The sequence below is a fragment of the Mercenaria mercenaria genome, chromosome 9, assembly GCF_021730395.1.
Source record: "Mercenaria mercenaria strain notata chromosome 9, MADL_Memer_1, whole genome shotgun sequence".
NCBI lineage: Eukaryota > Metazoa > Mollusca > Bivalvia > Venerida > Veneridae > Mercenaria > Mercenaria mercenaria.
The window spans coordinates 17,964,026-18,036,114 of NC_069369.1; the positions used below are offsets into that span (position 1 = coordinate 17,964,026).

General features: G+C 34.2%; 3 protein-coding genes across 3 annotated transcripts in view; 1 reads left to right on the forward strand and 2 right to left on the reverse strand.

The window, feature by feature from the left end:
* Positions 1 to 10,495: 10,495 nt before the first annotated feature.
* Positions 10,496 to 13,461, reverse strand: LOC123545994 (adhesive plaque matrix protein-like). The gene is given in 6 exon segments (XM_053550429.1): positions 10,496 to 10,743; positions 10,866 to 11,106; positions 11,152 to 11,401; positions 11,508 to 11,625; positions 11,628 to 12,129; positions 13,423 to 13,461. Coding segments are annotated over 6 exon segments (1,398 nt in total).
* Positions 13,462 to 26,220: 12,759 nt separating this feature from the next.
* Positions 26,221 to 37,168, forward strand: LOC123546599 (homeobox protein EMX2-like). Its single transcript, XM_045333015.2, has 3 exons — positions 26,221 to 27,105; positions 29,479 to 29,651; positions 36,329 to 37,168. Exons 1-3 carry the CDS (start codon positions 26,445 to 26,447, stop codon positions 36,527 to 36,529), a joined length of 1,035 nt encoding a protein of 344 aa, XP_045188950.2. The 5' UTR covers positions 26,221 to 26,444; the 3' UTR covers positions 36,530 to 37,168.
* Positions 37,169 to 64,926: 27,758 nt separating this feature from the next.
* Positions 64,927 to 72,089, reverse strand: part of LOC123547780 (homeobox protein Hox-A1a-like) — a 16,096-nt gene continuing 8,933 nt past the window's right edge. Inside the window, exons 2-3 of the mRNA XM_045335035.2 lie at positions 69,280 to 69,443; positions 64,927 to 65,582 (exon numbers count right to left, since the gene is read on the reverse strand). Coding sequence (XP_045190970.2) covers positions 65,424 to 65,582; positions 69,280 to 69,443 — 323 coding nt within the window. The 3' untranslated portion in view covers positions 64,927 to 65,423. The remainder of the gene's footprint in view (positions 65,583 to 69,279; positions 69,444 to 72,089) is intronic.

Consider the following 72,089-nt stretch of genomic DNA (forward strand, 5'->3'; position numbering starts at 1 on the left):
TATGTGCCGTTAACGTTTTAATTTACTAAGAATTATATTGCAATGAGATAAAGACAAAAACCTAACTGGGACCTTTGGAACAGTTTCATATAAAACACCTTATCATTTTAAGTTTAACTACAACTGATCCATAAGTCGCGATATGTGCGTGGTTGCGGTATGTTGTGTTATGACAAAGAATTGTGAGTTCTGTGAGTAATGACCTTTTGATAATAGAACATACACACTGAAGTTATGGACTGGAAAAGAGAAAAGGCTGTACATGGTTATTTCACCTTTGAATAATCAAATATTACATCAAATTATTAAGTTGAAAATGTGTTCTAAGTATATCGAATATGGCCCTCTAAGCATTACACTTTACAAAGCGTCTCATTATGGTCAATGTCTGTACTAAGTTATTTGATGACCTGTCCATATGTATAAAATGACAAAGTTACAAAATGAACATGAAAAATGAATTAAAACTTTTTGACCACTAGGCGTGACCTTGACCTTTGAGCTAGGATTCTAGGTCTTATGCGTGATATATCATCTAGTAATGGTAATTTTATGCCAAGGAATATAAATACTCATCTGTCCATACAAAGATTATAAACATAACATTTTTGACCTCTGATGTCAATCATGGGGTCTAGGTCTTGTAAACAACAAATTATCTAGTTATGGTGAATACTGATGCCTAGTTACCTGAATATCCACCCATTTATACAAAGATTATAGACCGGACACGAAAAATGATTCACGTTTAAATATGACCTTTTAGATAGGGGTATGTGCCATATTCATCCATTTATACAAATGTTTAAACGTAAAACTTTTATCTCTGATGTTGATAATCGCATTTTAGCTAGGGATCTGGGTTCTATTCCCAACACGTTGTCTAGTTAAGATGAATGTCACTCGGGACGTTGAATTCTTCATGTGAGGAAGCCATCCAGCTGGCTTACGGAAGATCGCTGGTTCTACCCAGGTGCCCGCTCGTGGTGAAATAATGCACAGAGTGGCACCTGGGGTCTTCCTCCACCATCAAAGCTGGAAAGTCGCCATATGACCAAAAATGTGTCGGTGCGACCTTAAACCCAACAAAAATAAAAAAAAATATATGCCAAGTTACTTGAATATTATATCAATCCATTCATACAGAATAAACATTCAAGTTATAGACCGAAATAAAAAAATGTTACAACTAAATGTGAGCTAGACCATTAAGGTAGGAATATGGGTCTTCTGTGCTACATTTCGTCTTGTTATGGTGAATGTTTGAGCCAAGTTATTTTACTATTCATATATGCATAAAAAGTAACAAAGCGGACAAGAAAAATAACCTTAAATGAGCTAGGAGTCTTGATTTTGCTCGCGACACGTCTTCTTGTTATGATGGTTATTTGTGCCACGCTGTTTTAATGTAGAGATGGTACCTAAAAATTAAATTTGCATCTGATATTACTTTCTGTTGAAAACTTAATACCGGAGTACCTCAGTTATATAATGGTTTTACTCTTTCATGCTGAAAGGCAATATTTAATCCGAAAAATTTGGTCCTTCTTGGAAAAGTGAAGCCAGAGACAGATAACTCATCTAGGACTATTTAGTTATCTGAATAATGTATGCATAGATTCGGATGTGTTTCCCAAAAATATAGTTTACTTCAAGATCTATGAATAATCGTTCAAACAAAAAAGTTGAGCATGATTATCTTTCCGATGATTTTCGGCAAACAAACTAATTCAAAGACAATTTGTTTTATTTATTACTGCCGATTATTTACAGGTATGGTATGATCATAGGAAAGAAAACATTATTCGTGAGAAAAAATATAAACAGACTATATGAATTTTACGACATCAAATCCCTCAGTATTTTACAAAATTCGTTTGCCAAGAATAATCAAGGCCTCAAAATATATGAGTTAAAACAGAGCGATATAAAAATATATATTCTATCTAATGGTCACACCAAAACCATACCAAAAGCTGTGCCGAAAGAATTATTTCACTTTTTATGACACGCACCATGTGTTTACAAATCAATCTGACTAAAGTACATCTCCTATTACGCTACGCATAGGATCTGAGAACGACCTATTGATAGCCTCGTTCTGACGACCCTTTCGCTAGCCAATCAGAGCTTAACTTACAACATTTTGCAAATATTCATTTAGCCTTGATTTTTGATATTTACAATTCTTATGTCATAATATGTCAGATAGCAGGTTAGCTCAGTCGGTAGGCCATTTGCTCTGTAAGCGATGGGTCCCGGGTTCGAGCCCTGGAATGACTGCACATTTTTCTTACTCTTTGACATTCGAACAAGTCGTCTGATTGGTTCAAATAAAAATAGATTTGCGAAAATAAAAATAGCAATACCGTAAATCCAAAATATACGGAAGACGTATGTGAATGGGTCGTTCTCAGATCTTCGTTTAGAAGATCAAGTACTTTAGTCAGATTGTTTACAAATGTACCTAATTTGCATATTGACCGAGGCGTGCGGAAACGCATTTACATTGCGGAATAGTTTAATAATATTTTATTGCTTATTAATATTTACACTTAAAATAACAAACATCAAAAATGTACATGTACAGCCAAGAAAATAAGCAAATGGGTCGGGCCACAAGTTCTTACAACATCAGTGAACGACCCTTCCCAATAGAAATAACATAATGTAACTAGGCGGGTAAAACAAAATAAATATGAGAAGTTGTGTTATTAATATTAAAATAATTTGTAATTAAACATTGCGGAATCTGCTGTTACAAAAACTTCTGTTAACATAATGCAGACGTTCATTAGTACAAATAAAATGGTTGTGTTAGTTAAAAAGAAATGACAATCGCCTTTCTTTCCCGTATTTACTGCACGGCGCTAGGTTAAAATATTACTGGTGTGAGATCAGCGATATGCACTTCATATGCACTTCAGTTTTGCACTTGATTTGTTGTTGTTGTCGTTGAAAACGTAGCCTTAGGTACCACCTCTATTAATGCACTACAAAGTTATCGACCGGGAATGATTTTCACAACATACACACGCATGGTCACAAGCAATATCAAGGACAATGCAATTTTTATAATATCTTCATAATGCACCGTACATTGGCAACACAATTCTTTCATACTACATGTATACAGATTTTGATATAGTTCATTTGATGAGAGATATGGATTCAATGCTGGTGTGCTGCTCTTTTTTTAGACTGATAATTGTATACGGTGCCATCTTTTCATAAGTATACTTTATTAGAGACTTAATGCGGGTCCTTAGCGACTGGAAAAACAGATTGACTGGGAAATATATCAGTCTGTTCAGTAATGTCTGTTTTTCATTTAAAGCCATGTCGCATGTCTGAATTCCGCGACCGGACCGACTTACGACGTCATCAAAATGGCGGCCATTTTGACTTAAAAATAGTTGTAGTATCATGTTATACTAAAAGTGAATTATGCATTTTACATTTTCACTTAAGTCACGATCTGAGGCTAGTTTTTTGACAGGAAAACACATCAGAACTCGCTTAGCCAGATGGATATCCACACGTATCGAAAGGATATAATATTATTAACTCCGCAAAAAATGCAAAGAACTGAATCTGCAATGTGTCGTTTGGTAAAAACTTTGAAGTCTTTCAGAAAGAACATCAAATAATAGCTAAAACTCCTTTTCTCATGGTAATGATTAAAATTGAATCGATACAACTTGGAGTTTTTCTCAATGGATTAAAGGACATTTTAACCCTTTGAATTCAAAATTGCCAACGACGTTGACGACGTTTGGAACGTTGACGTTACTAATTCTACCACGACACTGAGCTAATTGAGTGGTAGTTTGAGTCTGTGTATGAAAAGGGGAAGCGTTTATTGAAAGATTTATCACTTATACTTTTGAGATATAATGAAAATTACCAAGAGTTGCAAGCTTTTAAAAGTAAAAGTCATTCGGATTATAATGTTAATAACTTTTCTTCAACGATGGAAACGGACTGATACGCTACTTTGACAGAATACAATATTTCCGAAACATTGAATTTTTTTTTTTTGCTATTATTCACATCGTTTTGTTTCTGCATGCTTTCAATCCGACCACTAGCGGCGCCATGTTTTCTCTAGGGTGGATTGATAGGATTTACGCAACGCGTATTAATTTGCATAAACTTTTAAGATTCAGTATTCCTTGGAATTAATTGATAAATTTTATTTTTTATTTATTCATTCATTTAATTGTTATTTTTGTCCTGCATCTATTTTATGTTATCAGACATTGCCGGTTTACGTTAAGTCTGACTGACTGTCTATGGAGCGTTTCAAAACACATTTATTCATTTATTTGTTTATTTGTTTGTTTTCAGTTAAGGGTCGTTTTCAACAGTATTTCAGTTATGTAACTGCAGGTAGTTGACTTAACCACTGTTCATGGATAGTGTATCAGTACTTACCTGTTCTCAGCAAGTACATGTGAACAAGAGGTGGTGAACGAATTATTTTAGACGCAGTGATTTCTATCAAATTGTCATCGGTAACATACATCTGGCCTAGGAATCGAACTCACGACCCAAATATAAATGTAGCAATGTAGTTGAACATTTACATACAAAAGTATTAGAGAAAGCATTACATTAGCGACAAACCTTGTTCATCTTTGGTAAATGTGGCGAAAATATTCCGGAAAACATAATATTCGCGTTTGCCGCGAATGACCATGAATTATGCTTAAATCTAGATAATGCTGTTTATTTTGCTAAAAGATGAATCCAAAGGATCTAATGTTACTGTTGTATACATTGCATATCTCAAAACATTTTATTTCATTGATTGCTTATTGCTATACCGAAACATTTCAAATTTAAAAGAAAATCCAGTATTGGTGAATAAATATATGAACCAAGTTGAAGGTGCAGTTTAGATGTCAGAAATGGTCAGTTATAAATTTGGTTTTGACCATACATTGCTGTAATAAAAAGTATGAAATGACGTTTGCTTAAATTTCATGGGAAATGCTATATAAATACGAATGAATTATATTTAAGTAAAATCAACACAGGGCGGAATCAAATCTGAAATTGTGCTTCCCGGATATAAACTGAACGGAGATCATGTATTATATAAATTATAGTTTGACTTTCTCCAAAAACGTAGTAGGGAAACAACACGTCAAAACCAGGGCAAAGTTAAATTGCTTTTATTGATCTACCGGTTTCGGTCAGTTAGACTTTCATCAGGATACATGTAAAACAAAATCAACATCTGAAGTACTAAAAAGGTGGATATTAAAAGTCACGTGATTTACTATATTTAATAACAAGTGTTATATTTTGCTTCCAAAGGATCTTTTTACAGATTTTATTTACTAATATTAGAACAGTTCTTGAACAGATCCAATTATATTTGGCAACAAGCCAATCAATAATGTTTATATTTGTGAGTTGTTTCTTGATGGTACCAGTCCATAGATGTAATGCACACATATAATTTGTTCATTTTGTTCGTGAAATTGTCCATATTCGTTCTGACAGATAGTTTCTGTACTGCTGGGCACCTCTGCTGGCTCGGGGTGGGGTGGGCGGGGGTGGTGAGGGGGGCTGTGTATAGGTGTTATCATCTCTGGGGCGTTGAAGACCATTTCTTTTATTTGTGTCTTTCAGTGTGTTGTCTGATGTTGTGGTTGTTGTGTTTTTGCACCTCCTCTTCTTGAGTTGCGCCTGACCGTGTTTGCCTGCTACAATTACAAATCTTGGTGTTATAGTCTTTGGTATTTCTTGTATTGTTGTCTGTTTTCTCTCCTCTTTCTTGATCTTCAAATTTATAGTTTGGTTAAACATCACTTAGTGCGTTTGAAACTGGTAAAACACATATATTCATTTTCAGTATGCTTAATGAGGGCTGTCGTCTAATTCTTTCTCGAAAGTCTCTATAGTATTAAAATGCACCTAAACTAATCAGTCTTGATGGATATTTTAACAACGACTTTAAAAGGTCAGCAGATGCTTGTATTAAGAAAAATATACATTAATTTTCGGAAATAAATTGTGGAAGTTAATGTCAACTTATTACACAGAAACATAATATTATTCTTAATAATTATGAAATTTATGAATTGTGGTGTGTGGACTTTATGTGTAAAAATCAAAGGAACGTAACTCTATGAAAAATTATTCATAAACAAAGCCGTACCTAGGTTTGCTGCCCATCATGATCATTTCAGTTTCAAAAACGAGTTCAAGCTCATAACTCCGCTAAAAATTATTCCAGCGGGACGTGCCAACAAGTCTTGATACTAGAAACATTGAAATTATCTCTACCAGTGAAAGGTCCATAACTCAGTGAAAAAAAAACATTCAACCGTAATATTCATAACATATGCAGAATCATTGCTGCTACTGATCATTCCGTTGAGGTTTCAAACCACACTTATTGAATACTAGGTAAAGTATTCCGGACAAATTTCATTCATCATTCAGTAAGTACCTTTAAGTGGTCATAACTCCGGAAAAATAACCCAAGCAGGATGTACCAACGCTTTGCACAACTTATTTCAATCATTACTGTGCATCTTCAGTGAAATCCGGGCAGAAGGTTTGAATATGACTATGGTAATCAAGAGACCATAACTCAGTGCAAACTTATTCAATAAGAAACCCCGAAGTATATGCGCAACTAGGTTTCGTACCGATCGTTGCTATGGAATTGCATTAAAACCCCACTAACAGTAAAATCGGACAAATATTATTTAAAAATAACTTGTAAGGAGTCCCAGCTACACAAAAAAATCGTTAAAATCCGATCAGATGAGTTTGAGAAGAGCGATCATGCTAAACGCTGCTGGACTGACAGGCGGATGGACGTACGGACAGATGAGGAAGGCAGAAACAAAAGTATTCGATGAAATGAGGAAGCGTAACTAATGAATATTTTTGTAGGTTAACACTTCTTTAACTATAAATCTTGGAATATTCTTGACATAAAGTGAACTTAACTCAGTCTTGGTGATAAGAGGCATTGTTTATATAAGCGCACAATTAGCTTGCTAAAGTAGTTATTCTAATGTCATATAAGAAACATTACTATACGATCATTCATAAACAAACAAAAAGCTGGGAGTTTGGGTTTTGTTCTATGGCAGCAAGGGAGCTTCTTACAGAATCCACGGCGTAAGTTAGCCACACAAGTACCGTTTTGCATGTCATATTAACAGCAAACAAAATACAAGTATGTTTTGAGACTACCCCTAGAATTTTAGTTCACATTCACAGTTCATTGTCCACATAAACTTAAGCCGACAATGTCTATTAAATAATTACGATCATATTTATGTACAAAATAAATCTATCTCTGTAACAAGTTCTGTGAAATAATTACCAATTCTAATCACAAAGATTCTACTTTACGAGAGGACTAATTTAAACAAATAATTGAATAATACCGCAAATAGTCCACAAGGAATCTTAAAATACAATACCTATCAGCGTTATATGATATTGAATTATTTTATTATATGTATAATGAAATGCATGCAAGATGCCACTGAAGGGAACATAACATAAGAATTTCTGAAAACAATAAACTTTTTTTATGTACTTGATTTGAGCCGTGCCATGAGAAAACCAACATAGTGGCTTTGCGACCAGCATGGATCCAGACCAGCCTGCGCATCCGCGCAGTCTGGTCAGGATCCATGCTGTTCGCTTTTAAAGCCTATTGGAATTGGAGAAACTGTTAGCGAACATCATGGTTCCTGTCCAGACTGCGCGGATGCGCAGGCTGGTCTGGATCCATGCTGGTCGCAAACCCACTATGTTTGTTTTCTCATGGCACGGCACAATGTATAGACAAGTGTACTTGATGTATCGTCGTTTCTACAAAATATAACAACAATTGTACAAATATTAAACTTTACCTTGCTAAATTTCTAAAATGGACTGGTCCATCATTCAGTTTGGGCAGTACCATTTATTATTCGTTAGGGTGTTCACTGAAAATTTACTGACTGAATAGCGAACAGTGTAGACCATGATCAGACTGCAGGCTGATCTTGGTCTGCACTGGTCGCAAAGGCAGAATCACTTGCCGCCAGCAGGCTAAAGGTTAAAACATTGGCAATTTAGAAAATTTCAGGAACAGAACAGAACAGAACATATACTTTATTCATTTCAGAAATGAGTCAGAACGGCTCTTCTTCTATGCAACACATTTAATAGAATTATATAAGGTCAAAATACATAATTTACACACAGAAATAAAGTTTAAATTTCATAATATTAAATTGCATTACATAAACATATCTATCAAATAAGTCAATCATATAAATCAATCTAGTAATCAGTCTAGACGAGGTGAACTAATATACTTTTACCTCATGGTATGAAAACAGTCAGTGACAATAAAATAGAGAATAGTACATGAAGCGTAACTGTTCTCACTTTTAACGCCTTCTCAATGAAACTACATAAATCATTCCAACAGTTTAAACATGTTTGGTTTTGGGGATAGATATTCCTTTCTAATATCTTTGTACTTATCACAACGCAGGATAAAATAATATTCATCTTCAATGTCACCGTTCTGGCATATCTGACATTTCCTATCTTGTAGCCTTTCCAACCTGTTTCTGCCATAGCGAGCTACTCTATATTCTTAATTTTGTAAACAAATGAGCCGTGTCATGAGAATACCAACATAGTGAGTTTGCGACCAACATGGATCCAGACCAGCCTGTGCATCCGCGCAGTCTGGTCAGGATCCATGCTGCTCGCTAACAGTTTCTTTAATTGCAATAGACTTTGAAAGTGAACAGCATGGATCCTGACCAGACTGTGCAGATGCGCAGGCTGGTCTGGATCCATGCTGGTCGCAAACCCACTATGTTGGTTTTTTCGTGGCACGGCTCAAATTTCGATGAGGCATCGCGAAGTAGTAGTAAAAGCAATCCGTAAGACAGTTTACCTTTCGAGCTATTTACTCATTTACTCACTCAAAAAGACGTCGAGTTCCGCCAGACATAAATGCATAAATTTAAGAAATGCTTTTTTTTTCCAATAAATAATAATGTGAGTGCAAATTCTCCTATACCTTAGAGAAAAGTGACGCATTTTAATCTATATATATTACCTCTTCATTTTATTTTGCAATTATCTTCACTTTTATTTATTAAGTGTAATATAACTTTACAGAAATATAATGACAGTAATGATTAAACCGATAACAAAACCATCATCATAAATAGCAGTAGCAGTAATAATAATAATAATAATAATAATAATAATAATAATAATAGTAATAATAATAATAATTACGAAAGGAATTGAAAACAAAACAGAAATACGATTAAAGGTTTATCGAAAATTACCGTGCCACGCGGATCCACATTTAAAAGGTATAAATCATATGCACATTAAATTGATGAAATCAAAAGTTCATTAAAAGTACACACTGATCATGATAATGAAAGCTGAAAACGTGCATGTATCGCTATATATAGTTTTGCTAAGGCAAATTAAATCTATGGGAGATAAAGTGGTGCACGGGTAGAGCGTAGACATTCTGTTCAAGGGTCTGTGGACTATGTACTGAAGCAAAGATGACCATCCCTTTTTCGCAAAGGAACAAGCTATCATGTCTAGTGTATATATTATTTTGTCAGATTTGTTAAACGACCATCCTATTCTTTCATGGACAGTGTATATACTATCTTGCCAGAGTGACATACTATTTTGTTAAATAACCATCCTATTTTCTCAAAGTAACACGCTGTCATGTCCAGTGAACATACTATCTTGTCAGAGTTGCATTCTATTTTGTTAAACGAACATCCTATTTTCTCAAAATAACGTACTACATGTATCTTGTCAGAGTGACGTACTAATTTTTAACAAAAAAGTATGTCAATCTGACAATACAGTATGTTCACTAGACTTGATGAAGAGGTTACTTTGAGAAAATAGGATGGTCGTTAAATAAAATAGTACGCCACCCTGACAGATAGTATATAGACTAGACATAATAGAATGTTAATCTTAGAAAATATGATGATCGCTTAACAAAAAGTACGTCACTTTGACAAGATAGCATGTTATTTCGAGAAAATAGGATAGTCGTCTAACAAAATGGTACGTCACTCGACAAGATAGTATGTTACTTTGAGAAGTAGGATGGCCTATTAATAAAATAGTACGACACTCTGACAAGATAGTATACACACTGAACATGGTAGCATGTTACTTCGAGAAAACAGTAAAGTCGTCTAACTAATTGGTACGTCGCTCTGGCGTCGTTTAACAAGATATTAGCCGTTGACAATGCTGTGTGTAAGGTGCCTTGGGTTTGTAAAGTAATTACAGATTAAATTAAGAGATCTAGTGTCTACTAAGGATATCTCGTTTTATTAACATTGCAGCTGGGTTTAATCCCCCAACCCAGGTATTGTATAGTGTGCAAGTTTGACGTTTGAGGTATTGAACAGGCCTGTTTTACAAGATGATGCTTTTTGTACAGTCTATTTTACACGGTCATTCTAATTCTTTGGACACGTGCCTGGTGTTTGTACGAGGGTTGTGTCTGGTGTTTGTACGAGGGTTGTGTCTGGTGTTTGTAAGAGGGTTGTGCCTGGTGTTTGTACGAGGGTTGTGCCTGGTGTTTGTACGAGGGTTGTGCCTGGTGTTTGTAAGAGGGTTGTGCCTGGTGTTTGTACGAGGGTTGTGCCTGGTGTTTGTACAGGGTTGTGCCTGGTGTTTGTACGAGGGTTGTGCCTGTGTTTGTACGGGTTGTGCCGTGTTTGTAGAGGGTTGTGCCTGTGTTTGTAGAGGTTGTGCCTGGTGTTGTAAGAGGGTTGTGCTGGTGTTTGTACGAGGGTTGTGCCTGGTGTTTGTACGAGGTTGTGCCTGGTGTTTGTACGAGGGTTGTGCCGGGTGTCTGTAGAGGTTGTGCTGGTGTTTGTACGAGGGTTGTGCCTGGTGTTTGTACGAGGGTTGTGCCTGGTGTTTGTACGAGGGTTGTGCCTGGTGTTTGTAAGAGGGTTGTGCCTGGTGTTTGTACGAGGGTTGTGCCTGGTGTTTGTACGAGGGTTGTGCCTGGTGTTTGTACGAGGGTTGTGCCTGGTGTTTGTATTGTGCCTGGTGTTGTGAGTTTTGTACGAGGGTTGTGCCTGGTGTTTGTACGAGGGTTTCTGTGTTTGACCGGTTGCTGTGTTTGTAAGAGGGTTGTGCCTGGTGTTTGTACGAGGGTTGTGCCTGGTGTTTGTAAGAGGGTTGTGTCTGGTGTTTGTACGAGGGTTGTGCCTGGTGTTTGTACGCGAGTTGTGCCTGGTGTTTGTACGAGGGTTGTGCCTGGTGTTTGTACGAGGGTTGTGCCTGGTGTTTGTACGGGTGTGCCTGTTTTGTAAGGTGTGCTGTAGTACGGGGGTTGTGCCTGGTGTTTGTACGAGGTTGTGCCTGGTGTTTGTAACGAGGGTTGTGCCGGTGTTTGTACGAGGGTTGTGCCTGGTGTTTGTACGAGGTTGTGCCTGGTGTTGTACGAGGGTTGTGCCTGGTGTCTGTACGAGGGTTGTGCCTGGTGTCTGTAAGAGGGTTGTGCCTGGTGTTTGTACGCGGGTTGTGCCTGGTGTCTGTAAGAGGGTTGTGCCTGGTGTGTCTGTACGAGGGTTGTGCCTGGTGTCTGTACGAGGGTTGTGCCTGGTGTCTGTAAGAGGGTTGTGCCTGGTGTTTGTACGCGGGTTGTGCCTGGTGTCTGTACGAGGGTTGTGCCTGGTGTTTGTACGAGGGTTGTGCCTGGTGTTTGTACGAGGATTGTGCCTGGTGTTTGTACGCGGGTTGTGCCTGGTGTTTGTACGCGGGTTGTGCCTGGTGTTTGTACGAGGGTTGTGCCTGGTGTTTGTACGAGGGTTGTGCCTGGTGTTTGTACGAGGGTTGTGCCTGGTGTCTGTACGAGGGTTGTGCCTGGTGTCTGTAAGAGGGTTGTGCCTGGTGTTTGTACGAGGGTTGTGCCTGGTGTCTGTACGAGGGTTGTGCCTGGTGTTTGTACGAGGGTTGTGCCTGGTGTTTGTACGCGGGTTGTGCCTGGTGTTTGTACGAGGGTTGTGCCTGGTGTTTGTACGAGGGTTGTGCCTGGTGTTTGTACGAGGGTTGTGCTGTGTTGTACTGAGTTGTAGCTGGGTCTGTACGCGTTTACATGTTTGAACACATTGTCCTTGTTAGTACGAACCGTTGATCTGTGTTTGTCGAGTTGCATGTGTTTTGTTATGATTATCTGTTTTACGCAGGGTTGTGCCTGGTGTTTGTACGCGGGTTGTGCCTGGTGTTTGTACGAGGATTGTGCCTGGTGTTTGTACGCGGGTTGTGCCTGGTGTTTGTACGAGGATTGTGCCTGGTGTTTGTACGCGGGTTGTGCCTGGTGTTTGTACGCGGATTGTGCCTGGTGTTTGTACGCGGGTATGCTGTCCGGCCCGGGTCAACGACGTCTTTTAACTTTGTTTACATTTTTTTTTCTTAATTATGTTTTTAAATCTACTACTATTGAAATTTACTGAACAACTGTGATTAGAACTCAGTGTATCACACGAATAAGATTTTTTTTTTCATTTTCAACAAGACATCACTCCAGGTTAATGTAAAAACATACATTTAACCTTTAGCTTGCTGGTGGCAAGTGGTTTTGCCTTTGCGACAAGTGCAGACAAAGATCAGCCTGATCATGGTCTTGACTGTTCGCTATTCAGTCAGTAAATTTTCAGTGAACACCCATTCGAACAATAAATGGTATTGCCCAAATCGAATGATGGGCCAGTCCATTTTAGAAATTTAGCAGGCTAAAGGTTAATGGAAGCATGCAGATATTGAATTTCTTTTATTTTTCATTTCACTGGAAATCATAAAACAATCCATTTACAGTCAAACCTGTGTTTAAAGACCACCTCTGAACAGAGACCACCTGGCTCTAAAGACCACATGTTTTGTTTCCCATTTTAACATTTACAGTGTATTTAAACCTGTGAATAAAGACCACCTCCCAATAAAGACCACATTTTGGCTCTCCCAAGGGTGGTCTTTATAGGCCTGTTTGACTATATATGTGTTTTATAACTTATCAAGTTATTAAAATAAATGTTGATGGATGATTGAGCTATCTTTTAAGATAAGTCAACTAAAATTCTTGTTTTCTAAAGTTATTGAAAGTTTCTAATGGTGTTTTCCTAAGTTCTTGAACTATTTAATGTTTTACTCGTAGCAGAAGCTATGATAAATGAAAGGTAAATCGATAGACTGTAGTGCAGGTCGACCTATAGGATTCGTAAGTTTTGCAAATTCATAAAAAGGCGTGCTCCCACCTTGATCAGCTCCTTATGTAGAGCATAATACTGTAAAGCGGCGAAATCGTACATAAGGAGCTGATCAGGGTGGGAGCACACCTTTTTATGAATTTGCAAAACTTACAAATCCTGTAGGTCGACCTGCACTACAGTCTATCGACATTGTAGTCGAAAATTATTTTGGCGGTGAAGGTTTCTTTTCTAAGTGTCATTCTCCTAACCACGCCAAATATATGATGTTTTTGTCCTGATACTGTATAGATAATCGTATGTATACTGAACTGTTGTATACTGTAGTAAATAATATAAACTATGATTCAGTCACTTTGTTTTAAAAAATGTCTTTTTGTAAATTTCTTTATCTGTTAGACAAAATTAATTCATTTTTATACATGCGAATTCGCAACAACATCTAGCATTAATCCTGCTGTTTGGTCAATCAAATTCGCAACATTGTTTTTTTATGCTTTGAATGACATCTTTGATTAAATACGACATCAATATAATAAAAGTCATTTGTTTCATCTGTTGTCATTAACTTTCAAAGTTTTGAAAAACATACATACCAAACGCCCAATCAAAAATACTGTCGGTTATATTATGAAGATAAAAAAAGTTCCTAGTATGTCACCCTCGGAGCCCCTAAAGATAGTAAATAAATGTATATTACAACTATGTATGACAATGACTGCGGACATATAGTGTTTTATCAAATTGTAACAGAGAATGTTCACCTCGTCCGTGTACCGACCGCAATGTCGAAACTTCACCCTAACTAAATTAATAAATTGATGAAGCTATTCAACTGGCCTTCTTAAACATTCATGACATTGTTCAGAATATAAATGTAATAATAGATCATTTAATATTGATACTACTGTCATTATTTCGAAAAAAGATTAGGCGTATTTATATTCACTTCTTTCTGAGTGGATAAAAAGAAGAGTGCCAATAACGTGACATCCAGCATATTATGCAAAGCCAGTACTTTCCGATCGTTCACACATACAATATACAGTTGTTCTTTAATAGAAAGAGTCAGCTGACTAGTTGCAATATCACAGAGTCCAGTCGGGACACGCTTTCTTCTATAATTGTTTGGACAGATACGCGACTGAAAGTTTCTACGCAATTCCTTTAAGGTAGTGAACACACAATTACGAGAAAAAAGAACACCACAAATTGAATTTAAATAAACAAACATCTTAACAGGAGCATTTGTTCTGTTGAATGAAGCATACAATGGCAAATGCATTGTTCAGTTTAATCGTGAACGGCCAATTTATTTTATAAAAGCTACAGTATCAGGACCTAAATACCTGATTAACTTTTGACAAATCGCTGAAATTCATACCCCTTTTATCGTCCGGAAAATTACGGGTTTTAGCATGGTTGTTGTTGATGTTTATTCTTATTTATAATTAGACTGTCATTAGCCTGCCTCTTCTACGCTCTAGATTGGGGGTGAAAGGGTGCACCTGCCTACATTGTGGCAACCATGACGGATGACTTGCTAGAAAATGGAGGGCGGAAGTGGGTGGGGTAATAAACAATATTATAGAATTAAGAAAACATTTAAACGCTTTATTAGTTTTATTTTGACAATTCATTTGAATAATTACATGTATCAAATGAACGGCAATCGGAATACAATAAAAATGTTAAAACCATCCCTAAGCTTGTACAAATGAAAACGATGATGTCAGACACAATCCCAATAATTTTTGCATTGTTGTTTACAAGTTGTAGTCAGATGTTTGCAGCAATGGAGTACCTTCCTGTTGCAGCGCACATCAGACGGAAGAGCAATGGCGGTTAGTGCTTGAACAAGATAAATATATACACTTGACAGTATACCCACAAAACTGAACTTATCAGAAGCAGAAATATAAAAAAAGACAAAAATCCAAAAGCATCCCAAGAACGCAGTTCACTTATAGAAAATATATACATCAGTGATTTGATCCGTACACAAAACTAGATAGACAAAGTAGCTCACATATACAATGAATTGAAACTGGCTAAATGTGCACAAAACCCTTTATCCCTCCTATACTCCAATAGTTACAGGACAGTGTACATAAAGGCGATCCTTTAGCTTTGTAGCCAAATCAATATACTTTTAATAATAATAATATTAATAATGATAATAACGATAATAATAGATAATAATAAAAAAATGATAATGATAATAGTGAGACAATAACAACAACAACAACAGTAATAATAATAACGATAGAAATAGTAATAATAAACAATTATACCTATTGGTGAAAGAATTTAGAAGACGTCTTGCTTAAATATTCCACATATCCAGCCTGATGTAGAATGAAATCTAACGTTCTTAACTGATGTCTTCATGTTATCCATGGCATAGCATCGGTAGCAAAAGCTACTATTTAGAAAGAGGCAGTGGGTTGGCTGGTTCTCAACTTGTACACCGCAATACCGTCCTGTTTAAGTAAGATATTTTACCATTGAAATATTCATATAAATATGACATATATGGAATCAAACACATATGCACTCTGTGACAAGCCGTAAGAGAAACACTTAAAAGAATACAAGGACGAAAGCATCTCCGTACATATGTACTCTGTGACAAGCCAGAAGAGAAACACCAAAAAGAATACAAGGACGAAAGCATCTTCGTCCAGAGGATATTGATAACGTGTCTTGGAATATTCACCTGCAACGTCAGGAAAGTGAAGGAAGGGCTTAACACTAAACAGGCCGCGTGTCTCAAAGTAGTCGCATCATACCCCCCCTTTTTAAAACCTATCGTAATGAATTTACCGAATAAAACTAGATAACTGCCACGTCACAAGATCTACCGAAGTTTGTTAGGACCATGTATATGAACGTTAGGTTATGATATACCATTAACCATTGTTCGCTTACATCATAGTCTTTCTTAGATTACTTTTAGACGTTAATTTCCATAAAAATATGTGTCTTATATGTAACAAAAATACGAATGATTAAATCTCAGTTATGTGCCAAATGCTTCAAAAGATTTTTTTGAAGTAGTGTACCGGTACAAGTTACAAAAGTTAGACAGACCAATGATCGATGACTATTCATTTCGTGGCTTTGATATGCTGGCAAATTAAATGCTTTAATTAATATGATGGTAAACAAGATAAACGCTATAACGATTGTGGTGTTAAAAGCAGACTCAAATGTTAAATGGTTTAAATGCATTTCTGATGCTAAATATTCCACAATATGCAGACTATAAAAGGGTAATGAACACTCTATTTGCACATCTCGATAAAGCATCTATAGAAACGGGTTCTACAGCAGTAAAATCAACTTCCGCCCTGCGTGGTCGGTACAATAGTGATCAAAAAATAAAATGGCCTGCTGATAATATTGCATAATGATATTCCAGAGGCTTTGCAAGGATCTGAGTGCTCTCGAGCCGGCGTTAATGTATCAGAAACAATAGAAACCATTCTCTAACTGGCTGACAAATGAACATCATAAAGTATTTATTTATAAACGCAAATCACGTTCAATTAAACGACAAAAGAGTGATTATGGACGTTCCAGTGACAATTAATTTAATAATTACCCTAATTTCTCTAAAAGATGATCAATATTTGAATCAATATGCATGAGTAGTAAGTAAACCTCAATTTTACTTCAAGGTAAGTGTACTTTATATAACAAAAAATATTGGAAGAAAATGTTACCTCGAAACAAACTGAAATAGACAAATTTTCGACATCTCAAAATGTTTGATTTTCTTTTCTTGTTGACGAGTAGTTCTAATCACTATAACAAGACATCTGTTGAGTAAAAATACATTGCATATTACACAGCTTATATTATTTTTGTATCCGCATCACACGTCATTTATATTGCCGTGTCACACTGTATTTGATATAAGAGGTACTATATGAATGCAGAAACATTGCAACTTAAGGTTATGGGTAAAACGCTAGGGTTACTGTGTTAGTTATAGTATTTGGCTGATGAAACACTTTTCTCCTTGAATCTACGTACCTCTCGAATCATTTCCTTAACTTAACTTCTTGCCGGTTAAGGTACCGGCCATGTCGAAACAGATTTCGATTTGATTCAAACCTTCTACCACCCATTTCCAATGATACCTTAGCAGCGACGTACGGTTATACAACTGAAATGTCAAAAATTCCGTTTTCTTATTAAACGGCGATCCGTATAATAAGTTTGGAGAACCCCACGGTAAGTACTACAGTAACTTTAATCCAGCTTCTTGTGGTAAACTGTAAGGTTTATTTTTAGACCATTAAATTCATTTATTAAATTCATGGTTTCGCACTGACAGTGCCCGTAATCCCATACCTGGTATAACCAAACCATACACCTCATATTACCAACGACAATTTAAATAATCATTAAGGAACTAATAGAAATAAACCATTACATAATACCATTCTTATTTCGTCCTGCTGTTCTGACTTCCACACCTGACGTTAATGCTATTAATTTCTTGATAGATGGGCTGGCTAAATTGCAAATTTTCGCGGTCTCATGTTACATAGCTAATTTGAGAAGCTGCGATTTGGGCTAAATTATTATATGTTTTGAATAATTATTAGCCTTTTAGAGAAATAAAATCAATTGCATAAGGAGATGGGGATGAAAATAGCTCAGGAAATATCAACTTCTCTAAACCACCTGTGTTCTCCGCATGATCATTATTATCATCTTCAAATTGTCCTGTGAACCATTTAGCATCAAGCAATTCAGTTTATTTGACAGGCAAATTATTGCGCCACGCCCTAAATAATTCGTTTCTCGCTACTGAAGGCTTAAACATAGGTTTCGTGAAATCTTTATGGCTTGTTAGTTGTCCATTGAGCATACAAATAAGTCTAAACAAAAACCAGGTCTCCTTTGAAAAAAATGTACTTAATTGTTGATTCACAACATGGAAACTGCATTATAACGCCTATCAATGAAGTAATTCTAGTGCGACACAACAAAGAGGTTTATGAGAGGTCATAATTTCTGATAACCATGCTTCTAATTGCTTGTCAACAAGAAGAATACGTTTAGGAAAATTTCAATATAGGTCTGTGAAATTGGCAGAATAATGGCAGTGTTAACTAATTTGAAAATTGATATGGACGTTCTTTAATGTTATTTTTGTTCTATATGTTAACTAATTAAGCGCGCAATACACTATAAGAATCCTAAATAATTATGCATTAAGTATGAGATAACCGGCATCGAGGCCCTGAAACTCCAGCGGCTTTGCAAGCTACAAAAAATCAACAAACTATTGTTGATGTTGCGGCTTTATCAAGTTATAAGGGTAAAAGCCTAGGATAAAGAGAATGTATAAAGAGAATACGAAGGAAAAATCACTATTGAAATGGCATTGCCATGCATAGATAATGCGGATTCGTGGACAACCCTTTAATGGGTCATCGTTAAATCGAAAACCATTTCAAACTTACATATACAATCTATTTGAAATGTAAAGCAACTTTTTACAGTAGTTGTTGCTTTTCATATATAAAATCAGGAAGGTCTAATACAGTTGTTCCAGATAAAATGCACACTGTTGCCATGGACGGGTAACTAGACTACATATTGTTGTGGCGAAATGTAACATAATGTTCAACATCCAGAAACCATCCAGAATGCATTAAAATAATTGAGCAACTGACCTTGTATATTGGAGCCAAAGACGTTTAAAAGATGTTATCAAGGGACCATATCTAATTCGACGAAAACTGGATAACGCATGTGCACAGTCCTACAGGTATACATAGAGGTACATGTTGTCGCCTAATTGCATACAAACTGCTTAGTTAAATGGCAGCCTACAGAAGACCACGGGGGAGGGCCGACCAAACCATCACACGGTTACAATTGTCCTGAACCAAAAATGTTAGACGTGGTCAATCGATGGCGAACGTTTCGATAGCCACGGCTAACTGGAATTAAGAGCTTGATTAACTTTGAATACAGCTATTGTGTAATATTTTCAGAACTTAGTGCACCTCTTCGTAGGTAGTTTTGACATTAAGAATCCAGACCTTACATAGCATTCGTATAATTGATTGTAGTGTTTTGAAATATATAAAAAAAGTCATGTAAGACGCAGTAATAAAGTCAATAATAGAACTTTTAGATTTTTAGAACGTTAAGTGTGCGTGGGTGGTTTTCAGTTTAGACTGTTACTCGATCAAAAGTAGGTTTAAAAATCATGTACAGCATTTGTCTGCAAAAAGCGCCTAGATTCCCTAACAAATGTAAAAAGTTGCGGATAGAATATAAATGGGAAGTACTGCTTGCAGTTCATCCGAATCTACATGTATTTTTATCCTTAAAAGACATTTATACCCTAAATTACCTGCATACAAGTCTACATCATGCATAATTTTTCCACGGTAGTAGCCTTTTCCGCACAGCTATGTTTTACTGAAAGTCATAGCCCGCCTGCAGTCAAAATAGTACAAGGAGTCTCATACTTTTAATTTTAATCTCAACAAACAAGTAAAATTGTCATTTATCTATGTTCAAAACTTGAAATTCACGAATTCATATCCCCGTGAAATAGCCGTTTTGAACAAAACCACGAAATATCGAAAGCATCAAATTCTGTAGGTAACCTTATTTCTATTAGACAACCAATATAATACTTCGTATGTATGTATTTCTGTCACATCTATGCACAAAAACGATATATGAACAATTCAAACATGATAGTAAATGAAAATGTTCTCTAAACATAACAAAAAGAAAAAACAACAACAACAAAAAAAACGACCTCATTTTAAGGATTTTTGATGTGGTTCTACTAAATACTTATTTTTGCGCATTAATTCATAAAACAGTGTTACTGGAATGCAACATTAAAGCAGCCAAGAATTATCATTTATTATTTAGCCAGCAGTGATGTTCACAGCAATCCTATGCCATGCTCAACATTTTACAATGTCTGGATAAACGTTGGAAAGGTCTGCCAATATCACCAGCAAAAAATCATAATGTTAAAAGTAATGATTTCTCAAATGACTGACGTGACAAACGCTTTCCGTCAACGGAGAATATCTTGGCATAATCTATACTACTACACTGAAAAAAGTGACAATACAACAATCAAAGACATTGCACACTGGATGGAGACCATGCACTGTTCGTAATTCCCAAAAATAGTGAATATAGCGCAAGATTCATAACACTGTATTAGGTTTGTTTAGACTGTCATATTGACTATACATGTATGATAGACAATAAAGTTTTATTCATATATTATGTGGCTGGTGTTTTTCCCACACCAAACTCCGTCACAACATGCGAGACATGTTAATAATCGTATGCTAAACAAACATATATAAAATATATAAGGCTTGCTTCCAAAGGTTCTTCTGATAGATTTGATGATTACGTACCAGAATCCTAAAGATTCTACCCCACCTGTTATTTGTGGGGAGAAAGTATTATACATGTGCACCATATCCACTTTTTAGAGATTCTACTCTATGTATGATGTTGAGGATTACATTAGCAGTAATTTGTTTGAGTAATAATTTTTTTTAATTTTAATCGGCTATATTTTAGAAAACTTCCTTTATACAATGTTCTGTATAAGTATTTTTCCATGAAAACATATCAAAATTTTCACATGGTCCTGTGTGATATATCGCGAGAACAGAACTTTTCCCAAAGTCTACTGCATCACACCATACGAGATATCTTTACCATATTCCAACAGCCGCCGCCCTCCAGGAGCGATGTCTAATAATTACAAGAGTCATGTCAAACAGTCCAACATTATATACAATATTATAAAGACATACATTCTACAAAGGGACCGCCAATTATATGTCCGCTATATATTGACTATGAAAGAATGTGCTAAAATATTGACAAGACAATGTTCATCTTAAAAAACGTCAGTACATTTTGTTCACCCCCAAAAGGACATGTGTAGCTTTCCCCCCATTTAGTCACATGATGCTGCTATATTTATAACAGCATTCAAGGGACGGTAGGATATTGCATGACTAAAATCATACACTGATTGAAATTGCGGCGCTTCTTTCATCCTTGTTGTGAATCATTAATCTATGGTCGTAAAATGAACATCGGCCCTAGATGCACTCTAGTACTAAATGTTTGGGTGGCACAATACGGGCTTCGTCTGGGAAACATATTGAACCTGCTCACCTTTCATATTAGTGATTATTTCACTAAATTCGAGGTTGGAACAAATATCTTTTGTTATAGAGGCCCATAAATATTGCATTAAGTACCGTGAAAATACCGATGAATTGTTTTGCTTGTTTGTCTTATTACTCATTTGATATGGCAATTTTCTGCCCAGTTTTGTCGGGGTCTGGAATTACGTTTGTGGTCATATATACTTATTAGCGGCCATAAATTGTCTTAAATTTGACAACATATCGTAAAATCTGCCGAGCACGACCATAAATGGGTAGCACTTTATCCATCACATATAATTAGAACATAGTTAGGGAATAATGTATGTAAAACTTCACATCAACTTGCTGAAATACTGGTAATTAGGAAAGGCAGTTGAAATCGGAATCCCACGCTTTAATATAATAGCCATCATTTTGAGGCAAACCATGTGCAAATGGACCGTGTTTTAATCGGGTACATTCGTGTAACGTGGTCATTTATCACTCTAACAAGGCTGTGTTTTATGTTTTTCTGAAGCGAGGAAAATAGCATAATTTGATCAGACCGGCTTAGTATCATTTTCCAAATGGCTACAAATTTTGATGAAATTATTGTTGTTAATCCGTGCTTGTTAAGGAATATTTAGGTGCATTTCTGGCGTGCGGAAGTTGTTAAGTAACTAGGACGGTGCACATGCTATAAATCAATGTTTAAATCAGTTAATTCTTGTCTACTAGAACCAGTCTGTGCCCAACATTACAGCTATTACAGTCTATAGAAAAAAATACATCAATATTTTTGTCCATAAATAATATTTAAGTACATGATTATGCAATATGATTTTGCATATTTTCCGTTGTCGAGCTTATCTCACAAAATTAAGGCTAATTACTGTAATAGATTGTGCACTAGATTGTAATACAGTCCAACGCGTAATTTGTAAGGTAATCAGTTAATTAGGGTTGATAAACTGCGTATGCTGAAAGCTTATGCAAATTAGTGTAATCCATACGTAAATCGAATATTCTAGTTTGAAAATATGAAATAATGACTTTACCACTGTCCGCCAGCCAAAGTTTCCAACAACAGATTTAGTATAGCATATTTCATTTGCTTTAATTTGTTAACCAACAAATTACCGGTTGTGTTAGGGGACGACTGGCGTCGATATGTAGTAGTCATGAAACAATGACAGTCGTCTTATCGACTTATGTGTCCGTATTAACCCTTACTCTGCCAAAGTTCTATAATGTACCTGTCAGTCTTTCAATTTGGACAGAACCATTAACTGTTAAAAGACATGTTCACTGAAAATTTACTGACTGAATAGCGAACAGTGCAGGACGGATGTGCAGGCTGATCTTGGTCTGCACTGGTCGCAAAGGCAAAATTACTTGCCGCCAGCAGACTAAGGGTTAAAGAATGGAACGATGTTGTAATAATGTACTCATACCATGCATTGATTCAAGTCCTACCAAGTTTAAAGTAATTTTGTCATATATTTGAATATGAAAGGTATGTTGGAATATATCACATTCTTCGCACCTTTGGAGAATTTGCATGTTTTCACTTTTTTGGGTGATATTAAATCAGTTTTTCGTACTTCAGTTTTTACAAGAAATATTTCACACACACGAACTTCAAGGTACACTATTTCTTCATACTGTTTACTTTTAAAATATTTTGTCAAGATATGATTAGACATTTTAATTCACTTTTATTTACTTAGAATTGGATTGATACTGTGTTGACAAATCAGAGTCTTATAGTGCCATACACCATGGCTGGTCGTTTCTGGCATGTCGTGCTGTAGTGTTTGCGTTCCGCCAGAATTACAACACGACAGCACGATAAATCTTTTTGTCGTACTGGCGCCCCGCCAGCACGATAGCACGAGGACACGACAGCAAGAAAATACGACAAAGGTAGGGCACGACACAATATTTTTTTCGGTCGCGTTGGCACACTATTTTGTCATATTCTCGCGCTGGTGGGGCGTCCAGCGACAACACAAGAACACGACACAATAGCATTTTGTCAAGTTGTCGTTCTGTCATGTTGGCGGTGGCGACACACAACAATACGAGAACATGACATATTATTACACTGTTACAATGCCGAAATCGTGTAAACAGTGTAATCTGGAGTAAGCCCCTATTTTGGTGATTATTATTGAAAAATATGGCCCAGCATGGTTAACTTTCTGCATGTACATTTTTCTTTTCTGTCCGCAGTTATCCCATAGTGGATACATGACTAGGTTTTCATAAAATATTGCATGTTTGTTAACGTTAACTTTGTCTGTATGAATGTTAAAATTTCTTACTTACAATGTCAAACGATGGAATACAATAAAGTCTTTTAACCCCAGAAGAGGAATTGTATAAGCCAACAAGGGCCAATAATCTGTTCTGCTTGAAATTATAATTATATTGAAAGCATCACGTGCATTTTCGTTCGAACAAAAGTGAAAGTGTGAGCTACTATGTTGATGTGGCTCTTACATTTATTTCCTACAATATGTGATCAAGAGGCAGCCCACAAATTTGATATTAATTACCGTCTTAGCATTCAGAATTCTTAAGCTGCCGTATGTCTCGTGTTTACGTTAAATCCTTAACGCGTGATTTATACACATTGTGATAATTACTAATTAATGCAGTTATTGATTGCACTGTTCCAACGGTAACTTTTATATGTTTTGAGTAAGAAAGAAAATAGAGTAAACCTCAATGTGAATCTCTTTGAACATCATAGATTCAGTGTACATTGTCATACACTTATCTCATTTTTTAAAGAATAATCTTAAAAGTGATACAAAATAAAAACAATATCATGCAAGAGAGGTTTATTTTCTATAGATTTGCATCCAACTTACGCCTGTATGACCTGGTATTACTAATCGTTCTACTTCACCGAATATAACCTATTCTCAAGCACAGTCGCAATGAAGTACTAAATCTTCACTGAGCACAGAAAACAAAAAGACAGAAAGTACTACCAGAGCATCTGCACAGGCAGAAAGAAAATACCTCACTCAGGTAGTGTGTTGTACTATTATTCTCATCACTGTACTGCAGGTATGACTCATGCTTCGTTTTATGGCCCCTTAACCACGTAAATAGGCATTATTTCTAAAGAAGTTATTTTAAGGTTTACATATGCAAATACTATTTTGGCGGATTCTCACTTGAAATTGGACAGGAAAGTTATTTGATCAAAGGACATAGTTTTTTTCATAATTTATACAAAATGCGATCCGCCTTTGTTTGTGTTATTTTTCAAAAAATAAACACACCAACTCTGTAGAACAAACTTATGGTTTATATCTTTTAAATTTTATATTTCAATAAAATAAATTTAGACCACATCTTGACGAAAATATATAAATATTATGATCTGGCAACTTTACACCGCACTTGCATATAATTGAATATATTTTAATTAATGCTTTTAAAAGTACACACAGTATATTCTTTTACTGTGTGCTCGGTTCTCTCAGACCTGATCCAAGACAATACTGATTTCGTAAAAATGTGCGGTAGACTTCTTTCATCTGCAGTTTTTAACCAGACTCATATACTGCAGCTTTTAAAAAAGTATATACATGATTCCAAGTCTAATATTACTACTGCAGAAAATATCATTTCAGATTTTCTATAGTTTCTCACGACAAAGCTGATTGTCCTAAAATCCATACTTTATTATAAGCATATATAAAACATGTATGTATATATGTATGTATGTATGTATGATCTAATTCTGTGAGCATTCTGGGGGAGTGTCGTTCCTGTTTTTGTAATATTAAGGTACAAGAAATATGACTATCACTATTGAATTTATGTAATAAAGGTGCCTGAGTAGAATGAAAACATTCTATGTTGGGTTCATATGATAAAACGATGTTGGCTTTTGATGCTTTGTTGTGTATCTTCAGTATATTTACAATGATATGAATGGGATAACATGCCTAGTTAATTCAACTTTATGGTTCTTTATTTATCATATTTTACACTCATTCAAATACAATCACATATTTTATCTTGCAAAAGCTCTATATGTACGTAATATCTAACACCTGTACACTGTTATATGAAATTATTGTTCAGTTATTTTAATATACCTAAATTTTTACAACTGACTTTTTTTTTCATTTCACAATGATATCTTTATCAAATAAATCTTCCATGTCAGTTTTTTAGTCACATACATCATCCATTGCTCACACAACTATTTCAGTCTAGTAATATAGTTGTCAATAAGAGACAATTATTCCCTATAAAAGTGTTATTATTGAATTTCGAAAATTAAAACATTTTGAATTTAATTATAATAATGATTTCTGCATTAAAACTTAATCGATGTCAATTTGAAAATTGCAGAGCATAATATTGAATCATGACATTTACAATTTTATTGGGGCACTTTTATTGCCGCTACAATACTCTTTAATGATAAAATAATTTTTCTCAAAATAGGTGATTATTAAAAAAATCCGCCTCCCTAATAATTCAAGACTTGATCTTTCACTGATAATACTTTATCTGATCCCCGGGGGACGATCTTCTTTTTAACATTAGAAGAAAACCACAAAACCCTGTATAACTTGTATAGATGTTATCTGTGTGATTGACCAATCATTTAAATCTTTCACCAATTACTGTATGCGCACGCCCTACTCCCCGCCTTCCGCAATTTTTATTGGACGTAGAATCAATGGGGAATGTGGTTGATAGAAATAATACATTTTAACAGACAAAATGAAAGATTTTGTTACATTAGCTATTGCAAAACTATTCTAAGTGGGTCTAGGATTTCTAATCTTTCTTTAATCGTGCAAGAACAGAATATACTATTCTTAACATGGCAGAATAACTGAATCTGATTCTTGTTTTAAATATTTACCGTTAGTTCTACAAAAAAAATCGGCGAATATTAATTAACTAGAGGTTTTATTTATTATTTAAAGTGCTGCGGTATAGGGAAACATAAGAAATGACGGCAACGAGCGAGGGTGGTCAGCCCCGGCGGTCAAAGGGGTTCACTATAGATTCAATCATTGGAACGGACAGTGAGAGACAGACGGACAAACGTCCAAAAACACCAGACTCCGTGAACGACTGTAGAAGTTCAAAACTGGCAAAAGTGACACATTGTAAGAGTGATTTTAACGGTGAAATAGAACATAATAATTTAGAAAAAGATCGTCATGAAAACATACATTCACGGAAACAGTTACCACATGAACTAATGTCACCGAAACATTCTCCAGGACACAGTGATTTAGACAGTGCTATTCTCCATCGGACTTCTACTTCATTACACAGAGACTCTCTAAGAGATTTCAATCTATCTAGTGCTAATATTAGAGAGGGTGTTCGGACAGTGTCCTCGCCCGAGGCTTTAAGACAGCTCCATGAAAATTTAATTCATAGTACGGGTGTAAGCCCCAGCAGTGCAGTGCATCTGGGTCACATAGACGCTCATAGACAATTTAGGCATCCACTAGCGTCTGTGAATATGGGAGGATATCCCCCACAGATGCCTGTCGGGCCTCAAGTGCATCCCATGTTACTAAATGGGGGTCGGGACCTTAGACATATGTACCCCTATATAGCAGACAGATACCCCGGATGTTTCCTGCCGCGGTATGGAAGTAAGTATAAAATATTTTATTTATAACATGTATATACTATACATGTATAATATAAGTTACGTAAATTTCATCGGAATGGAGTGTTTACATAGAATAGAAAATTAATGTTCTCTAGATCTATTCAAAATCGAAAAACGGAACGACTGTCTATTGACACGAAGATCATTAAAATTTTCGCAATGTTGTTTTTGTCAGCTCACACTTTTTATTTACATGTACATTGCATGCCGGAAATCTAACCACAGATCAGCAACAATTATGCTTTAATTTTTTAACAAGACAACCCCATACATACATAAACAATTACTTGTTCGCGTTTATTTTAGAGACATGAAATTATCCACTCAATTGAGTAGATAGGATCTTCAGTTTCCCGTAGAAACTATTTTCCTTCTGAAGGACGTACTGAAAAGTAAAAACAACTTAAAATGGGTTTAAGGGCTCAGGCGAACAGACAGAAAAATGGAAGGACACGTGTGATAAGAATTTTATCAACTATATCAGTGTATGGATAATATAGGATAGTACTTGTAAAGAAATGTTTGTCTCTTGTAAAGAAATGTTGTAATGTAAAGCATTATCATGTAATAAAAAATAAAGAAAAAACAAATGTACGCATTAACTTGAAAGTGATTTTATGGTAAACATGACATGTTTGAATAAATAAAAATTGTGAATACAATATTAACAGCATTTTTATAGGTGCTTGTGATAATATGATAGCACCTAGAAATGTATCTTGCAAAAGACACTTAATGTTTTGCTTAATGTCTGTTTTGGCAGTTTCGGCAGGAAAATAATGGAGTTGCTATTCAAAGAACATTTGAAAAGAAAACATTAAAAATATGCGGTACATGTGCGGGAAGCATCTGGTCTTTAAGCACCTGTCACGTATATTTTTGTCATATCACACAGAAACATGTCTGAACCATAACGGCAGCATTGTACATGAAAGACATTCAAGCATTGTCTTTCAGTAATATGCATGATGATAAAGCGTGAAGCCCGAATCAAATATTTCAAAAACACCCATTCTTCGACACAATCCATTTTTACAAAGATCAGAAAATAAATTACCAAAAAACTAGCAGTAATGTTCTACGATAACATAGTTAATGATTACAACAGTATCATCGTAAATGCGACATGTTTATTACCTAATGTGCCAGTCCCGTTTTATCTGAATTTTTGATCTATATTCCTAATCTTAATGGTGACTTTTTGCACCTTTCTGTGTGCATGCTATAAGCGTGCGCATTCAGCTCATATCATTGGGGTTTATTTGATCTTTGATTTAGGTAATTAACCTATATTTTCTGATTTTGTGCATTGATTAATATTACTTCGTTTGAAGTCTTTTATTGTGTTAAATGGGCAACAGTCTAATACAACTATATGTTAACAGAGACATTAATCTTTTGCTAATTAGTAAAGATAGTCACTAATTAGTAATGTTATAACCCAAACATGTCGGTGCCACACAAAAGCAGTTTTTTGGCCATTTGTCCTTCAAAATAACAAAAAGCTAGATTAACCAAGTATTTGTATAAATTTGATTTATGTCTTTTTGGATAGCAAAATGACTTGCATGTAGCACAAGCACACATCTGACTTTTTACAAATATGAAATATGAAAATTAAATATATGATTACAACATTGGAAACATAATAAAATATTTACAGTTTAAAGTATCAAGTTTTGTTGCGTTTACTTGATGTCAGTTTTAATTCATTTTCCCTGTAATATCTGTCAGAAACATACTGGAAATAGTAAAACAAGTTTACTAAACGGGCTCGTCAGTGCATGGCTCGAAAAATGCAGTTCAAACTTTGTAGCTTGGTAGAACTTATCTTAAAGTAAAGATAAATGCCAAGTTTCAGCGGTTACATTTGCTTATTTTTATATTCCTATTGTTCTCGAGACAAATGAAAGAGAAGTGTTTCTAAAACACATGCACGAGATTTGATGCACGTGCAGTTTAATTTGCTGAAATCTAGGAATCAGCAATCATTCAAAGACTCCAGCTCTTGTTTGAACATTTTGTTAAATATTTTTCAAAATATAATAATCATGCATGCTATTGTTATGGTAACTACGTATAATTTTAAATTGTGCCTTACTTAAATGATTCTATTGTGTTGCATATTTCAGGTTTTCCTTGAAGACTTGACACTATGTATAATCATGTAGTAACATTTGAAGCTGTTTGTCTGTGTCTCTTCTTTTTAATGTGAGGGAAGTTACTTGGGAAGAAAGAATATTTTACCGATAAAATTATTGTTAATTTAATGCCACTGCTGATTTTTTTGTAGTTCTCTGGTAACTTGCATAATATATTGCTTGTTACTCAAATATTCTACATTGTGTTGCAGTGGGAGGGATGCCCGGCCTATTTTTCCAACCATACAGAAAGCCTAAGCGTATAAGAACGGCGTTTTCTCCCAGTCAGCTTCTGCAATTAGAGAAATCATTTGAGAAGAGCCACTATGTTGTGGGTCAAGAAAGGAAAGATCTGGCCAATGAACTACAGCTTACAGAAACACAGGTAATTAACTCTTGTATATTTAAAACTACGTTTAACTGAACATTGATTTTATGAAAATATGCAATACATATATGTTCTTAAGAAGAATCGGTGCCTTTCCATTTAAAGCTGAGAAACATTTTTCTTAAAGAGAGGATGATACATAATTTATAATTAGAATGCCCTTGTCTGACGCGACGAATTAGTTCATATTAGGTGATTAAGAACTATATCTGGAATTTGTGACGAAATACAATGTGAATTTTTTTTTGCAAACTGATTATAAACCCTTAAAATATGACTGAACAATTGACGTATTATATTTAGGTCATTGTACTAAAATTTATTTCAAAATAATTTATTTCATTGTATGTAACAATGTTTCTTAAGTTGATCAGATGAGGTAAAACTAAAACAATTTTTAAGATTAAATAAAATAAAAGCGTGCAAATGTATCTCTTTGTTGTCGTTATTGAACATGCATATACCTTTGTATACTTAAATAAAATAATGTTTAAACTAACTCGGATTTAATTTTGCCGTGTAAATGGTGTTTCAATTATCTGTGTCCGTAATATTTGTTCTCTAAAACGTTTGGACACAAATAGCAAACCTAGATGTTTCATAATGGGAAAAACATTATAAATATAATGGAATGCCGTTCTACTATCAGATCTATCTGTAATAGAGTCACCTTCGATATAACATATGTCTGTATTATTTGAATGTGGTAATTTTGGTCGACTGCTTGTAAAAATTGATTTTGAAAAAAATGTACTAGCTGAAATAACATGCATAGTTGCAAGTCCATAAAGGATAGGACTAATTTATTTGTATTTATGTAGACTTATTTGTTATACTTAATTTACCTGTTATATTTTATTAAAAAGCCATCCGTGCTTGAATAAATTTGTTTTTCAACTTTTGGGATAATCAGTTTTACAGTATTTCAACATGTTATAAGATTTACTGTCAGAATGTCTTAACGCGCGTTACTTGTTCAATTGTGCATGAAAAATTATGAAGTTATTTGTAACTATTACATTTTATACAGACTTATATTGTACACATATTGGACAGTAATTGTTGATAATGAGGCACATGATATTTAGTAGAAATTTATATGTTTAAGAAAATAATGATTAATTTGGTGAAATAACTGATTCAAACGCGATAACCCTCCCAAATGCATGTAAAAGTTGCGTGATTTAGATATATACAAACACTGTTAACTAGTGTTGAATTACGAACAGGTTAGCGGATAAAAAAAAAAAAAAAAAAAAAAAAAAAACGTTAGAAACCGCAACATAAAATGTCTTATGGGCATTGACGTGCCACCCTTTTCTTTTCTAAATCTATCGCTGTAATTACCGAAAAAAAAAATACCGTAGAATTAGATAGGTTTGTTTGTTTTTGTAAATTCTTACTGGCACAGAAATTCTGACATTAGTCACTTATTTGTTACTGGTCAAAATGGACAATCTGTCAAATAGACTATGGGATAAATATTTATTACAGACTTGTTTAAAGATGGTTTTAATTGACTGAGCTATTTAGGACCTAGGACCGCACGCTTGCCCAATGTTATGGTAGCGGGGAAAAAGCGCGCGACAATGGCTTCTAAATAAAGTAATTATTTTTTATTGCCAAATCTGATATCGTATTTTATTAACCGTGATGCTGTTGAGTGCAGGCATAATTTCAGCTAGAAAACACCCCCTGTGACCTATAAAATAATAAATCATTTTAAAAGGGTGGATCGAGTGTGCAGTAATTCGTCTAAATTGAGTCACACACAAAATATCTTTTCAACCCTGGTGTTTAAATACCATTTTTGATTTTATCAATTATGTAATATATGGTTCGCGTTTTGATGAATGCCCTTTAGCCGACAAAATTAATGTATTGAATTCAAGCTTGAGATATTTATATCGATTCCTTGAAATGTGTCCTTTCATTTTAAATAATTGAGCTTTCGTAATGATATCTAATTAATTGTAAATAATTAAGATCTCATATCAGAGACACTGGCTTCAAAGGGAAGCGTTCAGACGACTTACGTAGATTGTATTGTTTGAAATATTTTAAACACCTCAATTAATAGACGTATAAAATATAGAATTTCGTTTTCTGTAATAGACCCGGGGATTTGAAAAAAAGTCTAGATGATAAAGACAACAGTTTATAAAGGCATTGTCAATCATTTTTACTTAATTGACACTCACGCGAAGCAAGAAAGAAATAAATGCATAAGCAATTATCTAGTGAAAATAAGCAGACCACGTGAATATATTATACATCTATAATTTTTACATGTAACATATCAGCATTAATGACTTTCAAATGGTGATGAATTATCTCCCTTTGAGTTTGTAGATTGGCAATACGGGACATTTTTGGAAAAAGTTTATACATGATTTTAGTAGACTCATCTACATTTATAAATCAATGTTTATAAAGCTACATGTTCCGTGTAAACTGCCCTTTAAACAAAAAACAAAAACAACACAAAAAATACAAATAACAAAAAAAAAAAAAAAAAAAAAAAAAAAACAAAAAAACAAAAACAAAAAACAACAAAAAAAAAAATAATAAAATAAAATAAAATAAAAAATAAAACAACAACAATAACAAAAACAAAACATGTTGAAAACCCTTTGTTGACATTTCTAAAAAAAAGGTACATAATTAGAGTAGACCAAATTACATTACATTAAACGAAAGTTTATAAAGTTTCGTGTAAACGGCCCTTTAAACAAAACAAATCCGATACAAAATGGCAACAAAGTATTTTGAAAAAGCAAATTGTAAAATCAATTAACCTTCCTTCCATATCACAAAGTGCTGTGGATGAATAATGCCGCAAAATAGTCATATAAATGTGTAGGAATTAGTTTCTGTGTAATGTAAAGTCTCTGTCAGTTCGATATTCATCTGATAAAATCAGTGATAAAACATATTCAATTGTAAACGAAACAACAATAACTTTTTTTACGCTTGAATGATCAAAAGAACACATTTTTCATCGTTGGCAACATTCGTTTTCGACCAGTATGCATTGTACGAAACAGTACCTTGGCAGTCTTTAACAGTATAGACATTAAAAACAGAAATAACCTTGTTGAGATACATGTTGTTTTTTTTAAAAAATCTAATTATATATTCAGAAGTAGGTAAGCAATGTATTCGTAACAGAATGCCGATATTTTTTTTAGAATGGAAAAACAGACTCAATGCAATATCATTTCATAGCAAAATTGTATTATTTTAGAGCAAGGATTGTATTATTTCGGAGCTAGGGTTGTATTATTTCAGAGCTATGATTTTATTGCTTCAAAACAAGGGTTGTAATTGTATTATTTCACAGAAAGGATGTATTGTTTCAGAGCTATGATTATAATTATTATAGAGCTAGGACTGAATTATTTCAGAGCAGTATTGTATTGTTTCAGATCTAGGAATGTACTATTCAGAGCTAGGGTTGTATTATTTTAGAGTTAGGATTGTATTATTTCATAGCTAAGATTGTATCTTTACATAGCTAACATTGTAATATTTCAGAGCTAGGCTTGTATTGTTTCAGAGATCGGGTTGTATTATATAGCGAGGATTATATTTTTTAGAGTTAGAGTTGTATTATTTCAGAGCTATGATTGCTTTAGTTAACAAATAGTACATACGCGTAATATTCATTTTATTGTCAGCTGAAAAAATGATAGCCAAAAGTTATGGACCATGAAAATAGCCAAAAATAAATAGAAAACAGCACAGAAACGATATCAAAAGCGAGTTTCAATAATTTCAGTTTCAAATGCCGTCGATGTCTAATAAAATCTGTTTGGTCATAATATCAAATTCATAGAGCACAGTTGCTGTCTCGAAAATCAAACAGACAGCTGACAAATTGACTGTAAGTACCCAATCTATACAGCGCCACACGCGTCTAGTGTCCAACTTAATTTTCTTTGAAAAACATGACAGCGGCGGTTCTTTTATTTTATCAAAAATTAGCTGATATTTGGGAGATTGAGTCCTCTGACCAGTCAGTATATCGCATTAGCAATCCTAAGCCAATTAAGAATCAATCAAGTTTTGCCATTATCACAACTTTATGAACCCTCTTGGTGCTCTGGTCTTGGTCTGTATTGCAGAACCCCGCCCCGGGGTTTGTAATAATTACAGTTTAATTCCAGTCCGATAGCTAATAAAGACAGCAATTTAAGCGGGGAAATCAACGCTAATTTGCTGGTCACGGTAGTTACTACCTTCAAGAGGTTTCCACCGACCCCTAACGCTGTTCTGATACTGAACGTTTGCACAACCGCCTTGTGGGATTTCTGATCAACACAGTATCCGTTTACTTCCGATTGAATTCTTTAAACATTGTGAAAATTGCTTTTCACTGAATCAATTGTGTTCAGTATTGTAACTTTGAGCGTTGAGATTAGATTTTGATTTGAAATTCCTCCACTGAAGTGTTGTCCCTCCCCACGGAATTAATTATCTGCCAGTTGCGTATAATCTCCGACCACCGGTCCAGCACGGATGATTTTATTCTTTTCGTAGTAGTGGACTACCGGCAAATAAATTGTCTTTTTCCCTTCTTCTTTGTTAAAAAAACATCAGCGAAAATAGTAACTATTTTATCAAAACCAATAATTGCAAGCTATCTGTTTTGGGATATATGCTTCGTTTGCCAGAAGCGAGGGCATCTCTAAACGCGACCTTACCTTTTCTAAAATAGCTATGCATCTCTTTAAAATGACGTGTGTTATCTAAACAGCCATAACTCCCTACTAATTAGTGCTTTAGAAATATATTGTTTCAAGTATGCAATTTGATAATAACCTAGTCATATCTAGTGGGTGCACGGTGTATGGTTAATGTTTGTTTGAATTACGAGATTGCATCAGAGAAGCTTTATATTCTCATTAAACAAACTGTTTCATCATAAAGGAAGTTCAGCATAGAAATTACCGGCAAAAATAACTTGATCAATGAGTATGTTAGGCTTCTGTAGTATTGTAATTTAGCCAAGTTGGAGCAGCATGAAGTTATATATCATTAAATTAGGTGATTTAAAATCTAAATAATTAATTAATCAATGTAGCTAGGAAGTTGACATTTTGAGGAATATATAGATATTTGATTGATTCAACAAAATATTTCGCAAAAAGATATTTCAGTTTCACGGTATCTTATTGAGAACCTTACCATTTTCACTAAGTTAAGACTTAACCTTAAAGCAATTCAAACAACACAGAATTATAGAAAGAAAAGTTTGTTTCACATGAAAATTAAACAGCATATAAAACATGCATATTACTCTACACAACAACTGTCAGTTTACTGATATATACATTGATTTCTGGAAAAGTGCTGCATAAAGGCGCCACACATTTGGACATTTCAGCTCACCATTTTGAAAGGACTGTTACAGAATATTATCTTCGTTTCGATGCATTTGCAATAATGTCCCTGTGATGAATTTTCACATAGCTATGTTGAACGTAGGTTTGAACAATTGTTTATTTTTATTTCTTTACAAATGGAATGCGTTTTTAAAGTGGGGACAACGCTTTTATCCATTGTATAGGACAGTACGACAGAACATGTAATGGCCAGGTAGATTGTTGGTAAAGATGTTGTTCGTTTGTCAAATATTTCTGTGCTTTGAAGATATACCCCTAAACCTTAAACTGTGTCAAGTAACAAGAACTGCAAAAATTCTGATAATAAAATGAGTTTAAATAACTATAGTGGCGTAGCAAGTGTCTAATAGATGAAACAAGTAAGACTGCATTAAATTGTACGTTTATTAGTTTTGTTGCTGAAATTTCCCACTTGGACTGCTATATCATTTGAAAATAACTGTAACTGTACAACAAGCCAGGTGTAGATGCAAGACTATGTCAACTGTAGAAAACAATTAACTGGAATTGATAATAATAATAATAATAATAATAATAACAACAATAAATTTATTTTTGAGAGAAATCATTTTAACAACTCGCCAATCCTCCACGAAACCTCAACAAGAATAGAAAGATGGTTAAATCAATATACAAACAGTTAAAAATACAAAAATGAAAAAGAAAGTCCGAGAGTTACAAGCATTAGACAAAAACAATGGTATGGATGTGTGGTTACTCCAAATGTAAGGATTTAAAATGGTTTTTTGACGTGATGATGAAGGCTATGGTATCCAGAAACGATTAATGACTTGCAAAATTGTTCAGTATTTGGTCTAGGAATGTAAAGTTGGGAGATCAGATGCAAAATTCGAGTATGAACGTCTGATGGTAAAAAATATTCATTAAGTAGGAAGACGCCTGCTTATTCATTATTTTGAACATCGTAATAGCTTTTTGGAAAAAAAATATCTGTCTGTACTCGCGTTGCAGAACTACAAGTTCTTACCGATCTAGATAAGGTTCTAAAATATATCAAGTACATAAAATCATGTGATATACAAAATATTAGACAAAAACATTTTATTAGAAATAATATTGCTTCATAATTGGTTGATTTTAAAATTAAAGACTGTAAAACTTCTAAAACAGGGCTTGATTTAGGAGTTCTGAGTTACAGATGTTATTGAATACTACAGACATGCGTAAAGAGCTTAGATGCTGCATATATCATCTGAAGATCTTTCATTAAACATTTTTATAAACAAAGTCTTTGTTTACTTTCAGGTGAAGGTATGGTTTCAAAACAGAAGAACAAAATACAAAAGGACAAAATCCGAACAGGAAGGAGGAACTTCAGGTGAAGGTCACGATGGACGCTATGACGATTCTAAATCTGAAAGTGATATAAGTGACGTGGATGATATTGATGACGTAGGCGATGAATATAGTGCGCATGCGTATCATCATATGATACAAACGTGCTAAACGTAAAAGAAGGGGGATACTTCATAATGTGCAATTTTTTGTGATTATTTTATTCTATCTGTATCGTTTTTACAACATTACTTTGTTAATGATTCTTTGGAGAATGGTTTTGTTGGAGACCGTACATGTAGTTGAGTAGTTGTTAAATACTGCTTAAGAGCACATCTCAAATACTGAAATATCAGGAGTTAGATATGCGTTAGACAGTGGCAATCAGGCATATCTTGAAACAGGAAGACGATAGGGCCATCTAACTAACATATATGGTGGTATTTGTTCAGCGCTTTTTGAAAATGTTCAGGTTTTTTTGGCTACAGTATACCGGATTGCGCTCTTTTATTAATAAGTCAACAGGTAACACAGTTAAGTTGGCATTCAAACCATCAAACTTGTATCAACCCTCATAAGCTCCATTCCATTTTCTGACATACTATATGTTTGCAATAAGAATCTACGGGTGAGTGAAATTGAAGAAAACATATTTTGTCTTTAGTTCTCATTATAACATTGTTAATAAATATCACGTTTAAGGTGATGCCACCTTCGCTTTAATGTACGAATGTCTTATAATTTCTATGTATTAAAGTGCTTTCCTTAGAATTTATTTGAGAAAAGTAAATAAATATGACATTTATTACATTTTTTATTCTGTTATTTGTTACACAAAAAGACTTTGATACACGTAACATACATTGCATTTTAGATACAACTGTTCGAAGGTATTTACTGATCAAAGTAATGGAAAATTAATAAAAAGTTTTCTTTATTTGATCCGCGCCGTGACAAACCAACATAGTGGCTTTGCGACCAGCATGGATCCAGACCAGCCTGCACACCCGCGCAGTCTGGTCAGGATCCATGCTGTTCGCTTTCAAAGCCTATTGCAATTAGGGAAACTGTTAGCGAACAGCATGAATCCTGACCAGACTGCGCGGATGCGCAGGCTGGTCTTCATTGTGTTTCTTAATAATATGCTGGTCTTTTAGTCATAATTTAATGTTTTTAACGTTTCCTATCACAAATATTTCCATAAAAAAGACATTCAAGTAAATACAGGTATATTAATACTTTCCTTGGAATATCAAAGTAACTGAGAGACCTTTATATAATAATGTAATATGTAAATTTATAGGAATAAAGGCAGTCACATACACACTGATGCCTTTGATAAATGTAGCAACAATTTCTTGCTTTTATTTATTCAACATATCTATTACATTGTCTTAAGACTGTTTGTCATAAAATATAACGTATTTTGAGCCACATTCAGTAAAATTCTAACTACAAAACTAAGACTGAAAGGCAAATATCAACTTGTTCATACTTTAGATATAATCAATGTTTTGCCGGTGGTATTTGTTTATTAGTCTCGACTATTGCATACAGCATAGTTATCATAGATATTACAGTAATGTGCACACAGCCATTCTGTATACAAGAATAATATGAGAACAGTAAAACATTTACTTCTAAAAACAACACCTTTATAATAAACTGCTAGTTGATGTTCAAACTGCTTAAAATACTTTGGAGTAAATAAACCTGACAAAGTTTTAGCAAAAGCATGTTGCAAAACTAAATCAATTAACCCCTTTGATCAGAATTGTTGCAAACTGTATATATAGTTTTAAGAAATATACTCACATAAAATAATTTTTACCTTTACAGAAATGGAGTAATTAGAGAATTTTAAGCAAAAATTTCAGACTTCAAATACCTATGTGTAACAACCCTTTGAGATTCGTACTGTCTCTGTCTAACTCAAACATATCCATAAGACAAAATCATGTGCCAATAACACGCTTTGACAGTTCTCACGGATAGGCCAAGCAGCCCTAAAATCGTAACGCTATTTCAGTGTACATATGGATATGCACATGATTAACATATACACAAAAATACTAGTTCAGAGAAACCGAAGTTAAAACGAACAATTTATGAAATATGTTTGCGTACCGCCACGGAACAGTCAGTGGCAAAAACATCACTATCCTGCAGCACTTACAATAACTTTGAATCAACAACAAAAAAAAAACAACAACAAAAAAAAAAACTGAACAATATATTGTTCAGTTTTTTTTGTTTGTTTTTTGTTTTTGTTTTTTGTTGTTGTTTTTTTACACTGAAATAGCGTTACGATTTTAGGGCTGCTTGGCCTATCTGTGAGTGAGAACTATCAAAGCGTGTTAACAATATATTGTTTATGATAAAGAAGGAAGCAGACATAATACAATTTTATACGAAAAAAGAAGATATATTGCACAGTAACACACGTTTGGTTTCTTATAATCTTTAGTTATATCAAGCAAACCATTAGCCATTGCGTTGACAATAATGTTCGGCAAAAATCTGATATTTTCTTATAAATGTTTTGTAAGTAACATTGATCAAGTATCAAAATTTTCGAATGTGCGGTATATGATATAATCTCTCTTGATGCTACAACCAATTTATTTTCTTAAAACCTCCTAACACACACACATTTCAGACAGGTTGGACTTCGTGGGTGTAACCCTACCATCTAGTTTATTTTTTGTAATTTTCAACAGAAATTTATTTTTCCTCAAGAAAGGACAGTCTCTGCAGGTAATCACTGCAAGGCAGTGTAATAAGTAAGTTAAGAATTTGTCCAAACACCCGAGACACATACAAATTCTGTTGCCTAACGTGTACAGTAAGCTCATATCTAAATTTTCAAAAAATGTTTTTGAGTTACATGTTGAAGAAGTATAATATATCATTTGTCTCGGTACAGAATACAAAACAGATTGAAGCTTTATACATGACATTTTTTGAGTCGGCTAAAGGCTGAAAGCCTTTTGACAAGTCCTTGCTGTTCAGCGATTCTCTAAATGGACCGAATAACACGTGAAGGGATGTAGTTCCATTAGATTTCTCAAATTTCAAACAGTTCACTGCATGAATGAAATTAAGTTGTGTCAATTCCCTTTGCTATGACCAATATACGATGTAATCTGTCATATTTATAACTTGTAATTGTGCAATACTCGAATGTAACTCATTAAGCATAAATGTACATTTTAAGAATTGCGCAGGCTTACAAAGCTTGCGTAACATCCAGCGAAAATTACGTATAGAAATAATGCAAATACGCATGTCTAATAATTTCTAAGCGTATAAAAACGTATATAAAATTACAGAAACGCACACAATGCCTTTTTAAAAACAAAATCTGAATCGTCTGGATGCGTTAGGTAACATAGCCGATCAGTCTTAATTCTCCCACATTGAACGTAAACACGCATCGTATGATTTCTATAAACTATGCGTGGGTTGAATTTTGCAGTCAGTAAACGGATAAATTATCGGAAGAAGAAGAAGCTCTTACTGGTTTGTTTAGTTACTACTGATATCAAAAATGATTTTTGTTCTTATTTTTCGAGAAATTAACAAATCGGCGAAACATTAAATTGTATTTTCTTGTAGTTTTTGAAATCGAAAGTAGATCGTCTATGTTTGGCTGCTTTCACGAAACGAAACAATTTTTTTATGAAAAGATTTAAATAAGAGGTAATTTAACCGTAAACTTCAATGTCAGATACTGCCAGTTGCTGCTAAATGTCTCCATATCATCACAATTTGTAAAATATATTGTTTAAACTGGAGAAAAGTGTAATCGTATCCGGATATAATATTTTGGGTAAATATCGAGCTGTGTTATGAAATTTTAAGAAAAAAACTAAAAACAAACTGAAACTGGTAGACTATACTGTCAGTACATCAATCATTAGCCGACTCAGGCCCTTCAGGCCTTTGATTACCTGTCTTCATTTGATTGTTTTTAATTTATAGATATTGTCTGTAAATGTATGCAAATTAATACACAAAATTACAGCGAAACAAAACTAAATGGGTTGAACTACAAGTTCTGACAATCATTCGCCTACATATGCTATGGGCTGCCTATGTTGGTGTCCGCTGATTATAACACATATTTTGACTACTTATGACCTTGTATATGTTTTGAATGCCTATGGACTTATATGCAGGTGATTTCATTTTCCACCTTTTTTTCTACGTATTTTGAAATAACTGCCTCTAAATCATACTTACCTCGGTTTTAATAGTTTTTTTCTTACAATCTTACGATGTTCTGACTTCAATGTTTCAACAGCCGGCACTACCATGAGTAAATAAAGCCGGAAAAACAATGTTTATATATCCTCTTAGAATTACGCTACGAGTGTAGATAAAATATTCATTGTTCAAGACAAAATACAATTCTAAACATTGCAACATCTATAAGATCCCTCTACTACCTTTTTTTAAATACTCTAGTAAAGGTATAAGAATTCTGAATGTGCGAGTGAAGGTAACAGCCTAAATGTATTGATGAGGCCGCGATAATATTGAATAGGACAAGTATATGTGCGCTGGGGAAAATAGTTCATGATGGACCTGTGAATTCTCTTCTTGTGGGTGAAACAGGTCTCATAAGCGTAAGTACGACAAGCTTCTACTGATTATAAAACATACCGTACGACTTGTTGTGAATTAACTGTTGTTGTACTTTTAGTAGTTCAATCGCCACCCTTGTTTAAGAGCAACATTTAAAAAACACGTTTTTTCATCCTCAAGTAATAAGTAAGTATACTCGCCCAGTTCAATCAATCCAGACGCATAATCTAACTATACATAGAGCGCTTACTTCACCCGATTTACATTCGGAACATTTTCACGCGTTTTGGGCTTTATCGTATGTTTAACATGGGATTTTTGAACCGTCCAAAGATGTTGGAAATGTTTGTCTCATTGTTTATTTTTTTAAATAAAAATGTTACTGTTTTCATTGTCTACCACTTTTTTCCCACCCTTGCCTGAAGAAACAGTAATGAGTTTGTAAACAGTTCAGACAATTGTGCTCTGTTGAAATTTAACCAAACACAAGTTTACCTGCATAAACAGAAAGCATGATATGTCACCATGCGCGGATCCAGAGGGTGGGGGGGGGGGGGGGGGGGGGACCGGGGGTCCGGACCCCCTCTGAAAAATCTTTAAAAAAGGAAAGAAGACAAGAAGGAAATAAAATGTTTTTCGAAAAAGGCAACATTAGGACTGCATGTAAGGTATATACGGCTGCTGCTACATACGACCCCGACATAATTCATATTATTTATCTAAAAGAAACTAAGAATTTAACCTTCAAGAAAGCTTGATTTTATCATTTTCCCAAATTTAACAGGTTAGTCCATAAAACTGTCTCAGAATGCAAAAAATGAAGTGCTAAATTTCAAAATTTCTAGGGTGTGGGGGTGGGGGGCGGGAGGGGGGCAGGGCATCGGACCCCCTCCGAGAAAATTGGCTGTGGCCGTGCATGGTCACTATACCTGTCCAGTACTGGACATTATGGTAAACGCTTCTTTCCTGCATAAATGACAATTTCGCAACTTCTGTCCGGTTTGTACAAATTTCTGGCCACGATAAACCATTTGACTTGTACCAACAAGAGTAGGCATGGTAAGTTTCAAGTGAAGTTTAATCATTTGTCTGTTCCAAGGCGGTGTTCGACTGTGATTCTGCCTTTGACTTGCCCCTCGGTGATTCTGCCTTTGACCGTTTCAAGGCGGTGCCCTACTGTGATTCTGTCCTTGACTTGCCCCACTGTGATTCTGCCTCTGACCGCTCCAAGGCGGTGCCTTTGACTTGCCCAACTGTGATTCTGCCTCTGACCGCTCCAAGGCGGTGCCCTACTGTGATTCTGCCTTTGCCGTTCCAAGGCGGTGCCTTACTGTGATTCTGCCTTTGGCCATTCCAAGGCGGAGACCTACTGTGATTCTGCTTTTGACTTGCCCCACTGTGATTCTGCCTCCGACCGTTCCAAGGCGGTACCCTACTGTGATTCTTTTTTTGACTTGCTCCACTGTGATTCTGCCTCCGACCGCTCCAAGGCGGTGCTCCACTGTGATTCTGCCTTTGACTTGCCCCACTGTGATTCTGCCTCTGACTGTTCCAAGGCGGTGCCCTACTGTGATTCTGTTTTTATCTTGCCCCACTGTTATTCTGCCTCCGACCGTTCCAAGGCGGTGCCCTACTGTGATTCTGCCGTAGACTGTTCCAAGGCGGTGCTCTACTGTGATTCTGCTTTTGACTTGCACCACTGTGATTCTGCCTCCGACCGTTCCAAGGCGGTGCCCTACTGTGATTCTGCCTTTGACTTGCACCACTGTGATTCTGCCTTCCAACCGTTCCAAGGCGGTGCCCTATTGTGATTCTACAGTAGACTGTTCCAAGGCGGTGCTCTACTGTGATTCTGCCTTTGACTTGCCCCACTGTGATTCTGCCTTTAATCATTCCAATGCGATGCCCTACTGTGATTCTGCCGTAGACTGTTCCGAGGCAGTGCCCTACTGTGATTCTGCCTTTGACTTTCCCCACTGTGATCCTGCCTCTGACCGTTCCAAGGCAGTGCACTACTTTGATTCTGCCGCTGACTCTTCCGAGGCGGTGCCCCACAGCGTTTCTTTCTTTACTTTTTCGTTTACCTTGTCAACGTAACTGTGTTTACTCGTTGCAATTTTCTTCATTTTGATACATACACATTCATATATACGCTGCTGTAAAGATTCTGTGTGAATGCAGCCCTTTCTCCGGAATGTCTGTGTTTGTATGTTTTGGTTCACACGAATACTTCTGGTCATTTCTTTTGGTATCTACTATTTCAGCATAACTTCAAAAATTTTCTTTTACTTTTTCTTTAAAACAAATTAATTTCCGTTTCATTCAGAAACATAGCGGCCATAATATTCAGTTCTTCACATATATTATGCCATGAGCAGTATTTCTTTGTATTATTCATCACAATTTTAGTTCGACAATTTCTTTCTATATTGATGTATGCATAAACTTTCTATATACACGTGTACGTTGGTCATCACTTGCAGGCAATTATCCTGATGCCAGCGACAATGTCGAATATCAAAACTGGTAATAATCTCCTGATGGTGCCATGACCCTTACATTGTACAAAATATACTATACACTATAGGTAATTGATAGCTAATTAAAGTTGTCATTTAAAACAAAAGACAATTAAAGTAATGTATAGCTTATTACAATAAATTATGACACTGTTTTAAAACTATTAGAAATATATCATCATACCGAAATACCCAGATATATAAGCCATTAAGACGGGCAATCCATATCTCCGTTCGCCCGTCCGTCATTTCAAAACACCAGCAATATTCTAGACAATATTCAAAATGATACAAAAACAAAATAACTAAAATGGATAAATGAAGAGTAAAATTTTGGTAGACCCCATGTTAAAAATACAGCTAAATTTTTAACTTGTAAATATATAATGTCAGCATCATATTAAGAATTATTTGCTAGAAGAACAATATTATTTACAAACAAAAAATATGAATTGTTTGTAGAAACTACATGTATACGTACTTAAAAATCACTTTAAACAAATGCCTGTAATGATATGATTAGTATCACTTTAAATACGGCACAAAAGTCGTGTTCATGTGTATTTCATTATACGTGTAATTAAGGTGGCAAAAAGAAAGGAAGCCATATCAAATTTGACGATTATGTTTGGAACTTGTTCCTCTTTCGCAATTATATTTATCAAAATCATAAGATTCAACCTGTAACAAATACTTTGGATTAAAATGTCAGCTGGTATGAGACAGGCAATTTACACTTGTCCTTGTAAGGGACACATTATTATTAATTGTAGTTTTATAGAGCTAATCAGGAATACCAAATAACCCATAATAGAAAAGTGCCTGACCACCGACGTTCCCATAATTGGCTAGTAATTGTGTTTTTATTAACCTTGTGTTCAAGGGTCGACCTCTTCAGATTCTGTCAGAAAAGGACGTGACATGAGAATACACCAAGGCGGTGCTGCACTTCAAACCTAGCCCTAGGCTGACGCCGATAATTATTTTTAAAGGCCAAAATCTTTTTGATAACTTCTGTATGTCCAAATGCTAATGCCCAAATGCTTTTTCTGAAACTAATACCTTTCAACGTGTCCGTAAATAAGTTTATAAACGAACGAACAAAGGGAAGTAATCCAAATGCAGTATCTGACAATTATTCTCGCGTGCTAATTGACCCTTAATTGTACATACAGCTTTTCGCTCTGATATCTGAAATCAGATATATATCAAACAAATAATAGACGGAATGAAGACATTCTTTTACGTCTTGCTCGATAAATCTATATATTTTGTTTAAAATAGCGAGCCTATCACCAATCACAACCAATGATCAAATTATCTCTCCCGAAAAGGACAACTTAATGATACTAATGAAAACAAATGCGTTGAAATTCACAGAACAAATCTGCAATTATTCATTGTCTCAATTTCACCTATAATGCAAAGTTCGAACCCTGTAAAAAGAAAGCGGAAATCAATTAAGAAAGCCATATGATTAATAGCTTTCTTTGAATAATTGAATGAGAGAGCTGAAACTGAATAACGCTGTAGGTGTTTGTGCACACGCTGATCTTCTAAAAATAATTAGAGTCAATCTTAGGACGAAGTGAATTTAAAACGATAGTCGAACACGCCATGGTGACAAACGAAGTCGCTAAAACCACGATATCTTCCTATAATTCCGATTGATATATTGCTAATTTGTAACAAATACACTTCTCTTAAACAAAAACCAGAGGTCTTATTGACTTTTAATGGAATTTGTAGAATTTCTCGGTAACCTAGACTGATAATGTGTCGCCGTAATTCGTCTTTGATGGAGAAGAAGTAGTTTCTAATATCACTTTATTTGTAATCTCAATCAGAATGCATTAGTAGATGATTTATTGATATGTTTTGTTTTCAATACGTCACGATATCTTATATATATGATCTCGTGTTTTTCCTTTTAACAGTTCCCTGAAAATATGCTGTAAATTTTAAGAAGATTTTAAAATGTGATATTCCCAGAAAAGAGTTATGTAACAAATAAAACAACTTCTGACAACATGAAATCAGTAATAAAGATGTGAATATCTAGTACCGGTTTACATGGGACTGAAATCAGTGGTACAGAGTCCCTATTTACATAATGAGTGTCACGCCACCAGAGACCAGATTGGTTCTTCCAAGAAAAAAGGGTTCGCGTGTATCGGTTCTCTACACCGGGTATGTTAAAAACCAGACTGTCTATTCGCAAAGAGCTAGACAAAGTTAGCCGGAAATGCCTGTATAAAATATTCTCACTCTGTTCCGGGGGTTTGGCTCGCACTGTCCTTCTGGTCAGACCACTCTGTATATATACCGGTAGAGGATGAATGCCGCGCTTTGTATACATGTATATACGCATGTATATAAAGCATCTTTGAACGTATTTATTATGAACATGGTGCTATAGAATTGGTAAGATAGATAATTGAAAGGTAAATGTAGACTTTGTGGGTGCATTGGGCATAGCAGACACAGCAAGAGCCACACCTTGCAAAGTAGGTCAACCACAAATAGAAACTGTAGTTTAAAGATATAGTAGACGGGATGATCCAAATATTCATCAACAAGTGTTTCTTAATTGTATTAAACATTAAAATGCGGATGGGGTAAAAGCTGGAAAGGGTAAGAGAAAAAGGTGAGACATAAATGTGGGAGTGGAGAGCAAGAAAATAAAAACGGATTTGGGAGAACGGAAAACGCACAAACCAACAGATATGACTGTATACACAACATATAAATCAAAACGGACCCAAAGCAAGCTGAAAATAGGGGAATTACTGGTTTACGTGGGACTGACATCATCTTTATCTTGAGATTGGCTTCCTGAGAGTTACTTCAAAGATTTCGTTTTACCTCAACAAAATTGACATAAGCAATGGCTGATTCTCTGTTTACTTCGAGCTACTCGAACTCGAGTCTCATGAACAGACACAATCAAACCCAGTCTGTTGTGTTTTTGCTTTGTTACGTTCTGTGCTTCCAGCGCGTCTTCCTATAGATTTTAATAAACAATACAGTTTACTTTAGTTGGCTAGACAACTCGATACCGTAATTAATTTGTATGGTGCTAATACATATATACTCAGAGCTAGCACATATGACAATACACGCACCGTGAATTAAGTTGCGTTGGATAGTCACTGCATGTTTAATTTTCAGAAAAAGGAGCTCAAAACTTTAATATTTTAAGCACTTCGTAAAATGACATTTATATTGAGCCTATTAAAATTTTACATTGTACATAAATATTGCGTGTTTTATAACATCAGGCTTCTGAAATTAAATGTAAAAAGACTTTTAGGTTAAATGGCATATTTCACTTGACATTCTTTGTCCAAAACGATATGTGTCAGCCCAGCATTCTACGCCGAGATCTTATTACATAGTCTTGCTGAGTAAAAACATATATCAAACGTTAAAGCTTGTACGGTGACAGTTGGCTCAATAGCTTTAGATACGGTCGTATTAGTTCGGCGTTTAGTTGATTCGATTAATAGGATATTAATGACTTCAATTAGTTTCCATTTAATACATGATAATTTAGACCTTTGACCTCAATTAGTCAACCGATTGATAGTTTACTTGATATATCCTAGGTCTGAAAATAAAATACTGATTAAGTGTTGTAGTTTTAACCTTATACACGACATTTATATAGTAACAGCTACATAATGCTTAATATTATACATGTTTAAACACAAAAAATGATGTGTAATTCATTTTGTTTTCGAAAGTGAATAAACTGCATCTAGTTACGAAAACAAAATGAAAAGAAAACAAAAACAAACTCTAACGGTCATGAGTTACACTGACAGAGGACTCGTAACTGCCTATCATCCATGATTTGGGCTACAGTAACCTCAAATGTTTATATATTTTGTTTGGTTCAATCTGCTTGAACAGTGAAGTCGAAATCTAAGACAATATGTGAAAAACATAGAACAGTAAAGTGTACATATCATAATGTGATATAAATCTATCCATTTAATATGGTTATTATTCTACACTATTCGATGTTGCTTTATTTCGTCAAACCAGTAAACTTGCGATTATTTCATTGATAATGAATAGATCTCGAAATGACGTAAGGTATAGAGTACCCGCATGTGTCTCTTATCACTGACGTTTGCCTTTTCCAAGAAAACATTTTGTTTAAGAGAACATTCATGCACAATGCACTTCATTGAAACACTTCCCCATCCACCATACCATATTGAAATTACCTACCAACACAATAGAAGGCGGCCTAGGTATAAAACTAATGACTCAATAATGTTTAGATAATGCTGGCAAATCTTAGTGCAGTCATTTGCATTTTTTAAACGCAGATCTTTAAAAGTAGCAGAACAATTTTTCGTAAATCAGCAATCGCAATTATTTTCTGTTAACACACAATACGCTTGATAAAAATAAAAATAATAACTAAAACAAATTAATTAAACAATTTTACATCATATAGTTATCATGAAATTAAATGTATTTTGTTTTAAAAGGACGTTTACCACTTGCATACTACATGGATAGATTAGATGGATTAATTAGATTTTTCTTAAATTTCACTAAAATCTGAAAATATGATGTATTAGCAACGTTTAATATAACCATGGACATTTACATGGATATTCTTTGCAGCGAAGTTTTATCCATTAGGGACATGTTATTTCAACTACATCATATGTCATATTTTAAGTTTCAGTGGGTTAGACAGGGGGAGATTTTGTGACTCTCACACTGACGGACAAGACAAAGACGTAATAATGTTTCTAACAAAATTTATTTGTAGGATACCATAGGCAAGTAAAAATCTCCTTCAGGTTCATTTACAAAAGCTGGTCATGGCAAAATATGAATCTAGACAACACTTCATTTAACCTGATTCTTTACAACTTTATTGCACTTAGTTTCGATGCATTTTGTTCATTGCACAGAGCACATGTTTTCGTTTGGGACAGCAAGCATTAATTTCACGTTTTTTAATAGTCAGTTTTGTCTACTAGTTGATAGTTGCTGTGCGGCAGTGGTCGCACGTAATTGTGAGAAGGTCTAGGTTTTGACTGTGGCCTCTTAGATTAAAACGGCTTAATAAGTATATTGTCTTCATTACTGCCCTATGATATTATATGCAGCTTAAGTTCATCATGGCTTTCCACAGAGAGCACACTTGCCTGCATGATGCTGACTCCCAAGTGCTTGGCTTTATGTTGCCTGTAGGTAGACTTGCTTACAGCATATTTCTGGTGTTTCCAATCTGATTTGAAAAAAAAAGAAAGTGTAAATGTGACGTAACAGTTGCAAGGTAAAAGGACATGCTACTATCCAGCCTTGGATATTACTGACAAAAGTCTTAGTTTCTAATTACTAGCTACGGCAACTAAATGGATAGGTTTATTAAAAGATTCATGTGAAGTAAAATACGAACAATTTGATATCATGGAAAGTTTACATTTCGATAAATATTCAAGATATCACTGACCTTTGCTTGGCATAAAAGCTTTGATTTGTTAGAAATGTAGTAAAAATAAATGCAGTTTATGCGACATGATGGATGGGTATGTGTTTCCGTGAAATACATTGTGCACAGATGTTCTCGTAAACGGAAGGATTTCTTGAAAAATATAAAAAGGTCAGTAATAAACAAGAGACTAATTAATGCTGGTACTTTAGACCAAGCCATCCATTATCAATGAAATAATCGCAAGTTTATAAAAAGTAGCATCGTGAAGTGTTACGCGCACCTGTTGATTACATACCATCCGTGTTCAGGAAATACTAGTTTTCATTAAAAACAAGGATACAGGGTAAAAATGAACGAGCCACGTTCCGAGAAAGCAAGCGCCTCGAAACAGAACTCTATAGCATTCTTTGTATGGATTGACACAAGATTGATATATAAATTTTACATATTTTCACAGATTATTTATTGATAATATGTATATGGATGCAAAAGTAATATGTATGTACAATAATATCTTAAAATGTTCAGTTAACAATACATATATGTAGTTACTGTGACAAAGGTTTTTAATAAAAAATCTCAATAAAAGCGCAACGTGAAACAATAAACAATAAAATCTGTAAGAAGATCTTTTGGAAGCTTAGAATGCAATCAAGCAAGATAATAGCAGACTTGGTTTCATTGAGTCTGTTCATAAGAGGTTATGGAAAGTACTATACCCCTTACGCCCCCTAGCACCGACTTAAATGGAATTCTATTACATAGGTATCGAATGAACTCCATGATCCCAAAAGGACCAGAAAATATAACAATTTACATCCGCAACACGGCTCAAACCTCAACATTGGCAATGCATGAAACTAACCAAAATGTCTAAAACCGACTGGATTTATTTTCAGAAATAAAAGACATTTAACGGAAGAAGTTTTAAAGACACATCTTCAGGAAAATGAAGAATAAGTGCTAATATTTAGAATATAAGCAAGTAGGTATCTTGAAGTACAATTAAAGGATTCTGTTATATTCCGTTGCTAACAAAACACGGAGCACGAAATCTCGTTCGTAACAAATATTTGCTATGGAAGGTACACACTAAAGTCCCATTTGGATGTAAAGAAATAACTTAAATCCAACAAATGTCTTATCTAAAAGAAAGCACAAACAACATGCACTTGAGCACAGGTCAAACATTTACTAGTATAATATGTACCATTTGTAACTGCGGTTTGTTCATTATACGTCAATAGAAGCTATTCGCATATATGCAGCATAGCTGTATACGGTACTCAAAGTAAACGGGTTTTCGTGTTTTATTTTAGACATTCTATATGAATTTATATAATGAATTTTTATGAATTCATATAAGCATTTTTGTATGTTTTATGTACCACGCTTACAATAACCATTACCTGTATAAGGGATTCATTTGGCTGGCATAACTTTTATCTACCCTGTCTTGAAACTTTGGAAAATGATGTGCATTTTTAATATTCAGGAAATAACATTATGTATAACAAGTACTATGCTCATTACAATGTGCAATATCAGTTAAAATCTATTATAATATTGTGAAAGGAAAAGAAATAAAATCAAGAAATATTGTCTATATTGTCAGTCTTGGACGGTTCTGTCATATTATAATATAAGTTTGTTACATAAATCCTACAACAAATTATGAAACCATTTAAAGTTTGAAAGCCATGCAGTCATATCTAAACCTACATTTTTAGAATAAGGAAAATGGAAAGAATGGAAAAATTCTGCAATAATAATCCTGCTTAATGATATTTAGTACTTTTTAAAGTACAAACAGTATAGTAGCATTGCTTTGAAGACAACGTAATTTGTGTTGTAATGCCAAGTAATCATACCACATGTTGAAGGCTATATCATCCGCTTGGACAGTTTCTGAGACTTCTCAAAGCCTACTTTGATATTTGTCTTCTTTTGGTGCTCCTTTTGTGTACCTGCCTTCTGCAAAGTCTTTCATTACATGTGTTTATACATCTTCTTGAATTATAAATACCGTGCCTTTTTATCATTATGTGCGCAAGGAATAAACCTGGCTTGGGTAAATCTTGTAACTTTGGAACATGTTAGGAATTATGTGTGATGTCTTTAGCATATTTAACATGTTTTAAACACCGCAGAGATGTTCTGTCAGGTAGTTTGCCACTGTGATTGTGTTGTCCTCCGTGTCTCTTGTGTTTCAGCATTTTTATGTATTTATGTGTACATATCCATTATATACATACACAGCCTGAGGTAGAATTCTTTAAAAGGTTCTTTAAAAGGGGCTTGCGTTCTTCTTTTCATTCAGAGAGAATATTTAAAATTAAGTATGATTTATTTTACATCAACGTTCCGAACGGACATGTCTAAATGGCAAGAGAAATGATTTTTGACCTTTTTCTTCACGATTTCTGTCCATACCCAGGTGTCAACTACGGTCCATCTGATTTACATTGAAAAACACTTATCTATTGATGAAGTCATTTACACTGTAATTGAATTGTATTTTCAACCCAAATCCTATTTGCAAAATCAATTGATCTAGGAACTGACATTATTGCCGTATTTGTAACCAAATTAATTTGTGGCCATTTGAAGCTATTAATTTTTCCATCAATTAGACTTTAGAAAAGACAGAATGTGTAAGAATCTCTTAAGAAAACAAGCGGAGACACGGTAATTTACAACTATAGAATATCACTGTATTGACGGCCTGGGTATCCTACTAAACTATTTATCAGCTTGTTTTTATTTCATTAGCCGGCGGGAGTGTGCAATAAGCCGATTGATAGGCGCATATCTGAGATGACAGACATCCAACATCAACATAGCATTGACCATGGGGCAACAAAAAAGAACTTAAGTGTCACTTGCAACGATAAATGACTTCTTTCGTGACAAATATGACCGACCTCTGGGTCTTTATACTTCATTTTTGTGACAACTATTCATGTCTTGTGTTAAGAAATTAGATTAGAATATGTTATCACCTACCCTGCTGTTTGATTAATTTTCCCTCAAACGATTTACGAACATAATAATGATATCCGTTACAGATTTACCAGTTTTAATCATTAAGAAGATGGGTCCATTATTGTATAATGAGATCATTGGTACTCCATAAAAGTGTCAGCATCTAATTGTTCAACTTGGGGCCATGTTGACTCTGAACCGCAGCTTAATTTACAAAAACCAATATCCAAATATTTTAATAACGTGTCACTTTCAATTTTTCAATTTATTTATTATTGCATCCTCATATATTATAAATACCGAACAAGGACAATGACTTATAGAGACATCTTTTTAAGAGTTCATTCCTAAAGACTGCATATACTGGTATATATTACAGATACTTGGGGTTTAGACCAGCTACTACTTAGACCAGGGCAGGGTCGAAGCTAGTCCCAACCCCAAGTGTCTGTGGTATATATTAAGAAGCCAAACGCTTGAAAGGAATTACGAGAGCCAATTAAAAACAAGAAGACATTATTACATGACCCCTCATATAAATCACCGGTCCAATGTTTATTATTTACCGGTCTTTAGTTCAGTACTAAATTTTTGCTGCGCTAAAGTCAGAAGTCGAAGAAAGGGTATGAAAATTTATTTCTGTTGTCATGTTATGGCATCATGTATTAAAACAATTATCGAATACCGCTTAGCTCAATAGGGAGAGCCCAGATCTACGGATCGCGATGTCGTGAGTTCGATCCCTGTGCGTGGCGCATGTTGTCCGTGACGATTTGATAAAAATCATTGTGTCTGAAAACAGGTTTGTAGTGGTACAGAATCCAGGAACACTGGTTAGGTTAACTAACTGAAATACTTCTGAGGAAACCCAAAGCAAACAAACAAACAAACAAATAAACAAACAAATTTATCGAATAACTCGCCTGTCAATAAGTACACAAAAGGTAGCATATCTAAGATAAGGTTAAAATCAGTAACTTAAATACAGATGGAAGAAGAATCATTTGATTCCTTGTTATATATTACAGGTTTGACCACGAATTGCTTTTCACAAAGAAGTCAAGGATGTCGTGAGGGTTCAGTTACACTATTGTCTTTTAGGTTGTTGTCATAGCTAATTGTACGTGTTTTTATACATTGCTGAATCACCACATAACCCGCCCGCTTAGCTCTGTAGGTAGAGCGTCGGTCTACGGATCGCGGGGTCGTGAGTTCGATCCTCGGGCTGGGCGTATGTTCTCCGTGACTATTTGATAAACGACATTGTGTCTGAAATCATTAGTCCTCCACCTCTGATTCATGTGGGGAAGTTGGCAGTTACTTGCGGAGAACAGGTTGGTACTGGTACAAAATCCAGGAACTGTCCGCCCTTACATGACTGAAATACTGTTGAAAAACGGCGTTAAACCCAAAACAAACAAACAAACAAAACCTTTTTGTATGGGTTTTGAGTTTAGTATGTAATAAGTCAGCGAAATGAAACAACCACAGAATTCCCAGAAGTTATTCCCCATTTCAGTTAACGATATCACAGAATACTCAAGTTCGTATATTTCAAATTCTTTGGAATTGTATGAAATTCATGTACTTTCCACCATAAATTTTTTTTAAAATAACAAGTTTTTTCCCCAGTCTCAGGTTCATGTAAACTTCATATGATATGGCTGTGATCATGATAACCTGAATAATGAATTAATTATTAACACAGAATCACTTTATTAAGAGCAAAGATATTTTAAGGCTTTTAGTAAGCAGATAGATATACAGTTACAAAGGTTTCGTCTAGATGACAAATACAAGAGTATAAATTCTGATAGGTGGAAATAAGTTATGACGAGTCGCTCGTTCGGATAAGAGCTTTATTCAGCATGATAAGTGATAACCGGCTCATAAACATTTAGTTCGGAAAAATAGACATGAAAATCATGATAATGTTGTGATATTTAACACAATCAAGGCAACAATATACATGCTTTTATACAATAGTGGTTGTCCTGGAAGAATGAGCCACTTCTGAAAACAGGTATTTCTGATACTCTATTTAAACAAGAAGAGTTATTACACAGCTTTGATGCAGGGAAAGTAAAATGTTGTAATCTTCAACAGTGACCTTGTCCTTGAATTTAATGGCCTAGTTTGTATACTCGGCTTGTCTGCTTGATGAAATTAACAATTGATGCTAGTTTCATGAAATCTTCCAAAAGAAGATATGGAGTGGACATGACGGACGGATGGACGGACGGACATAATTGACTCCAACTTAGCCGCCGTATACTTTGTATCTTTGGGTATAATTATTATTTTCCAAGGTGATGGTGTAGAATTGCAAAATATCGCTCTTTTCAAATCTATTATCTGTCGTATATTCACCGTGAAGGAAACGTTCTAGGTACACCAGGAAGTGGCCGAGACGTTTAACACTGCATTAATTATATGAAATAAAAATAATTATACTTATTTAAAAAGGGGTAAGCGTGAATATATATATATATATATATAATCACTCCTAGTGAATATGCAATTGATGGATCTAGTGTAGTATTCGACGGATCATGTGAAGACATCATATGAACCTGCCATATATAAAAACTTATGCAATTCATGCTAACGCATAGTCATTCATGTGCATGTCTTCTATTGTATATAGTATTGGATATCCAATTAGTTCATAATTGAATATATAAATTTCATTTTGAACAGGTGTCGTGGTTAAAGCCTTACTTCTTTTAAAGAGATAATGTAACAAAGTGTGCTATCAAATGTTGCTCAAACGTTTATTTTCACATTTCGTTAAGCTATCCTTATACCGATTTTATCAAAACGCTTTTGTTCAGATATACAGTATCATACCATCGATTACACAGGAAATTCATTCCATTTCAAAACAAGAAAGTATGCACAAGATATATTTCTTATCACTTTTTAATTGCACAATGGGTCCTTTGTTTCGTGTTGCATTTTTTTGAATATTTTAGCAAAGTCATTGCAAATTCATGATTACAATAGCAATTGAACGTTTGAGAAAAAACATATTCCCTACAAAGATTGCATGAATGCAGAGATTTGTGACTTCAAAGTCATTTAAGCTTTCTGTTATTTAGCGTTTTTCATATGAACTAGGATTGAAAGGAGGCTGAATTTAAATGTATTTGTTGTACCTTTGCTTCTTTTAATTATGTTGTAATGTTTGTAGATTTTTATGCCCCCCTTCGAAGAAGGAGTGGTATATTGTTTTACAGATGTCGGTCGGTCGGTCTGTCGGTATGTCGACCAGTTGGTTTCCGGATGATAACTCAATAACGCTTGAGTCTAGGATAATGAAAGTTGATAGGGAGGTTCGACATGACCAGCAGATGACCCTCATTGATATTGGGGTCAGTCATTCAAAGGTCAAGGTCACAGTGACCTGGAACAGTTAAATGGTTTCCGGATGATAACTCAAGAACAATTGGGCTTAGGATCATGAAAGTTAATAGGGACATTGATCATGATCAGCAAATGACCGTTATTGATTTTGAGGCCAGTAGGTCAAAGGTCAAGGTCACAGTGACCGAGAACAGTTAAACGATTTCCGGATGATATCTCAAGAACGCTTGTGCCTAGGATCATGAAACTTGATAGGAAGGTTGTTCATGACCAGCAAATGACTCCTATTGATCTTGAGGTAAGTAAGTCAAAGGATAAGGTCACAGAGACCCTGAACAATTAAACGATTTCCGGATGATAACGCAAGAACTCTTGGGTCTATGATCATGAAAGTTAATAGGGAGGTTGGTCATGACCAGGAGATGACTCCTATTGACTTTGAGGTCAATAGATCAAAGGTCAAGGTCAAAGTGTCTTGGAACAGTTAAACCGTTTCTGGACAATAACATGAGAACACTTGGGCCTAGGATCACGAAACTTGATAGGGAGGACCAGCAGATGACCTCTTTTGATTTTGAGGTCAACAAGTCAGAGGTCAAGGTCACAGTGATCCAGAACAGTGAAACCGTTTCAGGACGATAACTTGAGAATGCTTTGGCCTAGGATCACGAAACTTGATAGGGAGGACCAGCAGATGACCACTTTTGATTTTGAGGCCAGTAAGTCAAAGGTCAAGGTCACAGTGATCCAGAACAGTTAAACCGTTTCAGAACGATAACTTGTGAACGCTTGAGCTTAGAATCACGAAACTTAGTAGGGAGATTGATCAGGACCAGCAGATGACTCCTATTGATTTTGAGGTCTGTAAGACAAAGGTCAACGTCACATTGACCCAGAATAGTAGAACTTTTGTGTACATTGACCAAATAATTTCTGTTCCTTGTGCAATTACTGAATGCATCAAGGGGGCATTTCGTGTTCTACGAGCTCTTGTTCACTTTGCTTCACCGAATTCACCGAAATTATTTTAATTTATTTACCAGTAGTTGAATAAATGCAAATTAATTAGATAACTGGCGATATCATTTTCTTTATACTAACCATAAACGATTTAAAAAGTTCGATCTCAAATTCAGCGTTTAGATAAACTTCTAAACTGTTTGAAGCATAAACCATAAAGATATAATAAGACTTTATATAAATGTTCCGTACAAGCAAGTTAATTTTGTATCTGGTATATCTTGAATAACTCCTCGCAAACGTACGGCCCTTCCTTGAGAGCAAAGAAGTCAAGGATATTGGTCATCCAAAGGAACAACATAACAAACATGGGTCATAATTATTCTCATGTTTGCATGTGAAAACTGATCACCATTTAATTGGAAAGATCGCGTGACATACGCAGACGCAGACAAATAATTCCCAAATTAATTTTAATTGGCAAAGATTTTTTTACGGTGTATATTTATGTTTAACATGCAACCAAGCAGAATAATAGCAGACTCGGTTTGATCGAGTCAGTTCATGAAAGGTAATGCAAAGTGCAACAGCCTAATTTACTCCCCCCTATTACCGGCTTAAACGGAACTCTATTACAGATCTATTGAATGGGCTCCATGATTCAAAAGGATCAGAAGAAATAACAACACGGCACTTAAAGAGTTTATATGATCTGTAAGAAGACCCTTTGGAAGCATAGAATGCAGCCAAGCAGAATAATAGCGGAATCGATTTTAGAATGAGCCTATTCATGGGAGATGATGGAAAGTGCAACACCCCTCACGCCCCAAGCTAGGACCGGCTTAAATGGAACTATATTACATATGTATTGAATGGACTCCATGATTCGAAAGATCACCACTGAGTCCAAAGTACGAGGAGACTTTTTATAGCTCCCACACGGCACTTAAAGAGTTAATATGATCTATAAGAAGATCCATGCAACCAAGCAGAATAATATCAGACTCGGTATGACTGAGTTTGTTCATGAGAGGTGATGGAAAGTACAACACCTCTCGCGCCCCCTTACCCCTCTAGGACCAGCTTAAGCGAAATTCTATAACACATGTATTGAATAGACTTCATGATATAAAAACTAATAGAAATAATGTTCATGTTAAGGCTATTTTTGAGTTGCAGATATGTCTTTTTATCTTATGTGTTTTAAAAGGGGGAACTGTCTCTTTGCAACACTAGTCCTCGCAAAATTTACTGATTATTTGGTAAATTGATAAAATGATAAAAAAGAAAACCCATTAAGCTTTTAAATGCAAAGAATTATTCCGATTTAACTTGACCTATCTCTGAGAGTTATGTTTTTGTTAGGGGATGTTAGGGGTTTGTGGATACGAATTTGGTTTAGTATAAAAATGGTGCCACTGCTTAAGGTACAAATGAGTCAAGAAATTACTGTACTTTTCAGCACGATTACCGTTAAGAGAGATATTGCGCATGCATTATGCCAAATATCTATGCAATGTCTAACTTAAGGCGTGAAGTTGCCCCATTACTCGTTGAGACTGGAAGATACGAAGGTCTGCCTGTTGGCTGTGGCAAGTGTAAAAACAAATGACAACGGAAGTCAGCTATTACTAGGATATTACTTGCATAATGATCTGCGAAATACCTTTGAAAAGCTGTAAGTTCCGTCCCAGTCTGTTAGAAGTTTAGACAAAGGTTGTATTTCTGCTACAAAAGAGACAGTTCCACTTATATAAATAACGATGAAAGGTCTTCTAAACCTGAGAAATACCTACTAATCAAATAGTTTTCAATTTAATTGAAGCTGATCATAAATTTTAGATACTTTTTAAAGCTTGGTGGTAGAGTACTTGATTTCAAAGACCGGTGTCTCAACACTGGTGATTTTTTAGATAGGTTTTAATATTTGGACGCAGTTTTATCTGTAATTATACTAGTAGCATTGGAAATGTAAATTATGTGAAATATAAGAATTTATTTGATAATATTTTATATGTCATAATGTGGGTAATAGTCCCTTGTAATAAGATGATTAAACACAATTATTACCTACCTTGTGTATATGTGTCTGTTGTATTGGAATTTGTATATATTTGGATGGATGAGACTATGATTAACAATAAATTTTTGAATTATCATTTATACAAAACATACTTTTGCTTTTTCTTTTTGGTTGGGGAGGGGGAAGGGGGTGGGGTGGGGGGGGGGGGGGGGGGGCAATAGTTTGTTATATGCCATTTTGTTATGGAAGGATTGCAGACTAAAATGATTGTCTTGGAACTGAGTCACAAACGAACCTGTCAGTATATCAGAGACAAGCACTATTTCTCAAATAAAAAATAGAACTAGCGCGTGGTTAAAACTGAAATCGCCAAATAAGACACTATCAGCATTTCAGGTAGGTGGTTTTCACAGTCGTTATGAAGGATGAATATTATAAAAATACTTTTACTTGGTTGGTATAATAAGAAACATATTTATTATGCAATAAATTAAATAAGACCCATCATCTTATCTTCAATATACAAAGTAATACATATAACATGTATGGCAAGATAGCAGATATGTAAATACTAGTTTAACAATTGTTTCAATAACTCATAGGTATCAGTTATAACACAGCTTTGGGAGAGACAATTTGGATAACCCAAACATGTTAATTAGCTATTTAAACGTACATATCACTACAGTTAGAATTTATCTATTTAGTTACTATCTCTTTTTTTCAAAAGCTTTTAAGAATACGTTGTGAACATTTGGTATTTTATATTTCCACTCTAATAAAATTGCAAAAATTTACATGTACTTTTCAGCACGATGACCTAGAGAATATTAGGCATGCATATGCTAATATTCTATCACTGTCCTACTTAAGCGTGACAAGTTGCCCCATTACCTCTGATGGAAGATTACGAGGTCTTCTGTTTGCGTAGGAATGTTTGAACACACAAATACAACAGAGTATGCAGCATTACTAGTATTATTATTGCTAATGATCTGCAATACCTTTGAAAAGCTGTAAGTTCGTCCTGTCTGTAAAGTGAACAAAGTTATTTCTTGCTACAAAAGAGCAGTCCTATTCATTAATACGATGAAGGTCTTCAAACCTGTGAAATACCTAACTAAAAATAAGATTTGTCATTTAATTACTGTGCATCAAACATTAGATACTTCTAAAAGCTTGTGGTAGAGTACTTGATTTCAAGACCGTAGTCATCAACAGATTTTTAGATAGGTTTTAAATATTTGACGCGTTTTACTGTAATTTATACAGTGCATTGTAATTCGAAAATTATTGAAATATAAAATTTATCTGTATAGTTTTATTCTACATGTGTCGATAATAGTCTTGTATAATTTAACCAATTATTAACTACTGTTAAATGTTCGTTCTGTTGTATTGAATTGTATATTGGTGGATAACTTAAACATAATTTTGAATTATCAATTTATACAAAAAGTACTTTTGCTTTTTCTTTTGTTGGGGGGAAGGGGGTAGTGGTGGGGGGGGGGGGAGTGCAATAGTTGTATAAGCTTTTGTTAGACGGATTCATTATAAAATGATTGTCTTGAACTGTCAAAACGACGTCATTTATCAGGCAGCATTTTCTCAATTAAAAATGAACCACCGTGGTTAAAACTGAAATCGCCAATGACACTATCATTTAGGTAGGATGTTTTCACATCGTTATCGAAGGTGAATATTTTATAACAAACTTTATTGTTGTATAATAAAAACACTTTTTGCAAAATTAATAAGACCTTTTTCTTCAATATACAAATAATAAATAAAGTAGCAATTAGAGATATGTAATACTAGTATTACAAATTTGTGTTGTCAATAACTCATAGGTTCAGTTATATATCGCTTGGAAAGACAATTGGAAACCCAACATGTTATTAGTATTTAAAGTACCTATCATACAGATTAGAATTACTATTTAGTTAACTTCTTTTTTCAAAGTTTATTAAGACATACGTAGGACATTCAGTATTTATTTTCATTAATAAATATTGCATAAAATTTAAAAACTTGGTGATGCGAAATGTTCTGATAACTGTTTCTATACACTCCTGATAACTATTGACAATGAGTACTCATCCTCAGTACATTAGTCATATCAGTTTGTAATGTATTTGTTTGACACCCAAATTGCAATCTCACAGCATACAGCATTTAAACCTCAGTATTGATTAAGCATTCTATTCATAAACTGTTAAGTCAATTCTGAAACTAACTCAATAATACAATGAAATGGTTTGGGAAAGGCTATGAAATTCATGAAAAATTACTATGTCATTTACTTGTTTTTGTAAAAATGTTTTCATCTGTAGATGTCTTTGTGTGACGGTCATAAAAATTCTCCTCCTACTTGGTGCTCATGTTGTCGTATTTTCTAATTCTTTGGGACCATTGAGTCTATTCATAGTGTCTGTATAAAAAAATCCTGTTAGAGATCATGCTGAATGAAACCGAGTCTGCTATTATTTCGTTTGGATGAGTTTTATTATCCAAAGACAACCCATGACAATGAAGAAGGCAGACCATCAGAGGAATTATCTAGACGACATTATACCAAAGACGCACAGTCACAACTATCAGTAATGAAGGTATATTGCATTACGCACAATCATTTTTTTAACAAATAATCAAGGCCTTCGAGTTGTTTATCGTCTGATTTACCAGGGTTCAGAGTTCAGATGCGTAGGAATTTAACCACGAGGGCATTAGCCCGAGTGGTTAAATACTGAAGCATCTGACGATGACCACGTATTTGGACCACGTATTTGGACTAAGTGGGGTTATATTTTTTGTCCTTTTGGATCGTGCATTTCATTCAGTGTTCAGCACAATGGAGGGAAATGTTGCCCGTTTCATTACCTCTCATAAACCGAATCAGCAGTTATATACTTTGGTTGCTTTCTATGTTTCAAAGGCATCTTTTTACAGATTTTATTGTGACAAGAAATATATTCAAACGAATTAAAACGTGCGAGGCATTCAAGGTTCACAAACTCTAAACGCGCAGATCTTTCAATAATCACAACCCTTGTATACGTATCATACAAATAGTTATACAATATGACTGTCACGAATTCTTGCTTGAATACAGTATAGAATATATGATTAATAATTGCAGTATGAACTTTTGTTCGTTAAATGTTTCAAATGTTTGTATCTTTGATATCAAATTTAGAAAGACTTAGTATAAAACCTATATAATTTTGGAAAGGGCATTTAATCATACAAAAATAAAGAGAAAGCAAAAGTAATATTATAGATTATGGCTATCAAAAGATAAGGTTTTGAGCAGGGCTTTATAGTTTACGGCATTTTTTACACTTATCACCGCTTTAGATGATTCTGGACAAACTGGTTTGTCTCCATTTGTATGATCTGTTTATATGATTAATGGAAATACCTCCTTGTGAATACAAATATAAGGGCATAACATGACTTTGAAGACTGAAATAACAATTCTGTGATACCGTTCCATAAGATAGGGAATGTCATACTTCATTTAAATACAGTCAAATGTTTAGATACAGGGGTAACACCTAGCTGTAAGACTTGGTAAAATATGACTTGACGTTGTTTTAGATATTTTAAATGTAGATGTATTTGATTTAGTGATCTTTATTTGATTAGTTATATAAATTATAATCAGTTTTGATTTGATTTGTTTAGAAATTTTAAATCAACCCATTAAAAGTATATGTTAATATACTTTTTGAATATGTAATACAATTATAGAAGGTTTAAAAGATTTTAACGAATAAAATTTCATAGAGCGTTACACATCACCTTCTTAAGCAGTCAAAGTTTAAATAGACACTACTAGAATCTAAAATTTTGTGAACAACAGTAACAAAAAGGTGAACCATTCTATGATGTATAATGCAAGGGAAAGAACTCCTAAGAATATTGACGCAGAAGGTAAATTTTTCTCTGTATGTATTTGTATAGCATCGACTTAACAATTTCGAAGGGAATAGTGAAGGTATGTGACTGAAATTACGATCATGCTTGTTTATTTGAGATTAACATTGCTTAATCGTATTAAATAATCACCTGTCAATTTGTTACATCGTTAAGGTTGTATTTATTATTTCTCTTTTTAACTTCTTCGCAGTGTGCGTTAGAAGTTAAATTAAAACATTTGATAGAAACGAAAAGCGACAAAACGGTACTAGTTTTTGACTAGTTTTACTTGATTGTCTGTGTTCTATGCTTTGCAAAGGGTTATTATTAATAACTAATATGTGCACAGGTTAATTATATATACACATAATATCGGTGGATATATTCCGAATCATAATTTGTAGTCAAATGCCAAACATAAAATAAATTCTGCAAGAATGAAGTTCCATTCTAAAACATGTGTTCTACTTAAAATGAAATTTTAATAAATTTGGACACTTAAAAGAGATTTATAGCGTCATGGAACTGCTAAGTATTATATATTTTCAATGACTGACAATTTCAAAGCCTGCCAAAATTAATAAACGTTTAAAAAACAATATATTAATGGCCCGTATCACATGTTAGTTACCTGTTATGGCCAACCTTGGGTATCAAAGGTTAGACACTGGAGCCCACCTAATGAGCTTTTATGTCAGAGTCCAAAGTCATTAAGAAATAAATTAAGTAGATATCGTAAGATAGGACATAGTACCACTAAGGATATAAAGCATTTAAAGACCTCGCGTAACGCGATATGTCAAATGTTTAAGATAATTAAGTTTTATTCATGGCAAGATATCAAATGGCACACTTTTTTATCTAGAGTTTGAAAGAAATGGCGCCTGGCGACCTTACATCATTTCAAGAAAATATTCTCTGTATGACAGTTTTAAAATTAATTTCGAATGCATTTGTTTGTGCTGTATATTAAACATATTCTATAAAAGTTTTCTTACATAGTATTTAAACCAAGATAAAACGAAGACCTTCAAGTAGTTTTGCTAATAATTTATGAAAATTCCATAAATTGGAAAATAATCACATGTTTCTAAACCATTCCAAGGCGATGCTACTCGGTTTGATAAAGTCTGTGCTTGAGGGGTAATGAAATATGTCACGGATCCCATGTCAAACATTGACCTAAACAGTGACATTGAATGAAACCTATGATCCAAAAGAACCAAAAATAATAACAACACCGAGTCCAAGTGCTATGTGACATTTGTCACACAACATTCAAGGCTTTAAAAGTAAATAATTTTACTATTTTTGGACTAAACTATCTTCTATTTGAGTAGATGTTAGTACACTGAGTTTTAGCTTACAATATACTGTTTATGACTTTTATGACTATCAGAAAGAAAACCAAAACTGAATGTGGCGGTGTCCTTTGGAAAAAACTCAACACCCTATTTGAAGTTGGTATTTGCTATCTTTTATAATATTCAGTGTCATTTTTTTTCATATCATGTTTAATATGTCTAATACTTTTTCACTGTTCAATATTTGATAAATTGAGAAAACAAAACATTATTACACTTGTTACACACATTCGTCCGAAATAATATTTCATCACATACAAAGGTATTAAAAGTGGAAGTTAAAGAACACCTTTTGGATGGTTCTTTTCTAATATATCTTTATTTAAAATGTCTTTTTAATATTCAGTTTTCATAATACATTATACCACGTGGAAAATGAAAGAACTTTATACAATGCTCATTTTGGCACAACGATGTCATCATCTTACATTAAAAGCAAACATAATACATTTTACCCCTTATAGAGACAAATGAAGCAAAAAATACTTTTCTAATATGTATGCATGTTGTAATTTGCATTACCTATTTATGGTTTTATATATGGGCAAAGACAGTTATTAACATTGATTCGTATTACAAAGTGTGCTTATCAAAATAGAATCTTATCAAGACATTTTACTAACATCTTGTCATGGATTATAATTATGCTTTGCTCGTGCCTTTTGCAAATCTTGTTTTGTAACAGTGATACATATATACAATATTGGTCATATTGTATGTTTATGTCTGACAGAATATCTTTGAAAAGACGGCTTGGCGTTGGGGAAACAATGAAAGTGGTTATACTTTTGTAATGAAATGACTGTAAGAAGGCCTACTATTTGAACCACAAATCCACAACAGAAACTATTTGGTGTAAATCTTATGATATTTGTCCCGTGGTACAGTTTATAAAGCATATCAATCCAATGTTTTCCTAATAATTTCCCAAAGTCGTTTCTTGAATTGCGAAATATTAAATCATCCTGAAAACAAGTGAATCAAGATTTAGATGAAAACGTTTTGGTTTTCAAACTGACCAAACATTACTATCAAACTCGTGCGTTGACAATCATCTCTAAACACATCAAGATAGTTTGAGAATTCAAAAAAGTTCCTATTAACACCAATAGAGTTCTTGAGGAAGATATAATTAATATTAATGACATTTTTCTTACGTTTAACGAAAATCGAGGAAAACAGGAGTATAAGTTACAAATATGTAAACAAACTATCTTGCTTCTATTTGGAGCACTGCATCTGGAGCCATATGACATTGCATTATATAAATACGGCAGTACTGTTCAATTCCCTTTTCAAGTTACAAACTTCTCTTTGTTTATTGTTTTCCTACGGTCATTGAAGGTATCAGTAAAGGAGATAAGGAGTTCACAAAAACTATATGTAATATATTCATACAAAGTACATTAAATTATTTACAAAACTTAACATAAAAAATTAATACAAATGTTTTTATTAAGATTTAAAACATGGTTAATTTTTATACAGAAATAATAAATGTATACACTATATTTGAACATAAATTAGAATTTCATTTTTTGCAGTAAATGCTTATATACGAAATAATTACAGTACATACACCACTTTATAATGCATTCAATTGCATACTGTTTTGATAGCACCGGTTTGTACCATTCATTCATGTAACGAAGGTCGAAACACAGAATATATGTACATCATTTCCGTGTACTTTCTTCATTCAACACTCGCAGCTTCATTATTGTTTTACGTATCCTTTCGTCAACACTAGACGTTTGAAACATCTAATTTCTTTTGCCCTAACAGATGTCAAGTATACCCATAGTATTTAGAACGTGAAAGTGGAAGCTGACGTCAAGTAACAATTGCATCACCATTAATGGCGTCGTCGTCAAGAATCAATGATGACATCCTCGAGACTTGGTGTTGTACTTCCAGTGCTACGTTGCGGATCATTTGGAATATATCTGTGTGACAATGATGACGTCATCTCGTCTTCTGCTTGCATTCTTTTATGTTTTGTGCGCCTATTTTGAAACCAGACTTTGACCTGAAAAATATTATATTTATGTTTATTTGAAAACGCAATCAATTCAGAACCAGGGCTTTGATAAGGCATTAAATATAGAAATATAAGTTGCATTCTGTTTGAAGATGTATCATAGAAATAATAAAGGACTTTAAAATACAATTTTGTTATTTCTACGATAATGTGGTCTATTTATGAAAAATAAAAATTCCAAAAATTCGAAATACCTTATAAAAATTATCTATAAACGTAATTTCCTAAATATTTTGCACCTGACATCTCAAAACTACTAAATAGGAAACATTGCGATTCAAATTCTTCAAAATTCCATTTTCTATAATTTTTCTCTCTCAAACCAAAACACTGTCGTTTTTCCCGTAGTAGATAATAACGGGTCCGACCGATTTCTTAAAACATTTTTATACAGATTTTAAATGAAACTGAGGCAAAAATCTGGAAAATGTAATAAACATGCTTAAAAAATTACGAACGACACAGTGTAGTTTGTACAAGTGGTTTGAACGAACAGTCGGACGGTGACAAAACTGACTCTTAGCTAACAGAATTTATTTGAGAGGGTAACTAATTTTAGAACGTGCCAATGTCTTTTTAACGCGAACATTACGTTTCAGAACGAACTCGTTTAGAAAACTTTGTCTCGTTAATGAATAATGAATAGGTCTCTGCACGCACAAAAAGCGTAACTTAGGGCAAATTGGAATTTGACCTCTCAGTCTTTATTATATTCAAACATTGATGATTAAGCTTCAAATTTGGAGAGGATTTACCAATTAGTAGTAATAGAAGAGGTAATAGAAGATAATTTTGTAGCTTAAGGGCATGACCATAAGACAGTTGTTGGAACGCCCACAGATATAGGTGAATAGAAAACAGAGATTTTCTCGCGAACTTTTATAATCCGTGCCAAAGGACCCACGGCTCTTCAAAAGTTTTAAGAAACAATTTCATTTAATTTCTTAAATTATATTTAAATAAAGCTAAATCTTTACAGTGATAAAAGGACGAAAATGTTTCCGTTCAAGTTGTACCATCGGTCGTGTGAACTGAGTAAATCTAGAAGCAATTAAAACCTAACGCAGGAGAACTTTTTGCCTAAAATGAAGGATAAACACTCCAAATTAAGATCAAAAGATTGACTAATGAATTGCCGAAGGCGTTATCTCAAAGATTTGAGTAGATCGTAATGTACTGACAAGTTAAAAATTATGATCTGCAAGTCAAAATAGTGAGCATATAGTCTTTCAGATCAGTGCACGGTGATAAGCCTTACAATAGGGATAAAAGAGAAATGAAAGACATTTGACATCGGTGCAGTTACGGTGATTAATCAAGACTTAAATACACCTTCAGTTTAATTTTCAAACACTTAGAGGCGTAGATAGTAATTAATGTAATTATATAAATTAGAATGCACTCAGTGTAGCATAGAACGTTATCATATTTGAATAACAGTTATATAATAGCCATACAGCTTATGTCTAACCTTTTGCATAAATCAGAACATCCGATTGTTCCAGAAAGATTTAAGTTTTCTTACCGCAATGTTCTTCAGATGCAACTGATATGATTTGCGACAAAAACATTTTACATTCAGATAATGCACAAATAAATATTAAGAAGAGTTCAAGCTTTTGAAATCTCGGTAGACAGATCATTTATATAAAATCTAATTACTATATTAAAGGAAGCTTAATGCATTTTGTTTTACATCAAGTCATTGAGATTGAAAACTATGGTCTCCTTGGTGAAATTATGTAATTTATTTATAATGATATAATGGACATAATTGGCTTTTATAATCCCTAAAATTCAAGTAATTTTCTGCAATGAGGCGGTTAATTGTAACATTAGCTAAGGAAGGGGGATAGTGTCAAAGCTAATGGCTCTTTTTAATTTTTTATTAATGGGTATGTGGCATGCGGCGTGTCATTTCTTACATTAACGTTTCAAAAATCTGTAAAGACTCTGTACAAAATAAAGTAGATTTTGAATCTTCAGGAGTCCACTTTTCATGCCATCTGACAAACACGTCTATGTATCAAGATTTACGGTGTTTTAAAAGCATCTGTCGGAAACTTTTACCATTTCAGACCGTGCAATCTGTTTCCGTTTCAGAGTAGGCTTTCTAGAAAGTTCTTTCTATCTTCCATTACTAAAGTTCTTTTTATATTTGTAACGTAGGTTTATAGATATATCATTAGATCTTGCAGATGGTTATTTATCACCTACAACATTCAATTCATTAAAAATAGTTTCAATGTTTGGTTGCGCCATTTCTGATAGTCTTAAATAAGACGGTGACACTTATATCCAAGAACATATATCATTCGATAATGCGTGTTAAGTTTGCAGGTATCATGTTATATGTCAATGAATGATTTTAAATCTCTTATTTTCTTACAGTTATCAGCCGATCGGCGTTTCTGTTTCAGTGTGTAGCATACAGTAATTTTATTCATTATTGTAGAGTTCTAACATAATAATTATGTCTTTTATTCTCTTACTACCTGTCTGAAGTTTGTCATCATGGACTCAGCTTTCAAACGTTCAAGATTAGGAGACATTTTAATAAGGAGCATTACTTAGCTACATATAGCTACATATATTACTACATAAGTTCAATATTTAGGTAAACTCTACCTGTGAGGTAAAGGTCTCTAATAAGATAAGAATTAGTTAGTAATTAAACATTTTTGTGCAACCTTTTCACAAAATTTGTTTAAAGGAAATACGCCCCTTTCCTGAACATCTAAGCGTCATATTCTATTCAGCATGCCAAACGAGTGACCTCATTTACTGATTATTCGTATAATTTCAATATATTTCATTTCTAAAACTTGAAAAATATGTTTACTCAGTTGTAGTTTGTATGGCATCATGGTATAATAAGGGATGATCGCTTATAATCAATGTTTGCTAAGCGCCGTAATAGTGAAACCTAATTTCTATAGGTTGCAGGATCAGGTTACTAAATCGAACTTCAAATACAAGTAGAGGGTATTGCTCTGTTGTTTATTTACTTTCCAGTAAATTTTGGGTTTTATGAGCGTTCAGCAAACTCTTTAACTACTACCTTGCACACCTGTAGCTTAAACTTGTATTTATATAAGATACATTCTTGACATGTTAGACAAAGATAAAGATATCAGATTATATTAATATGCACGTAATCTTGAAACATTTATGTTATCGTTAAATGAAAATAATTGTGAATAATCTCATTTAAAAGCTGAATATGTCTGTTTTTGTCATGTAATTTAATTCAAATAGAAGATTATGTTGAACCAAGTAATAATGTTTAAATTGATTCTGAAATTCTGGAGAGGTCCGGTATCCCTATAAATTTGTTTCCTGCCAATTGTTTCGATATACGCTGTCAGGTATTATAGGTTTACCTGAATGCAGTATGGGGGCAAATATTTCAGCAACATTTGTATATGTCCAAAATTGGTATCATAGTGAAAACATACTTTTGTTCTTATTATAACAAACATAGTTACTACAACCACAGTTGTATTAGAAAGTAGAAAAACCGGATTAAGCACACGTGGTCACCAAACTTGCCCCTCGGTAAAAAATTCCTTCACATACCTAATTCGGCAAGTACTATGGTGACAATATACTAAGAATCTCTTCATTCAATTATTTACTGATACACCCCAATAATCAAATCAAGTGGTTAAGCTACATTTTTAACCTGCGTTTCTGATAAGTTGAGGGATGCTGAAAGATCTTTCCTCTCTTGTCCAACGACGTAATGATTCTTCTCAAAGGCATGCTCTAACCGAAGAAGTTGTGTTGGAGAGAAAGCAGTTCGTACACGTTTTGGTTTTCTGTATGATGGCATAAACAAGCCAGTATCTGAAAAAGTACATTCAATGTCAATAAACTGTTTCAGTAAAAACAATCAAATAAAAGACGTTTTGAAGTTTAAGATGTATGTTAAGATTAAGGAATGTAATCGTAGTTTTAGAGAATACAACAGCAGCAGCAGCTGATCTACTTTATTGTGAGTAAATAAAGGTCTTGCGCAAGAATATATTATGTTGCAAGGAAAACGGTGAAGTTTTATCTTCCTAACCATCTTACCATTATCTTTGTACACTCTCATTAAGCTAAGCTTTTTTTTTCATTTGACTTCCAATTTAAGAATATTTCATTAGTTTGCTATCCATATCTTTCAATCACATTTTCTCAATGTCCAGCTTGGTCTTTAGCCACCTTATTCGTTTATCATTAATAAACATTTGATATTTGGACATGTATGTTACCATATTGGTATGCTAAAGATATAATAAATTATGATTCTAAGAATATACCTTATTGCTTATAGCTGCTTCTTTTGGAAGAATTTTGTAAAATTTTGTAATGGTACTGGTTTCAGAATATAGACGTTTGTGAAAAAAATAGAGAGCTACTATTAAGTAAAAGAAAGGAAAAATATATTTCCTTTTTATAGTTTTAATGACAGCATGTTCATTAGAAACATGTTTTATGTTTTTTTTTTGGGTGTTATGAAAGCACTGTGTCGTCGCGCATTGCGTGTATTTATGCGATAAAAATGCGTATCACTAACTAAACATCTTATATTTGAATATCTTGAAAAAGTCTAAAATGGTTTACTGAAAAATAACTTAACCGTGGATTTTTGGTTTCATCACGGGCCTTTTATCTATACGCCTCTGTATTCCCACGATGCATGTGTGCTTTGGGACTTCGGTTGCCATGGCAACACAAATAATATTTCTTTGTACAATATGGTAGAATTTGATTTGCTTAAGATAAGTGAATAATAACGGATAGTTTAAGAAAACCTGTATCAGTGACATGATATAATGATATACTAGTTTCTAGGTTTTGCATGAACATAAAAAAAATGATTGTTCAGTCTTTTAAAGTATTTATGATGCAATGATTATATCATGTCAATAATAAAGGTCTTTTAATGGAACGGCCCACATACTTATTGAACAATTGCAATTTAGTCATTAAAGGTCCAATACTAAGGAAAGTGAACATTTTAATTTCTTTTAAAAAGCACAGAAACTATTTCATTTTATTGGAAAATGAAAGTTGGTATGTAGTAATTCGAAATAAATCGCAGTATATGTACAATTATTTTTCTATGAAGTATGAAGAAAGTTAAAAAGACCTGGGGGTCATTCTGTCGATTCATTGAAATTTCAACATAATACACATACATTTCTTTGAGTTCCAAAGACCTTCTGTAAATTTTGACCTGCCAATCTTCGTTATTTAGTGTCTTGCAGAAGTCTATGCACTGGCTATGAAAAAAAATGCCAACTCACTTTCCCTTAGTAATGGACCTTTAATTTGTACATTGTAAAATTTTCAAAATGATTTCAAATAAATGAATTTCCCGAATTGCACAATTCTATTTAGCAGTCAGCTTTGATATTCAAAATATGTTCATTAAATAATACGAAATATTTCGGCAAGATACGAAGTTTTGTTAAGTCTGCACTGTTGTATGGTTTTGATTTAGGAGGCTGCGTTCTTGGCGATATTTTTATGATTTTTGTCCTTTTTATTATTAAGACCGCGAGAAAACGAAAAACATGATCGGTCAATCATGCAAATCTTGTTTGTTAGCAATTGCAAATAAAAGCAAAACCAAAGTGATTTATGGAGCTCTAGACATAGTTCCTTTATAAATTCATTCAGTTGGAAATAATATTTAAGAAAAGAATGCGAAATAGAAGGAATGCGACTGTACTGGCTTAATCAATTTATATAGTGTATATTTCTTTTTGATATTTTACGGAAACAATGTATATCTAAAGAAAGCTCTTTAAAGTACTGTCAGTTTTATTTGATCGTTTCTTTCTTTTAATATTCACTGCAGCTATTGATCTACATATAATAATAATAATAATAATAATAATAATAATAATAATTCTTTTCATTATTGTTTTATGGTATATACCATTTAGGCGAAAGGCCTTAACATATTTTGCTTTCTTAACAATTCCAACAATTCGTACTACATCCTGCACGTTGCATGCTGGAGATTGCATGCTGTAGATGATGCAGGGTGATCTTGTTCATAATGCTCAGCATTAAAGTGGAATTAGACGATCACTGTTTATTGATAATGTTAATACAATGGTTCTTCGGCCGTAATTGAAAATTAATAAAGAAAACTGTTTACGCTGATGTTTGAACTCAGGACGTATTAAACGGGTGTAATAACCACTTAATCACGGAAACGACTGTCAATAACATTGCAACAGTGGCCATTTAATAAAGAAAATCTTTATGAATGTTGTTGTTTGTTTAACTTTTTATCTAAAAGTACACAGTACATGAAACTATACAATAACAGAAACGATTTTTTTTTATTATTTCAAGTAAGACTGGGCACCAGCTGAGCCGCAAAACCTGGTGCAATAGGTTCGTCAAACATAATAATTCAACGCACAAGTAAAGCCATGAGCAACGATGGAAAATCACGTTGTATTTTCGGGGACAGTTATATGAAACCTG

What these genes read in the sequence shown, in the direction of transcription:
- LOC123546599 (XM_045333015.2), top strand. Translation starts at nt 26,445, where the DNA reads ATGACGGCAACGAGCGAGGGTGGTCAGCCCCGGCGGTCAAAGGGGTTC. An exon ending in TTTCCTGCCGCGGTATGGAA is followed by an intron (nt 27,106 to 29,478) that starts GTAAGTATAAAA and finishes ATTGTGTTGCAG; the next exon opens with TGGGAGGGATGCCCGGCCTA. An exon ending in TACAGCTTACAGAAACACAG is followed by an intron (nt 29,652 to 36,328) that starts GTAATTAACTCT and finishes GTTTACTTTCAG; the next exon opens with GTGAAGGTATGGTTTCAAAA.